Source organism: Empidonax traillii, unplaced genomic scaffold (genome assembly GCF_003031625.1).
Source record: "Empidonax traillii isolate 1590-97213 ecotype Southwest subspecies unplaced genomic scaffold, ASM303162v1 scaffold816:size509043, whole genome shotgun sequence".
Taxonomy (NCBI): Eukaryota; Metazoa; Chordata; class Aves; order Passeriformes; family Tyrannidae; genus Empidonax; species Empidonax traillii.
The window spans coordinates 280658-350718 of record NW_020956009.1 but is presented as its reverse complement, the minus strand read 5'-3'; the positions used below and the strand labels follow the sequence as shown (position 1 = coordinate 350718).

The 70061-nt window shown below is 50.0% G+C and overlaps 2 protein-coding genes and 1 non-coding gene across 22 annotated transcripts; all 3 read right to left on the bottom strand.

Annotated features, from left to right (window-relative positions):
• Positions 1-4951: 4951 nt before the first annotated feature.
• DNAJC5 (DnaJ heat shock protein family (Hsp40) member C5) lies at positions 4952-29747 on the bottom strand. Of its 7 annotated transcripts, none has more exons than XM_027901825.1 (7): positions 29681-29747; positions 22292-22389; positions 14833-14901; positions 10458-10594; positions 7945-8158; positions 6730-6901; positions 4952-6010 (listed from the first exon to the last, which is right to left on the bottom strand). In XM_027901825.1, exons 4-7 carry the CDS (start codon positions 10562-10564, stop codon positions 5907-5909), a joined length of 597 nt encoding a protein of 198 aa, XP_027757626.1. In that variant the 5' UTR covers positions 10565-10594; positions 14833-14901; positions 22292-22389; positions 29681-29747; the 3' UTR covers positions 4952-5906. The 7 variants fall into 7 exon arrangements, with proteins under 7 accessions (XP_027757626.1, XP_027757627.1, XP_027757629.1 ...); XM_027901826.1 differs by having other exon boundaries at positions 22315-22389; positions 29681-29736; XM_027901828.1 differs by having other exon boundaries at positions 22292-22386; positions 29681-29729.
• Positions 29748-30666: 919 nt separating this feature from the next.
• TRNAE-CUC lies at positions 30667-30738 on the bottom strand. The gene has a single exon. It is a non-coding gene; the product is annotated as a tRNA-Glu (tRNA).
• A 2533-nt stretch (positions 30739-33271) lies between these two features.
• TPD52L2 (TPD52 like 2) lies at positions 33272-49277 on the bottom strand. 14 transcript variants are annotated; one of them, XM_027901814.1, is made up of 11 exons: positions 49163-49277; positions 48444-48583; positions 47176-47324; positions 46265-46324; positions 44772-44831; positions 40841-40942; positions 36955-36981; positions 36531-36572; positions 35256-35304; positions 35126-35174; positions 34927-35042 (listed from the first exon to the last, which is right to left on the bottom strand). In XM_027901814.1, the coding sequence occupies exons 1-10, from the start codon at positions 49179-49181 to the stop codon at positions 35139-35141; spliced, it is 684 nt and encodes a 227-aa protein (XP_027757615.1). In that variant the 5' UTR covers positions 49182-49277; the 3' UTR covers positions 34927-35042; positions 35126-35138. The 14 variants fall into 14 exon arrangements, with proteins under 14 accessions (XP_027757611.1, XP_027757618.1, XP_027757613.1 ...); XM_027901810.1 differs by lacking the exon at positions 35126-35174 and having other exon boundaries at positions 33272-35042; positions 49163-49276; XM_027901817.1 differs by lacking the exon at positions 44772-44831 and having other exon boundaries at positions 33272-35042; positions 49163-49276.
• Between the last annotated feature and the right edge of the window lie 20784 nt (positions 49278-70061).

Below are 70061 nucleotides of genomic sequence, written 5' to 3'. Positions count from 1 at the left end.
ATGTCAGGAACAGCCCCTGGAAGGAGCGGCCTGAGGAGGAGGGCGGCAACAGCTCTACCCAGCATGTCTAGAGGGGACGTGGTGGGACTCACACGTACATTGGCCACAATTATTGTGCCTTCACATGGACCCCTGCCAGCTTCAGGTTTAGGAATTTCAGTGACTCCAAATCCTTATGGAACCAACGTGCTGGCGGAGGGACAGCGCCCGGCCGTGCAAACACACCCCACTGCTCACGTGGGAACTCCCCCAAGCACAGCGTGGGGAGCAGAAGGTGCTTCTCCCACTTCTATGACCCATTTATTTATACAACAGGCTCCGTGTCCTCACCAGTCCCCTGACCCTACAGGTCTGGTTTCGGTTTTCCTGCAGCTGAGAGGAAAGAAGCACAATTGTGGCCACATAAAACTCACACCTTCCACCTGTCTGGCTGAGTTCAGAGCAGTACTTTTGAGCCAAATTTCACTTTTTTATCACCAAAATAAAACCAGCAGCAAGTCCTAGGTGCACACCTGTTGTATAAATATATACATATGTGCATATATACATACATACACACACGTGATGCTGCAGCCCGCAGCCCTCAGCACGGGCTGGACCTTGCTCTGTGAGCTCACCCAGCCCCGCTCTGGGGAGTCCAACGTGGTGAAAACCAGGGAAAAACCCCAGATCGAGGTGTTCTATCACAGCTCCAGTGAGGAGCACATCGACCACATCTGAACACCCCACGGACCAGCTGCACGAGTCCGAGTCACTCCAGAGCTGCCCCTGTGCCCTCTGCCGGGTCTCCCTTCTCTCCTCCAAAGGAAAGTTGGAGCAGGCAGAGGGGGCCAGGACAAGGGGCAGCTCATGGAATTCAAGTAGATTGGTAAATTTTTGGAATGGTTTGACAAGCAACCGCTCACAGACTGCAAGAGCACCCCCACGGGGCCGGCTGTGGAGAGAGGGAGCAGAGAAGACAACGGCACTCGGGAATGAACAGCCAGTTTATATAAGAGCTTCCTCTATACATATACATATATATATATATATATATATATAACCACCAGAAATTTCCAGCATCTCTCCTTTTAACACCAAAATGAACTGTGCATGTAACATTGGCATAATGAAAGTTTGTCTTGGAGATTTCTGGCATTTGGCTTGTGCAAACATCAAAGACAGCCAGGTTCCCTCCCGCGGCTTCTCCTCGTAAAGAAAGCGTCTTCTTGGAAGGGCACGGGAATTGCAGTCTTGCTGAGTCCCAGACAGTCCCAGTGAGTCTCCCAAGGCAGCTCATGGAGCAGACCACGGATCTTGTGGGAGCTGAACACTGACAAATTTCCTGCCACCTGGTGAGCTACCAGTTTTGAGTCTTTCGAGAGATTTTAAGCAGCTGTTGGTGCAATGAGACACTACAAACTAGATGATTTCCACTAGAACACAGAGAAGCGGCACCAGATGATGAAGCATGTGAAGTTTATACCAACCTGACACTACAAACACGAGTACTGGGGGGTTACAGCTCAGCGCTCCGAGATTAACGCGCATTTAAACACCATCCGGGATTATTAAAATGAGGTGGGGGCTGCAAACGCCGCCCTGACCACCCTGCCGGGGTCACCTGTTAAACATGATGCCAAGATACAGGTACACTGGGTACAAAAAACCTGCAGCACAAATTTCCTAAAGTATCCAGAAATGGCAAGAAGATTGAAGGGCACAGGGACAGACGAAGGGCACAAAGCAGTTGAGAGAGGCAGGTGCCTCTCTCAGGGAGTGTGTGTGGTACAAACGCCCCGGTACAGCCCCCCAAAGTGCATCGGTGTCCCGCCACGCCACACAACCGCCTCGCAGATGGGACAGGAATAGCTTTTCCCTCAGGCTCCTGCCCTGGTTACACCTGTGTGAGGGTGTTCCCAGGCTGACAGGAAGGGGTTGGAGAGCTGCACTGCCCTGACCGCAGCCCTGCTGCAGGACTGGGTGTTTCTGTGCCCAAGCACTCCTCAGTTCTGCTCCTCCAAACCTTCAAGAGCATCCCACTGTAAGAACACTAGGAGTGCTAATATCTAAAGCAGTTTAAAAAGCTTACAAATCTAAAAAGAAGACTAAAAAGGGAACATTGCTCTAAAACGTCACTGCATGGGACCAGCAGAAACCGACACCCTACGGGACGCCACCGAGGCTTACATAAATTTATATACAGATAAATATTTAAGAATCTCCTACAAAAATCACTAACAAAATGAGACTGGCATTTAAGGGCTGCAATGCCCCTTCAGTACAGTGCATTGGGGATGCCCCCATCCCCAGGGAGGACGGGCAGGGCAGATCCAGCACCTCCTTTCTCCAGCAGTTCCACGCACCGGGAGGGACAGGCAGCACCCGAGCGCTCTCAGCAGCAGCTTTCCCTCCTCAGCCTAAGCTAGGAATGACTCCCCACGCAACAGAGCTCAGGGATAAAGTCAGTGGTCCTGAACACCAGCTCTCTCTGGATAGGATTCACCCTGATGGAGCTACAAGTGCTAAGGAAATCGGTGCTGGAGAGGTCGGAGGAGCCGGATGGAGGCGGCCGAACGACTGAAAATGGAGGGCTCAGGCAACTCGTACAAATGATACAACTTCAAAGAAACAAATAAATAAATAAAATCCAAGCTCAAGTTTTGATTCTGGCAAGATGTCAGACAGAGATGGACAGTGCTCAGGTTTGATTTTGGAGGGAAACATTCTGCACTAAGCCAGGTCGGGGGCGCAGTGCTGGCACCTGCCCAAGCCCAGACCTCCTGTCTGAGCTTCTCCACCACATTTCAAAACATGATTCCCAACATAACTTTGCATTTACTATGATTCCACTTGGCCATTTTTAAGTGCAACTCGTGTTAGAGCCCAGGGTACTTTTGTACCTTCCCTCCTAGAGGGGAAAAGTGGGCATTAACCTACTTATCTTCCAATGACATGATTTTGGCTTTAAAAGCGGAATGTTTAAATCACTTCCTTAACACGGTTCAAGAAGAACTTCATTAATTACACAACAATCCTAAAGTCAAGAGATCAGACAGCAACATGGGCAAACTTTAAATAGCTTCAAAAAAATATGAATATTCATGTAGAATTATGTTTTTCCATCACTCTCTGTAACTGGGATCCCGGAGTGGTTTCCCTCGGAACATCTCACATCACTCTGGCACGTAACAGACTAATTTCCTCCTCACACACCACCCACAGACAACTGACAGGAAAGCAGTCTCTCTCCAAACTCATCCCTTGCTAAGCAAAGAACTAAAACTGCAGATTTATCTTGGATGTCATCTTTCCCTGTGGATAACGGTGCTGCCTCTGGTCCTCACGTGCTGCCCACATTTTGGATCCCTTGTCAGGAGCCTGCAGAGCCATTCCAGGTGTGTCCCACACCTCCCTGGAGCTACAACTTCCCACCAGCCTCTCTGCTTCCATGGAAACAGCCCAGAGGGGTTAAGAAATAAGAGGATTTTCCAAATTAACAGCAACCATCGACATGAATGTGGGGACAAGGAGTGTAACAACTCCCAGGGAACAGTCCCTTCCCCATTCACCAGCTCTCTCCAATCAGCCACACTCATTTACAAAGCCAAAAATCCCCAACACCTTATATATTTTTTCCAAGAACACAATTTGTGCAGTGAAGGGTGATTTTAACCAGCAATTGTTTAGGGACAAAGCCTACAGATACTCAAGCATATTCCAGCCTGCAATTCTACATCAAGAACAGGCTTCAGGCAAAATCTGCAAAGACAGTGAAAAGTGATGTTGAATGTAAGCCTAAAAACTGCTTTTCCATCCAAGGGGTCAAACAAAGACAGTAATTAAATAAGGACCTCAAGCCAAATCATACTCATATGTCCTTAAGGCCACCTAAGACAGAAAAAGTGAAAAGTCTCTTGAAGTAAACAACCACATTTCAGGTCTAAAAGGACCATGGGCGAGGAAGAAATGACTTAAGGAACGTGCTACTGAAATCAAGCTATTAGTTAAAAGTCATGGGGTCTTTTTTTTTTTGAATTTTGGGGGCCTGATGTGGTACCAAAAGCGTGTTGATCTGCACCAAGCTCCCGTGCAGGCAAAGGTGCTTCTACCAACAGCTACAGCCAAGGCTGGGTGTGCAAACATCCCTCACTGAGCACTGAGACCGTGCTAAGAACATTTTCTCCTACCCAGCACGTTTAACAGGGTTTTCATGGTGGATTTTACGTGTTCCATCACTGCTGCTCGTGCAAAGACAGCGGGAAAATAGATTCCAAATGGTTCTCTGGCAGGACAGTCCCCGTCCTATCCTGGAGGTTTTCCTACAGACCAGCAGAGCTCTACGCTGCCCTAAAGTAACCCCTGGAGCAGCAGACACAGTGGGAAGGTGCCAAGAGCCCCTCCAAAGAAAGAGGGGGAGAAACAAAACAGGGAAAGGAAGGTACAAAGGACAGCAGAGTGATAAAAACCAAAGTGATCAAAACTAACGAGGCCGTAATTTCCCGCTCAAAGTGCCAAGTGTGGGTTCTCTGTAGCTGTTCTAGATCCTGATTCTGTATCCCCTAAAGCAGGATTACTGACAACAAAATACACCAGCAATTCAGCAGCTGCCTAAAATGCCTTTTTAACAGTTCATTTCAATAAACCACAGTTTACTAGAGCAGAATTCGGACTTGATTTGGTTTCAAAATAGAACAGGAAACCTTTCAGTGGCTTCCACATAGTTGTTCTGAAGAAAAGAAAAACACTGGTGTAAACAAATCTAAATGCAAGACAATGTGCAAATTATACAATATAAACACAAAGAAAGGTGGCTCGTTCTTAAAAATCCATTTCAGTACTCCACAAAGGTGTTCATGAGAAAATTAAAGGGTTAGTGTATTATAAAAGCTTTAAAAAAAGACAGGTAATACCCCGTTTGTCTACTGAAGTCTCAAATTATCAGAGCAAATTTTTACAAACCAATTTTTTAAAAACATTTCTGCTGTTGCCTGCTCAGTGAGAGCCAATTAACCAGTTTCACTTTAAGATTCTCATGCATTCAGAAACAAAGCTGCACTATTTGGTCTTTAGCATTTCAGGAAAACAACTGAACTCAAACCGAAACAGAATTGTGCTTGGAGTTAAAAATCCCACTGCCACCACCACAGGAGCCCATTCCCAGTTGGTTTTGGTTCCATTGTCACTGGAGATCGCCTCACACACAACGAGCTGTTCAATTTACTGTTCAAAGATTGGCAATTCTCCCTTTTTATGTTTCAAGGTAGATTTATTTAAGCTGAAAACCAGTATTAAGAGAGGACTCCAGCTCTGCAGGACTGGCATTTTTTTGGTTCTTGGCTTTGTAAACTTGCTTAGATAAAAACGCAGGAATAGGAGGAATGAAAGAATTTGTTTGTTGCACTGAAATGAAAATCCTCAGCTTTTAAAGGTCTTCGACAGCTCAGCTGTACAGAAGAACAGTGGCTTCTGTGACAGAACCTCATTTTTAGGCCAGTACTGCTGCTTAAAATGCAGAATGTCTCCATCGCACTGATATTGTGACAACTCAATACGTTACACCACAGACATTGAACATAACTCCATACATGCTATTAAAAAAAAAAACAAACAAAGAAAAAAAAACAGGGAAAATAAAAACGAAAAGAAAGGAAACAAATAAGACCGTAGCTAAACTGCTTTAAATACTGCATGCTACAGCACTTCACGTATCATCGAGATACGACACTGAAAGGTGACAAAAGGCTGAAGGGATTACAAAATATTTTCGGCAGGTTGGAAAGCTGCCTTCTTACTGTGGCAGAATTATTCCCCCTCCCCGTTCTCTACTTCTAATGTTCATGATTCTAGTGTTGAGTTGGCCATGTATTTATTATTTTTTTGTTGTTTTTTTTTTTTTTTTTTTCTAATGACAGTGTTTCCTTAACTTAATTAAATCCATCAGTGTGGTAGCTGGGGTGAGAGTCAACTGTGAGCTGGGTTGTCTCTGTGGCTGATGCTGGCTGTATCACAATAGGTGCGTCTGAGGCCTCTGAAAAGGGAAGACAAAAGGCTTAGGACACCAAGGAACAAACATAGCACTGTATTTTTTGGTCAGCACAAGTCACATCTCCCTGCAGAGCTCTGGTAACAGAGTTTCACGCTGCTCTAGGAGTGTGATGTTAGTGCTCTGACTTTCGGTGCGCGCACAGCGCTCGACTCAAGTCCACACGTGGAATATTTATCATATTTCCTTCTCCCTGTAAGAGCAGCTGATCCTCACCCACCATTCAGCAGTGCCCATTAAAAATGTCGTCACAGCTTACACGAGGCTCTCCAATTTTTTTAACTATTGGTTTAATTCTACAGAAAGAGCTTTATACCTTCATGGACAGTATCAGACAGAGCTGCTGGGGCAGCAGTGCCAGCTCCTTTGCACCTGATGCACTTCCAGCTGCCTCGACACCCCCAACCTTTGGGGTACAAGAGCCCCTTTCTGCAATCACACACTCCTGGCCCGTATGTTACCCCCAGAGATGTGGAAGGAAGATGATTGATGGTCACTGACTGCTCTGAAGCTGATCCCATCAAGTTCAGTGAAGACCCTCAGGGAGTTTTCGGCAACTCTATATCCGGTGTCAGCGTCACCCACACAGTGCCACAAACACTCCCTGCTCATCACCCACACCCCAAGGCCTGTGCTGATCCCTCACTGATGGGCCTGGCAGGGACTGATGCTCATCCCAGACATCCAGCAGCATTTTCACCTACCCCTTTCATCTGACTGCAACTGTGCCTCCAAGTCCTCTGGAGAGACATAGAATTCCTGCTCTTCGCCTTCGGGAGGTTTCGGTTTACACTTCCCACAGCAACAATTACAGCAGCAGCACAGACAGCAGCAGCAGTAGCAGGCTGTGATGAGCCCACAGAACACAAACAAGGCCTGCAAGGGACACAAAACACAGAAATAGTCACAACCTCTGCCTACTGCACCATGATCATGGAGTTTGTGAGACTCAGATATGGAACCAGAGAGCAAAAAACACAGCAGTGCGGAGTCAGAACTCACCAGCTACAGCTTTATGACCTCATCAACAAGAAAGATTGAAAGTTATCTGCAAAACTATAGCCCTCCCCATTTTACATTGAGGTAAATACTGACAACCTGGTTTGCTTGAAGAATTGCTACCATTTAGGTTTAAGTGGACTATTTATTCTGCCGCATCTGGAAGAACATACAGGTCTAAGACTGCATCTGTATTAAAATCCAGAGGTACAACAGTTCAGAACAGACTGTAGCTCGCAGTAATATCCCTGACACAGACTGACCTGTGCTGGCTGATGCACAGGTCGTGATGTACCTTCAGCAGGGACCTGGAGCAGCCCAAGGCTGTGGACATGGCTGGGAGCTCAGGGCACTGAGGTTTGATGCTCCCAGTGTGAGCAAGGTAGCTCCAAGAGAGCCAGGTCTGCCAGGTGCTTATCACAGTGACAGTGGGTTAAATTAAAGTCTTCCCGTAGGTCACTGTACAATTGTTTGAAATAAATGATTTTACAGATATCAAACCAGCACAGTGATACAATTATTCCCTTACTTAGGGGAATCAAGAGAGGGAGACAATGCTGGCAAAGGGTGGAAAAATGCACCCATGCAATGAAATGTAAGCAGACTTCTCCTGTGTGAGCTCAAGTTCACAGTCAGGACTCATTCTGCAAAATTATTTAGCAGGTATCACCAGAGGACACCCCAAGATCCTCATCACTTTTAATTCCACTGGAATGGAAGCTTCAATTAGTAACATAAGTCTTTGTATTAGGCCTGTTATCACCAAAAGATCACAGAAAAACACTTCTGAACACAATGCAGGAAGAGGGTTAATTACCAAGTATCAGAAATTCTGCAAATTTCCAAAAAAACAACGCCCAGTTATCAAACGGAGCTCTTACAGTGCCAACCCAGAACAACTTCCCTGCCCTTTTATTTACCTTTGCCCACCAGCTGGACAGTACGAAGTATGTGTTCACATTTTCTTCACCAAACTGCTCTGCTACATAGAGCCCCAGGGACCCATACTTATCGTAAATGTTCCTCTTTGTGGCGTCAGTCAATATTGCGTGGGCATTATTGATCTCTTTAAATTTTTCTGCTGCCTCTGGATTATCAGGGTTTTTATCAGGATGATATTTCAATGCCAGTTTCCTGCAGGAAGAAGGAAAAAAAAAAAGGGGAAAAAAAAAAAAAAAAAGAGATTGTTATAGATTAAAAACTGGGATTTGGGTTCCTGGTTTTTTTTATTTAGTTTAATTCCGTAGCCTGCCACGCAAGGGAGACTTTCATGTTTCCTTCATCTGTGATTCAACTTCCCTGATGATTCTTCCTTAGATGATAACAAAGAGCTACAGCAGTGTCTGGCTTAGCTCACAGGATTGACTTCAGACTGTTGGATTTGACCCTCAGAAATCCAAAGGAAAAAAAAAAAACAAAACAAAACACTGAAGAAAAGTACTTGTGGTTTTTTTTACCCTCAGCTCCAGCAATTTCCACCAGTAAGTTTTGCTGCTCCTGTTACAGCAAAAAAAAAAAAAAACAAAACACACACCACAAATCTAAGGTATAGCACCAAAGAGTAAATAGAAGCTGCTTGAACAGTGTCTGAGCTGCTGCTTCTGCAGTGTCTGAACGCAAAAATAGAACAGATGATCACTTGTGGTTAATTCACCAATTCCTGTGCAGGAACAAAGTACTTCTCAGTTCAAGGTTTGCTAGAATAAAAAACGCTTCTCAGTTTCGAGATATCAGGAAATCCCAACGTACACCTCCCCTAATCAGGCCAGATCTCTTACAACTCACAAAAAGATCAGATTAGGCATTGATAAATGTGCTAGTTCTCACGTGGCCCAGACTATTTACAGAAACCAGCAGAAATTACTGGGCAGGCACCTCCTCAGAAACAGAAAACACGTGTTCCCCAGTACAAAAATGACACGGAACTCTGGGCTGCCTCTTCTCCACCACAAAAGGTTCTTGTACAGAAAATGACCACAAAGTCCCATATTTGACAAACACAAGAGGAGCCTGCAGAGGATTCCACATCAGCTTTGCAGCAGGGCAATGTTCAGACAAAACATAAAATAAGAATGTGTGCAAGCCCTTGGATGTGCCTGCAAGTGTCTCACAGCATCTGAAAACCTGAATGACCCTTGGAAGGCTCCCACTGCACACGATGCTGCTCAGGTGAGTAACGTCGATGGTTGACGCTTGTGCCCCAGCCTCAGGGAGGGTTGAAAGAATCACAGCTTTTATAATTACAGAGAAGTTCTAGAAACCTGGAAAGGGCTTAATCAGGCTGCAGTAAATAAATAGTTTTCATTTCCCATCTCCTACACAAAGCCCAGAGCCCCCAGGCCAGCAAAGGATGTGCAGATTGAACACGGTACAGGAGCAGCAGAGGAAACGAGGTGAGATGAAGGTTCAGGTAAGTATGAAGCAGCTACAATTCACCCCAGGACCTCGTGGGGCTGTTCCTCCAAAGGAAAAACTTGCAGTCTTTTCCCCCAGGATGGTAAGATTATTTTCCAGTTGCTCAAAGATAACCGATTCAAGCTTCCACTTGAAATTTTGAGGAAGATACAGCTTATTTTTGAAAATCTGGGGCCCCAATTTATTCCTAGACTCCACCATGATGTTGCCACTGGTATTACAAATGTAACTTGGGAAGGGAAGAAGTTTTGGTAAAAGTTAAAGGGTAAAAGGAAACAATTTTGCCAAAGAGTATCCTCATGGAAAGGTGATGCTGACCCCTAGTGTAATTCCATACACATTGCTACTTGTCACAGAGCAGCAATTGCATTGAAGTAGATTTTTTGGGAATGTGGAAAGGAAAGAATGTTACAGACCCCATTTTCTGTTATCAGTTGATCAATATGAAGCCATTTCATGTGTCCAACTCTTTATGAAAAGAAATATAAAGAAAAAAATCCTCTTTTAAACTAGTAGCTCCACAAAGAATATGAAATATTGAGAGGAATTTTAGGAAAAAGTAAGTGTTGACATTCGGGTTACATCCTTATTTGCATCTTTAATCTCTACCTCACTCAAGTGGAAATGATGGCCAAAAAGGCAGTGCTGCCCATCTGTGCTCCCCCTGAACCAGACACAAGGCTGCTGAACAGGTAGAGTTTAACTCTGATCACGCTGCCTTAAAATTCTATTCAACTTTTAAACAAAGCCCTTTCAGAATGACACTGCATAATTGAGAATCTAGCTTGGAAATCTGGATGGAAATCGAGAATTTAGACGGAAAAACTGAAAAGCCTAGGCACGTTTTCCCACCAAGCTTTGCAAGAAGCAACCAAGTCTTCACCTGTTTTTCTTACGTATTTTTCTTGCAAAAGGTCTAAATATACTAACTCAGGCCCCTGTGTAAATAGGCCATCTGTTGAACATTGAATTAAAGCCATTTGTGCTACTGGGACAGGTGTGAAACTCGAACTTTTACCTGTAAGACTTTTTGATATCATCTGAAGTGGCGTTTTTGTCCAGCCCCAGCACGTGGTAAAGGGATTCCCCAGAGGTAGAGAGCGAGCGTTGCCTCTGGTCTGCCATCTCGAGCTAACCTGAGGAGAGAACCGGCCCCTGCCAAAACAAAAATTAGATTAAGAAATGCTTAAACAAAGAATAAAACAGATCTCATGAATCAAATCACCCTTAAAACCAGGGTTTGCACGCGAAAATTCAGCTTTTATGAGGTTTAAATGCGCTTTGAAACGGCTCTTCATATACATGGAAGGTAAAAAGATACAAAACTCACTGAATTACCAGTGAAAACAACTATTACATTTTCAGCACAACACCAGGTATCCTGAATCAACACTGTGTATACTCAACTTTTCTTTCCAAGAAGCCCGAATCAACAGCTGAGGTACAGCTATAGCTATCCCTAAAGATACTTCTTAATATTCAGACTAAGAAAGATTATTTGTGGTAATATCTATAAAAACAATCAATTACATTTTAACAAAAAAAACCACCAAACCTCCCCACACCTCCTAAACCCCACCAGGTCAAACAGAATCCTTAAGGCAAGTCCAGTGTGCCTAGGCCTGTGCACCCCAAGAGGAAAAAGGGAATGCCTGCCCACTTAGAGAAGTGCAGATCTCCCATCTCGTAATTCAAAGTTGAGGATCCAACACTTAACATGCATTCTAGTCAAACCCATGCTACTTGAACATGGATTAACCTCCTGCTCCACATCCAAACGTGGCAGACCCCAGAGGTGTCCCCTGTGCCATGGCAGGGACAGATCTGGTTGTGTCCCCTCCCATCCTGAGGAGATCAGCTTTGCTGTTCTTTAGCTGCAGAACTGCAGCCAGGATGAGCATCCAAGAAAAGTCTATTGGCTATTTTTGGATTATGTCATTACAATTAGCCTACACCAGATTATGCAGCCTTTGAAAAAGATATTTAAAGCACCAGACTTTTCTAATTTAACCCTATGTCTTATATAACAAAGTTAATAACTCCAGCTTTCCCAAGGCTGGCTGAAAGCAACGCTCTCAGACATCCCCCCCTCCCTGCGCTGCCTGGGTGGAGCTGTGACCTCACACCTCACAAAACCACAGCACATGGGAACTGTCACACCCTCACAAGGGTGACCAGGTGACAAGGATGTAGACACACACGTTACCACTGTCTTGTTCAGCTCAGACCCTGCTGCTGCTCATCCTCTCCCACATTTGGCCTCTCCAGCTCTACGTTCATCTAACACTGTGCTGCTCCATGTCCAGTTGTTGTAACTGGAACACACCACCTAAACCAAACTCTCATCCAATCTCCTTCAAGAAGTCTTTGGCAATTCTACCAAGTTCAATACAAGGAAGCCTAATAGGAAGATATAAATTATTACTGTTGATAATAAAAGGTCTAAATTCTAAAGCTCTGGCTAAGAATTCAAGCTGCACCCCAAATCTGGAAGGTGAATGTGTGCGTAGGGAGAGTCAATCTTTTCAAGGACACTGTTCAGTACCAAAAGCTCTCTGTATGGGAGGAAAATCACTGAGTGCTGCGAGACACAATACAAACAACTCACTTATTCAGGCATAATCTGATTCGGTGAAAGGAAAAACATATTTCAGGAACGAAACCCCACACCAGGGCACACAGCAGGCACAACCCTCCAAGCCAGCCTTTTCCCACTGGGAGCCTCCCAACCCCCTCCATCCTGGAGCTGAGGTCAAAGACCGATGATCCTGCCATCTCCCTGGTAATCTACCTAATCACACCAGCCTGCTCCCACTGCTGTCCTGGCTCCCTGCACAGCTCCTGCTGCTCCATGACCGTCACCTCACACCCTCCTGGGAGCCTCCAGCCACCAGCCCCCCATCAGCAGCTCCCAACCAAGGAGTGTCCATCACTTCTGTCACTGCTGCTCTTGGACACGGACCTGTGAAGTCTGAAGGGAGGGGGGAAAAGCATCCTGATTGGAATTTTACATGTTAGTTTGCTCTCTCAAAGAAGATACTGCTTCAAATGGGAGCTTCCATGGCATTCCAGCATTTGTGCTGTTTTAAAGTCTGCAGCTCTGTTTAAGCACAGCAAGCTTCCTGTAACATCAATCCAACATGCCCTTGGTGACAGATGCTGCAGATCACAGCCATACACCATGTTCTGATTAACAAAATCTCCACTGCTAAATTAGGGCAAATTTGTTTAATAAGAATGAATTCAGTTTGACCCAGGTGGTATCTATCAGTCTGCAGGCACAGGAATACAATTCCACACTGCTGCATCCTTAATTGCTTCCATCTGAGCAGTCCAGGGGATCCACAGCTCGGTGTAACGGGGTGTTAGCACTTATTTCTCCAGACTGGTAGGAAATGGACACCTCGGCCTTGGCAGAAGAGTGGAGGACAAGGTGGTGATGGGAGATCATCTGGGAAGCTTGTTATTTAAGGGAACAGAGGAGTATTATTACTAGGAATGCAACCTTTGGCTTTTTAAAATACGAAACAGACAATAAAGATGCAAGTTATTTAAGTTCTGAGTGCCTCATAAACCAGGGTATCATCTATCCTGCTGTTTTCACACGTGGCTCTAATTCACAATCCTGAAAGCTGCCCTGTATTTTTAAAAACGGTTGTGTTCAGCAGCAGGAAGCCATCTGCTCCCTGCTCTGTATTCTAACCAAGCTGGATGCCCTGAAGAGGCTTCTCTGGGAAGGCTCTGGAGAAAGGTAATCTCCTGGATTAACCAGCACAGTGTTTAACCATCTGTGTACCAAAATATCCTGCCTTAGTCAGCTTTACCACAACAGGCAGCTGCTTCCAGCAGGACCAGGTAAATAGAACTGGTACCACCTTGCTGAAAAGAATCAGGTTAAACCTGAGAGGTTTTTATGGGAGCCAGCCTTAACATTCCAAATGCATCCATGTAAGTTCAGTCTTACAAAGGCTAATTTTCTTTTCAGCTTCCCAAAAGAATCCCATCAAGGTTCATGAAACTGGTGGTACTTTAGTTTCTGCCAAGACTGCTGACTCTTTTGGAAGTCATATTTGACTCATTAAAGTGTTCTTACAGCCAAGAAAAAAAAAAAATGAACAGTTCTGTGCCAATTTGGGGAATTAAACAGTCACAGAGCATCCCAAAAAATGCCTGCACTGAAAAGGGTGACAACAGATCCGGTGGCCAGAAGCAGGGAGGGAAGGCCAAAACTCCACCTGACCTGCTACAGGATGCTGCAAAGAATTTCACTGGAAGGGGGCAGCAAGGGGGATACTGATTTTTCAAAAAAAACCTGTGGAGCTGTGCAACAGGACAGAGGGTGGAGGTACCAGCACTGGTCACTCAGGGAGACTCTGCCTGAAACAAAATTAAACAGCCACTGTTTTAATTTTCTTAATGTCTGTATATTCATCAGTTTAAATTCCTAAAAAAATATAATAAAATCACACCATGGGTGCTGTGCCAGTGCACAGACCTGTACCCATGTGCTGCTCACAACACTGCACTGAACTATCCTCAATGCAGGGAATGTGGCTGCCAACTGCTGTTCCAGAAAGTGAAATCCCACTGTAAAGGAGAAAATCCACCACCTCCTGACAAGGTGATACCCACTGGAGACAGGATAGGGGGAGGTCATTAACGCTGATGGATATTCTCCTTTGCAGAGGAGTTTGGTTGAAACCACAACAAAACACAAACTACCAGTAATGCTGCCAAACCCTCTGCAATTACAGCTTTAAGAGCATATCAGCAGATGATTAAAGAGTCCAGCTTGGAAACGATGTTTTGCCAGCTCTCACAAAAATTATGTCTAGTGGATGCTTTATTATAGAACTTTAGGAAGCACTGGAGTATTTTAGGAAAGATTTGTATTCCACAAAGCCTTGCTGCTAACTGACTGCGTGGTAAAATACAACGTCAGTTGAAGTTATGATTCCAGCTTTTCAAAGATTTGCAGTGCAGAAAATTAACTACAGGCATTAATCTTTAACTGAATTATCCTGTCTCAACCAGTATTCATCAGTAAAATTCTAAACAAAAACACTGAGCCAGAAAACACTTCAGTAAATATTGATTTGTCACAAAAAAGGAAAAAGCACCACTGGCCTCCACATCCTGTCCATCTGTCTCAGAGTCATTTAGAGTCGTTCTCACAATCTGGTATTTTTTGAGGGTGAAAAACACCTGTTTTTAAAGGGGAGAGGAGAGAAGCTCCTATACAAGATTGTGTTAGCACTAAAAATATGAGGTGTTTTAGGTTTGGCTTCCTCAGGTGCTAGGAGATTTCTATAGGAAACTTTGAACTTTATTTCCTTGGCAATATTTTGAATTTAAATGAGAAGCTACAAGAAATATAGAAATCCAGAACTTACCTGGTGTCTACTTCGAGTATTCTAAGGTTAAGTGGTAACAGCCTTCACACACTTCTAAAGCTGAATCTCCTAAAGACAAAACAGAGACAAAATAAATTGTTCACCAGCTCTTAGGCTGAGGGTTCATTGAAAAATTGTCATCACATTACTGGACAGTAAAAACACACAAGTGTTTTATCAATATTTATACACAGTAAGTCCCCACAATGTAAATACTTGTCTTTAGAACTGATTCACTGTCAAAGTAAGTGACAAATATTTTAAAGCATAGATTAGAGGGCTCTATGCTTTTCTCTGTAGCTTCAGTCTCTTTTCCCCATTTTTTCCCACGTGAAACACACTTACCCAGTTGCACCAAAAATCTAATAAACATTATTGGGTTAAGACTTTGGGCTTTTTCAACTTAGGCCTTTGTGAAATACCTGTGCTGAGAACAAAAGAGGCGTGTTTTTCAAGTCTTGCCAATGTGTCATGTTGTCAGAGAGGGACTGCTAAAGCAGCTCAGCTCACACAGCCGACCCCAAGCTCCGGCACAGAGCCCACTCTGGGGAGCGGCACCAGCTCCTTCTGCCAGGACACATTTCCATCAGGAAAACAGAGGTTTCACCCCATTCACATTCCCCCATCCTGAAGCAGATCACTCCAGGCAGAAACAAGGCTCATTTCAATGTGCAAGGAGGGAGAGAACCTGAGATGACTGTGATGGTTTTAGTCTAGGTCTTCCTTGGTGACCAATTTGTAACCAAGGAAGGAGCCAAGTACCCAGTATTCCACACAATTTTTACGTAAACCAGAGTATAAATAAGTCGGAGATTAGAGACCTCGCTCTCTTCTCTTCCGGCGAGGTCTAGGAACAGTGGGTCCCTGCGTTGGTCTCGCTTATCTAAAGCTGAGGCCTGCAAAGTCCGCTGTCCTACCACGTGAGGGTTTGGAGAGTGCTGGCTGTGACTGCCAATCCTGCTATTCTAAAAGACGTGGTGAAATCTGTTTTGTTAGTTATTAGTATAGTTCGATCTAGTATACCTGTTTAGTGTCCCTTTTGTTCCCTTTTGTCCCCTTTTTTCCCTTTCCCTATCCCTGCGGGGGGTGAACCCCCTTTTTCTGTGTATATAGCATCTTAACTGTATATAACTGTAATTTGCGTAAATATAAATATATTTTTATATAAGCAGCTTGATTGTGGGTTCTTTAATTTTTATAGTTTCTTTCTCCTTTAACCTAAGGGAAGAAAGAAGGGAAGAAAGAGACTGCTGTCCTAGCTTTCGGGCATTTGGCAAAGAACCAAGTCCAAACCGTCACAGATGACCCAACAGCACAGGCTCAGTCTTTCAGCGGTCAAGGCAAAGTCAGACAGATCACTCCAGATCAGTGATCACATGGAAATAAGAGAGTAAATAAGGCAAGAGGAGCCTGGGAAATGCTATCCCATGCTATGGAAAAAAAATTAAGGAAAAATCACAGCAACAGTTTAAAATATCTTTCCTATTAAGCAGGTACAGGACACGCCTAACCCTCATCACCAATCCCAAAGTCACTTGTGCATTGGATGGCTGAACAATGAACCTCCTGAGTGGAACTTCAGAGCAGCTTTTTCCCGGCAAGTCATCGCTTCATCATCATCCAAACCCTTTCAACAGCTTCCAAAGAACAAGCTCTGAATGCACTGGAGAAATAAACTCCCCATTGAATTAATAATTAGGCCTTTCACGCGCTGGAAGGTTTCAGTGTGGTGAACAGAGATGTTGGGAATACAACCAGTGAGCTGCTGGCATCGCTGCCCACAGCAATTGTTTGGTGCCATCTGCAAGAAGCTGCTTGATCCAGCAGCACATCATTGAGTGGGTATGAATGAACCAACCAACAACTCAATAATCAGCTTACTGTTACTGGATCTGTTTAGTTCCTTTGATAGGTACTGGCAAAGGACTTCTCCTGAAAAATGAAAGGCAGGGAGTTAAACTTCTCCACTGTGTGTGCAATACTAGAGGGGGGACTACCCCTCCAAGGAAAAACAACCTGGTTTGTGAAGCTATCAAAGCTCCCAGCTTTCCTGCCCGCTGCTTCCCTCACTACAAAGTAATCCACAAAAGGCATGTTTTTTTAAAGCATCTACAGAAAGCTGCAGATGGTTAATGGGGTTGGCAACCAGAATTATGGCTTCATACCTAGATGAAGAACATCTTTAATGGTACCACTGATTCTGTTTCGAACAGCAACCTTAGATGTTTGACAGCCAAACTGAGAACCAGCTAAATGATGTTCAATTTACGGATGGACACGGATAGAAATATGGGAGTGGAACAGGTGAAAAAAGCAAAGTTCAAATGTACTTAGGAGACAAATACACTTTGATAGAATGAGCTAGCCTGCTAAAGTCAGAATTGGGCATGTAATGGCATAAATAACATACAGTGGTCTGTGAACAGAAGGTTCAAACACAAGATTCTGGCCCAGGCCTCATCAAAACTCCATCAGCAGAAAAGATTATTTTTTACAGCACATATACATACATAATAACCATCCATGTGCAGAACTCAAGATATATATAGCAAAGTATTATCTTAATCTGGCTGCAAGCAGCAATACTTCCTTCAGTCTTTCAGCTATGCCGACACGTTTCGCTTAAGAGCAGGCAGCCTGATTTACAGCTGAAAATAACCAAACAAGGCAGAAATAAACTCCAAAGGAAACTACTTCTTATAAAATCAAAGTATACACGACAAACCCATGCCAACTACTCCGCATCCTCCCCTTCCCCAGTGCATCCTCCCTGCCAGCACTGAGCCAGCCCAGCACTCCATCCCCAGGGTTCACCCCCTCGCTTTCTGTTGCAACTGGCAATTCCAATTTAGTGACTCAGGAATGTTTTGATCTCCCCATCCAATCTCATTATTCAGCAGGCCAGATCCACTGACCCAGAGCTCTACATAATACCCGGCTTGTAATTACTTGTAAATATCCCCCCCCCCCTCCTTATTACACGATATTCACAATCCAAAATAAGAGCAGAGGAAATGAAAGGGAAAAGATGAGGGGAAGTGTTTGAAATGCAACATCAACCCGGTTCAACAACACACACACAAAGAGGAAAAAAGTCTGGGAAAAGGGAACGCACAGTTGTTTAAGAAGCAGAAAATGCAGATGTAAGTATGAAAATGAGAAGAAAAAGATTAAAGAATGACGAAGATGAGATAACAAACACAAGCAAAGCTATACAAGTGCAAATTGAATTCAGCAACACATTCAAACCGTGGTGAGTTTTGTAACACAAATGAAGAAATTCGCTTAGGAAGGCTGTGAGCTCCTGCACCCATTTTGCTCAGACCAAAACCAGCTCTTCCAGCCTCATTTCTTCTCCAAATTTGAATCCAATTTATCTAATACTGTATTTTCCCCACACACTGGAACCACAAATAGTGCTCAGCACCTTTCCCTCCTGTAACCAAGAGACAGACACTCCCTTTTTCCTCCCAGAAATCAGACACGTTCTCAGACCTATTTGACCAGAAGTGTGTGCGTCTCTTGTCTCCCCAAACCTCCTCTGACAGATGCTGGAGAATAATTTTTATTGAATAATTCCAGTGACAGAACTGTCCTCATCCTGCTCCATATGTTGTTAACAGAAAGAGGGAAGCACCTTCAGGATACTTTCCCTCATAATCCATCTCTGCCACGTACAGGAGCTGTACCACAGTTAGCAAATATTTAAAGAAATGCTGCTGCAATTAAGGCAAATACAATAAATCAATATACAAAACAGGAACTCCCAAGTCTTTATTTTCACATCCTTACTTGCTCACTTGCAAAATGAATCAGCATTGGAGAAACAACAGGAAAAAGCTGAGGGCAAAGCAAAGTGCCTGCAGAAAACCACTACTATTTTAAAGCACCTTTCCTCTGCCTGTAGCTGTCTTGAAATAGTGATTTTTAACTCATTAATTGAATCACTAACATCTACTATTTTGTTAAAGCATCCAAGAGTGTGTTTTGGTGTTGCTTATATTTTTGTATCACAGCACAAAAGCCTCTCAGCTACATTTTGCTATTCTGTTTGTGGCCTTTTCGCTGAAGGTCACGTGAGAAATTTCATAGCCATAAAAAAACGTTCTGTTTTAACGTAAAAGCCCTGATGGAAAGCTAACTGAGCATCCAGGGAATTAAATTAAGTGCGTAGATCTTTCTCCCAGAAATGAAAAAGAACTTTACTACGTCCAAATGCATCTGCCTTGGGAACAGAGGACAGGCTTCCAACAGGGAAAGACTGCAGTGCTAAAAACTTCTTTAAATTCCCGTAAGTATGAGGGGTTTTTAAAAAATAGAAACACAGGGCTTTTAAATAAATGAACAACACAATTTTTCTGCTAAATTCAAGCCTAAATTGACGTAACCTCCACCACTGATGGCTGCAAGAGAGGTTCCACTGAAATTTGTGACAAACTTAACTACAGTGACACAGTGTTGTTTCTCTAATGAGCTTAGCAGATTAAAATGTGGCCATTTAAGTCTGATTGACCAACCTGTTATAAAGACTTGTGACCTTGTACCCTATACAAGAGTAAGATTCAAGCTGGCTAAAGGAAGTTTTCCATATCAGGGGTGACAAATGTGAAGTATTAGATTTGCATTTTCTATCCTCTCTCGTCAACTAAAATAATTACTCTAAAAACCTGGGGGGTTTAGTGGATTCCCTGCTTAGGATTTCATTGCTCCTATTTAATCCTTCAGCAATATTAAATTATTGTTGGTGGCATTACACTAATTTATGTGCAGTGTGCAACTGTCACAAACTGCACATGGCTATAAAAAACTTGTGTCTGCTTACTCAGTTATTTAAAAAATTAGGAAAAAATCTGTTTCCTTGGCTCATTATTACTCTTAATTTTCCCCTCTATAAATTGTGTTTGAATCACTGTAACTACTCACAGCAAGTTCACTGGAATAAATCAGCAAACCCACAACATTCCCTGCTGTGGGTAAAGTGATGCTGATGCCAATTCTTCTGGAGAAGAAATATTTTAAACTTCTTCAAAAGCACCAGCCTAGACATAAAGCTCCATTCGTGTCAGGTGGGTTTTATAAATTTTAACAAAAAAAAAAAAGAATTCAGTCCTGTTTTTGTTTTCCTACCAGTTGTGAGGCAAATGAAAAGGTAAATGAGGGTTTTCCCCTCCTCAAAATTTAAATAATGTAACGCTATGGATTTACAAACTGCAAAACATGGACCAAAATTACTTTATATCTAATTTGGTGTTGGAGTTGCTGTGTTGTCAAATAAACACTCTTGGCAGTTTCAATCATGAACAGTTTTTGGTAAAGACTTTGAAAGGAAGAGTTTATTTTAATGGGTAAAAAAGCAAAAGGGAAGAGCAGGTTGTACCAACAGCAGAAGGCAATGCTCATACCTTCACCCTGAACTAAAATGATCCACCCTGGTGTTTCCCTTGTGAGAAACTTTGCCAGTTTTCAAGTTATCAAACTCTGTCATTCAGTTGTTTAATGGTTGTCTCTCCCCCCACTAAGCACACAAATATTTTGCTTAAAAAGGTATGAATAAAAAGGCAAAATAAGCATAAATTATAAAGAATTTGTATTTTCCAGAAAAAACCACCCACCCAGCTCAGGAACAGAGAAGTCAAAATGCTACCAGGAACCCCCTGTAACATCAGAGCCTTTCTATTTCACAGGGTAATTAGAGTTTAGTAATCTAAAATATACATTTTACTCTAAAAATTAATCTTATTTAATAATACAGGCAGAAAGTAGACTTTCCCCCTGATTCACTTTTACCTCATGTATCCAATCAGGTCCTCCCAGCCTAAGATGATGGATAATTATTCCAGCAACACTTGTATCTTCTCAGTTAAATTCCGAAGGCTTCAGTTCCAGAGGTTATTTCTTTTGCAAAGTTAAAAAATTAGGTGTATCTTAAGATCCTCTCTTCTCCTAATTGCTCAACTGTATTTCCCCGTTTTTTATGGAGGGTGGGGAGGAGACTTCACTATTTCATTATTTCACTTCCTCACAGAAACTGACAGAAAAAAAAAAGAACATTTTCGTTTCCTTCTGTCAAATAAAAAAAACCCAGAAAACATGGGCTTCTAACACACCTCCTTTATTACATCATAAAGAGCTGCAGTAGAGCTGCACTGGGGACCAACCACTGTGCCAGTGGTCATGCCCAGTGAGGGCATCCCTGCGCCAATAAACAGGACTTTTAATCACAACCTGCTCTATCCCAGAGGTTCCCACTGGCACAATCCCTCCTGCAGGTCCTCGGTGGCCAAGCACTGATTGTCACCACTCCCTGCCAGGCAAACACCACAAACACAGCAGGACACCGCTCCTGCAGCTGAGAAAAACCCACCAGGACATGCAGTCGGTGTTGTGAAAGAGACATTTTGGGCCTGAGAAAATAAAGGCCAAAGACCCCCCCAAAAAAACAAGCCCAACAAAACGCCACCAGGAGTAAGCGGTGCCCTGATTACCAAGGGGACACAGATAAAACCACTGTGAGGGGTGAGCACAAACCCAAACACAGCAAGTTCTCCCAGAGGCCATCTGCAGGCTCCAGGTGAACACCTGCCCAGAATTCAGCTGACACAGAAAGCAGGAATTGCTTTTCCCACAGCCCGGATCAAGGACAACACCCCCCCACCAGCAATCACCAGGCCTCACCATGTACCCCCCAGTCCTGCAAACCAGAACCACCCCTGCACATGGAGCGGCAGGACTGGCCTAAAAACTGCAAGTGAAATGGCAAGCCTTGAACAGATTTACTAAAACTAACTGATGCAAACAAATATATGTGTATTTTGGACATGGGAGACACTTTTCATACCACAGATTCCTCCTCGCTGGATGGCGCTGGGCGTTACAGAAAATGGTTTAGAAGCCCCGAGGAGATGAGTTTCAAACCTGCCTCATTCAAATTCCCAGCACATGGACATTCAGAAGCATGAAAGGAGTTCAGACTTCAGAATTCCACGACAAAATCTGAACTGACCAGCTCAGCTTTTACTTGTTTTGGCAGGAAAATACAACCAAGTTCCTTTGGAAGGCTGGGTAATGCTGGCAGTGATGCCTTCACTGCAAAGATTTCTGTTTCTTCTCAGGTGAATTAAACCAGAGCCAACATCCTTGGGATTGAGAACACATTTATTCCCTAGTGACCCCAAAGTTTTGAGGAAAGCCACTGTGAATGCACTGCTAATGTCACAATATTCTTATAAATCCCCCAGAATGCATTACCCAGTACACATCCCATATGTTGGAGTCAGCTCTCCTGGCTACAAATACCCAAACAAATCCCAGGGCTGGATTAAAAGGGGTTTTAATTTAAAGTGACATTTTCTTACAGGAGACAAACTCTTTGGTATTTTCTAAGTATACAGTGTGGTTTCACCAACAAAAAGATTTATTTTATACTACTCCTCCACAAACCATAACGATGTTTATTTCCCCTGCTCTCCTCACTCTGCATACATTTAATCTGCAGACTGCCTGATGAAGTATGTCCTCAGCTCCTCCACTCAGTCTGGCAACAGTATTTCATGGCTGCTTAAAAAAAAGAAAGAAAGAAAAAAAAAAAGGCAGTCTATAATTTAGAAATAATAAGGCAACTAAGAATGTATTTATCCTACTGATTTTCCCACTAACTCACCAGTGATTTAACAAGAAAAGACACAGCTCGGATTTCAGACCATACACTCAGTTTGCAAACCTGACACTTCAGGAAAAACCACGTCCTAGACTTTAATTGTAACTGAGTTTTCTAACATTATAATTGGGTAAGAAATAGAAGACATATAGTTTTTATACCCTGAGTTTTCAGACAGGAATCACATTTCAGACAACTTAGAGCAAAAAGGCCCCTATTACCAGTGGGGCATAATTTAATCACTGCCATTCCCAAGGCCTTTCAGTTCCAGCACAAAGTATAGAATTATCACATTTAGGGCCTTTTCCCCACCTAAATAACTGAGAATAATGTCACAAACCCCGTAGTTTTTGTGACTGTGACACTTTTTATTCCTCCCTGTTATCTTCACTAACACCAGTGTGTGACTGTCTCTTCACTCTGCCTGTACCCCTCAAGTGATGCCATCAGTCCAGTGTTAAATCCACGTCATTCCTAAACATACTCCCCAAAGCACGAGGATGTCCCCCTGGAAACCCTTAACAGGAACAAAATGAGTTGTAAAATAACACCTTTCCCCGTTCAGAGTTATTTTAAAATAGTATTTTATACATCCACACATTTAAACAGCCTCAAAATAGCAAGGAAGAGTGAAAGTCATAATAGATAATTTTTAACATGCAGGAGGGAGTCCCTGGGCTTTATAAGGAAGATATCAACAGAAGAAGTCAGGGGAAGAAATGTGGTTTTAAGGCAAGGTGCAGGAAACCAGGGTAAGGAGTTGTGCATTACCAAACAGCTAGAGAAAACGCTGGGTTTTCATCATCCAGGATGTTTCATCCAAAATATGTTCCATTCCAGGCCCAATAGTAAAGTCATGTTGGCTGCTGTCCCTGTTACCCAAACCACTCAGTGAAACAGAGAGGTAGGCTTGGGAAATTATACTGTGCACCTTCCACACACCTTCTGATTAACTCTGATTGCCTGGTTTTCCTGAGCTAATTGTGAATAGCAAATGCTGCGCCAAAGCAAAATTTAAAAGGGCAACAAGAATGAAATCAGCAAGTGTGGAAATCAGGAACTTTTTAGGAAAAGAAAGACACATCTATTAAGGAAGGTAAATATTGTCACTAATTACTGTCCAGACAAAAATATTTCCACTGAATAGGTATTTATTTCGCTCTCTGATGAAAATGGTCTACTCCAAGCCAGAATATTATTTTCCAGCATTACCTTTAGGGCCTTCAGAAGGACTGACTGACCAGTGATTTGTCAAACCAAACCACAAAGAATACAAAAATAGTTTTCTGAAGAAGGGACAAGCTTCAGACCCTATTTTAATTTCACCACACAGACCAGAACAGCTCCAAGACACACATAAGAATCATACAGGTGTGGAAAGCAAGGTCCCTGTGTGACTGAGCTCATTAGTTATCAGATGGAAAACACTCCTAAAGTTCTCAAAGAACAGCAACTCAGAATGAACCTGGAACTAAATCCATTCACTGCCCTAAACAGAAACTGAATCCAGCTTTTCAACTCAGTTTAGAACAGGAATGTCTCTGGCTACAGCTTCCAAGAAACAGGTCGCCTCAGATTTCAGTGGAGGGACAGTTTTGTGGTCCCTTCCTTCCTCCTCTAGGAGCAGCAGGTGAGGAGATTTTGGGGGGTGCTGGGAAGAATGTAGCACCCAGGACGTCCAGCCAGGATCCCAACAATCACTCCAGAGCTCAACCAAGGTCCCCTGTCCAAAACATCAAGTAGATTGAGTCATGTGAGGTGTACTGGTATGCCCTCTGTGAAAGCACATGAACACTCATTAATTTTATTCCCCTTCTACACAATGTCACATCTCCCAAAAACACACTGCCACGCTCCAGACTCTGACCTCAGAACTAGAGAGAAGTAAAGAAAAATTAAGACATTCCTTAACATATTTTTAACAGCAACCTCTCAGGAAATGCTGGAAGCAACTTGAAATTATAAATATCCCACCTGATGCGGCCTGGCCTCGGTAGAACAAATTACCTGCATTTGGCATATTCAAGATTACTGCTGATACTGTCACTTGTAACTGCCCACAACAACATCTGGGGTTTGGCTTCCAAGTCCCCTCCTCTCTACGAGCAGCTTGAAACCCAATTATGTTTTTCCAGTAAGTGTCCTTAAATCCTTACGCCACGAGAAGCGGATTCCCAAGGAAAATTCCCCAACAACCGACCCAGGCAAAGGCCAACTGCTACAAATTAAACTGCTACAATATTACCATCAGAGCAACAGAAAATCCTGCTAAGATGTAAAACTTGTAATGACAGATGGAAGAGAAAAAGAATGTTTTCATCTGAAGTAGAGAAAAAAATCGAAGACATAAAAGGGGAAATGTAAAGAGGGGAAAAAAAAAAAAAAAACAAACCTCTGTGAGTTTCTGCTTTTTGGAACTGTAATAGGTCACTGCAATGACATCAGTAAACTTTGGGCTTCTCTTACCCCCACTGTAAAACATCAGCAATCCAGAGGTTCTGTATATTCACTTTTTTCCTGCAGATTGTTCCTTAGAAGCTGCAAAGGTTCCAGAATCCCTGACACCAACCACAACTTCAGTCAGACTCAGGTGAAGCCAAGGAAGCTCCTTGGGACCGAAGCAGAAGCAGGATGGTGTAAGTGCTCCTGGAGCAAGCAGTTAAAAAACAGTTCCTGGCAGATACATAAATATATATTCCCAGAGGGAAGAGGAAGCCCAGAGGGCAGGAAGGGGAAGCACAGGTTGCTGTTGGATCTCTGGTTTGTGCTCTCCTATCAATGGTCTGAGATAGTACCTGTCGCTGCAAACAGATCCACAGAACCATTGACTTCCACCATTCACTGGTCAGAAGCCACAAAAGTACCAGTTAATGAACACAGACTTATGTCACAAAACTCAAGAAAGAAAAGGTTCACTAGTGGTGCTTTGGTAAGAGGTAACTCAGTGCCACTGGGTTTTTCGTTCGCACAGCCATCCACCCAACGAAGTCCAGATCAGGGCACTGAAGTACATTAAAAATAATAAATAAAAAAAGAGCCCTAATCTTTCACTGAGAAATTCCCATTACAAAACCCTTGAGCACATTATGAAAGAGGAGATGGTAGCTGCTAATATAAGCTAATTCTGGCCTAGAGGATCGTTCTGTTTGCACCTCTGTGCGCTACAAACCTTCAAATTCCTCCTTCCAGCACTTGCACAAGAAGATGAGAAACTTGCACCCAGGAGAAAAAGGTACTCCAATTTTACTGAATTTGTCCCTTCAACACACTGGCACTGAAAGCACCTCAGCATTACTGAAAGAGGCAGAAAAGGACTTTGAGAGGCACATTTCAGTGCAGTGCAGATATATGGAAAGTGCAATTAGGAAGAACTGCCAGGATATAAGAAATTTGAACATATGCTAAAATAATTTTATTCATGTTCTCCCGATAAAAAATGATTCATCACCAATGCATTAAAACCCTGCAATCAATGCCAATAATTATTATTAACTATTGTATGCACAAAAAAATGGTAACCTTTTTTGGTCACTTCATAAAAACATTCAGGAAACCTTCTGAGGCACTTTCATCTTGGAACACAGTCCTCCCTACCCGTTTACATAGACTGAACCAGGAAGCAAAGTGCTTCTGAAGGTAAAACATGCACTTTCTAATAACTGTGCTTTGTTTTTATTGATTAAGAAAATATTTTCACTGAGTTTCCAAGGAAATCCTAAGATGCAGCACCATTCAAAGTCCTTTCTTTCAAGACTAAAGGCAGCCACTGGTCAATCAACCAGCATCAACACGGGGTAGTTGATGCAGTAACAAAACTGTAAGAATAAACAACACATTAAAACAAGGGTAGGAATTCTCAGTTTTTAAAGGATTATAAGCATTGGCCACCTGCTGACAGCACACACTGGCCAGGTGCACTCAGGTCACTCCTCAATTTCCTTTTCATTCTCCAATCTTTAATTTTGCAAACATCCATCAGTCTTTAAATCATCCTTGATGTGTGGAAGAGCTTTGATAGCCAGGGCAGGTAGCTGGAGATGTTCCTCATCCCAGGGGGTTACTGATGTTCCTCATCCCCTCCTCCGAATTCTGCCATGACCCATCTGTGCCATGGCCCAGGTGGCCACACCTGAGGCAGGTGATGGGCTCACTGCAGGGCTCTGTGCCATCTGCTGCCAAGGTGGGGGTCACCTCACCGAGTCCCAGCGACTGCCAAACCACACTCCTGCTCCTGGGAAATGTCTTCCCAGGCAGAGGTAAAGCCAAACAAAGAGCACTTGCACAGCTCGAGAGCAAACAGTGAAGGAAACCAGTTACTTCATTAAAACTATCCTAAATTAATCCCCCTGTTTGTGGTTTGAGGGGAGAGCAGTGAAGATGCCACCAGATGCCAGTCTGCACACTCTGGGGAGGATACTGGAGTGCTCAGGCCAGGTATGAGCTCTGCAGAAAATTTCTGCCAACCCTGTCCCAAACATACCGAAAAAATATTTTGATCTGGTTATTAACATTAAAAAGACTTAAAAAAGATAAAAAACTGGCAAACTGATCAAAAGAGGCAAATACAGGAAATACCAGAGGCCAGTTACAGCAGTTATTGTAAGTCAAGAAATTTAATGGACAGACAGGATTTCCTGAAGCCCCTTCCAACCCTCAGTTGTGCCTACTTTTCCAGAAAGGATATTCTGGCAAATGAATTCATAAATTAGAAAAAAAAAAAGGGCCAGATCAGCAACTTTGTATTTAACCTAAAACATGATTTCTGCAGTAATCTGGTTAGGCTTCCATTAACATTCACTATCACACTGTTTAAACACAGACAAAAATCCTTCTTGAAGCTCAGCAAGAGAAGAAATGCAATAATGAACAGCAGCACTGCTGACAAGCACCAACTTACCACACAGCCTGAGCGAGGCCAAGGCTCTCAGCACCAACATTCCTGAACCTGACCAGTTCCATGAACCCGACAGTGCTGTCAGGTTTGGGTTGGAAGGGACCTTAAAGCTCATCTCATGTCCCTGGGCAGGGACACCTTCCACTAGACCAGGTTGCTCCAAGCCCCATCCAACCTGGCCTTGGACACTTCCAGAGATGGGGCAGCCACAGCTTCACTGTACAACCTGTGGCAGCGCCTCACCACCCTCACAGGGAAAGATTTCTTCCCAATATCCCATCTAACCCTGCCCTCTGTCAGTGTGAACTCATTTCCCCTTGTCCTGTCACTCCAGGCCCTTGTCCAGAGTCCCTCTCCAGCTCTCCTGGAGCCCCTTTAGGCACTGGAAGGGGCTCTCAGGTCTCCCCAGAGCCTTCTCTTCTCCAGGTGATCATCCCCAGCTCTCCCAGCCTGTGTCCAGAGCAGAGGGGCTCCAGCCCTCAGAGCATCTCCACGGCCTCCTCTGGACTCACTCCAGCATGAACGTGCTTAAGTCATGCTTTGGGACTGCTCCATGTTTTCCAACGTACAACAATCCAAACACCCCTGCTGATTCCATGGATACCTTCTCCTGGCATGGTGAGAATGATGGGAAAAGCTTGTCCGTACCACAGCCGTATTCCAGCCCCTGCTTTGATCATCCTCTGCAGAGCAAGCTCTGCAGGCTCCAACCGTCTTGGGAACCTTCCCAGGGCAGCCAGGTCAGCGACGGTGCCACCCCAAACCACACCAACCGCCTGCGATCCACTGAAAACCGGGACACGCTACAGCGTAGCGGGAGGTGGATCACTGGACACTCAGGAAAGACTGAAACAGTGTTTATACTTCCTGGAATAATCTACATGGATTATGGTCCACTCTGGGAGACAAAACATACTCCAAAACGTTACTTTTTTTCAGACACTCGCTGATAAAAGGTGGTTAAATATAGCACAGGGACACCCTGCGAAGTGGGGGAATCTTCCACCGGTGCTTTGAACCTCCAGCCTGCAATTTATCAACACAACACATCCAAGATTTAGGAGGAAAATGACCACGTTGCAGCATCTCCCCTTTCATTTAAACGCTGCAGACAGTGCCTAAGATGAAGTAAAGGAGGGAAAGAAGTATTTATTTATGCTTATAAAAAGCTGTTTGGCTGAAAATCCCATCTCCCAACCCAGGGTTCTCCACAAAGCAGATTCTGCACTGCCAGCATCATGACAAATTTCTCCAAAGCCCTTAGAGCATGGCAAGAAAACCACAGGAAGCTGCCCAATAAAAATAAACTTCTTTTCATCCTACACTCCATATATTAAAGTCAATTTCTCTTCCACTCCAGCTTCTGCTTCCCATCTCTCCTCCCTCCCAGAGCACAGCACACTTGATTTATTAGAGCTAATTCATTAAAGCCAATGAATCTGGCATCTATTTCCCAGGATCCCTTAGTCAGATTAGGATTCCATGATTTTCCTATCACAAGCAAACAAAAACGCAAACACTCATCCTGAGCAGCCTGAAACCAAACAGATGCCCGAGAACCTGAAAGCGCCTCCACCGACATCACAGCCGAAAGAATAAATCCCACTTCAAGGTGGCTGCTACAATTTGAGAATTCGAATAGGTCCAATCCTGACGCATTTCCAAAGGAAATCCTTGCGGCTCTGCATACTTTGGAGAGCTTAATTTACCCAGAGAAACGGGTGAACCACCACGGCTCAGCCACTGGGTGAATGCGGCCTGCAAGTTTTCTGCTTCGATAGCGGCAAACTAAGACAGCATCCAAACACACACACATCATTTCCCTTTCCTGACGATAAGCTGGCACGAGGCAGACACCAGCAGGGAGAATTAGATTATTTCACACCGCTCTAAGACGATGTACCATATTTACGGGGTTTTTTTTTTCTTTTCTTTTTTTTTTTTCTTTTTTTAAAGCTTTACCGCAGCACAGACAGCTCGACAGCAACACCTCACCGTGCACGAAAATTAATACCCCCACAAAAACGAAACCTAGAAAAGACAAAAAGATTTGGCTTTTCCTCCAGTGTCAGACGGGTTGGCCTTCACCTTCCTCCCCAGGGAGCACCGGCTCTATCGGTGCCTTCACTCCAGCAATAAACTCATCCAGCAATTGCCTTCATCCCAGCAAAAAACTCAAGGCTTTGATGTCACCGGTGTGTAACAGCCAGGTATTGATACAGCACAAAAGCAGGAGCGAGGCGCTATCAGGGAATTGTGCCGTTCTGTCCACTCGAATTCCCCATCTCCAGAATTACCTGACCGGAATTCTTAATAATGTGTGAGAGCCAGGAGGCACCGCACGAATAAACCGAATTATGCTGCCCTCGCAAGTTTCTCGTCATAAAGGCTGGATTTGCTTCCCCGCCGCCGGTACGTCATTCATTAAGCACCTCATCGCCCGAGCGGCCACAAATTATTTCGCCAAAAAATTAGGCAGAACAATGTAAGGAAGGGGAAGGGGGAAAATCACCGCGGCTGCCGGAGCGAGCCGGGGTGAATCACTGCTCCCACACACACAGATGACTTTCATTACAAATTCACCTTCCCGAGGCCTTTTGTTTGGGGTTTTTCCTCCGAGCCCGGGGGGGAAAGGGGAGGGTGCGGAGGGCAGGCCCCGCACCGCCACCGGGGAATGGGACGGGGGGTTCCCGCGGCGGGGATGCTCGGCGGGCGATGCCCCCCCAGGCAGGGAGATACCGGCGGGCAGGGAGACACCGGCGGCACTTCCCACCCTCCCCCCCGGTCCTTCCCCCCCCCCTCCTCCCTTCCACCACCACCACCACCACCACCAGCTCCATCTTGGCCTCCGCCCGCGGCCCGGCCCCGCCGCGCTCACCTGCGGCCCTACGGCGGGCGGGCGGGGGCCGCGCAGCCCCGGGGGTGGGAGGGCGGGGGCGGCCCCGCGGCGGGGGGAGGGGGGGCGGGGGCGGCTCCTCGGGGGCCTCGCGGGGGGCCCGGTCGCGGCGGCCGCGCGCGCTCCGCCCTCAGCGCCCGATGCCGCCGCCAGACACCGACCGGGACCCGGCCACGGCAGGGGGCGGGGCCGTCGCACTGCGCATGCGCCCTGCCCACCCTCCCCCCCTGCCCGGCACGCAGCGCCCCCGCCGGGCGCGGGCACGAGGCCGCGGCCCCGCGCACGATGAGGGGGGTGAAAGGGAGATCGGGAGCGCGCACGGGGTTATCCCGGTAGGGTGTGGGGGGGAGAATGTGTAAAAGCGGAATTAACGCGGAAAAAGGAAACTTCCCTGACCGGGAATCGAACCCGGGCCGCGGCGGTGAGAGCGCCGAATCCTAACCACTAGACCACCAGGGAGCTGTATGAGAACTGCTTCCTCGCTGCACTTCACACTCCGCTACCGCGCCCGGGCAGGGACGGCGATACCGGGAGTGCGGTAGAATCGGGAGCCACGGCGGCATAGGGACCAGGAGCCGTGGTACAGGGACCAGGAGCCGTGGTACAGGGACCGGGGGCAGGGCCTGCCCTACAAAGGCCTGGGAGCTGTTGGCACAGGGACCGGGGGCTGCGGTGGGACTGGGGATTACAGCGGCCCTGGAATCGTGCTCTGTAACACACGGACTGGGGGCTGTGACACAGGGACAGGGGGCTGTGACTCACCACATGGGCCGGTGATGGCGGTACAGGGTCGGGGGGCTGTGGCACGGGGATTTGTGGGGCTGGGGGCACAGGCACAGGGGCTCCGGTGGGGTCAGGGGCTGCAGTGGCACAGGGGACATCCCCAGCACATCTCCCGTGTGCCGCAGGCCTGGGGGTTCACTGCCTCTGTGATGCTGTACAGATGCTCAGCCTGCTGCCCGCTCACACATCCCTAGTTCTATATGCGGTTTGGGCAGCACCTTCAACCCCTGCCCTGCTCCAGAGGGTCCCATCCTGCCACCCCACCGGCCCTTGTGGGCACCAGGAGCTCAGCACAGAGACAGTTCCCTTTATTGAACAAATGAACACTTACAATTAGAGCAAAACAGGGTTTTTTAAGCTCCTGAGTCTGTTCTTCCCAGTTGCTCAAGTTTCCTGGTGCTCCTGGCTGTTCCCCAGGGAAGGTGGCTGTTTCCCAGTGTTGGGTAAAAGCCTGACTTCCACCCATCCAGTGCATGCCAGAGCAGGTGACCTCAGTGCCACTGCAGGGACACTCATTCCAGTTATCCCTCCCATAGCTCCAGCATGGCCCTGCTGGCATTTGTGGCCTCTCGGTGCAGCCCTAAAGGCCTTTCCCGTCTGCTGCTTCTGACTCACATTTTTAAGAAATGAGCGATGATGGATCCCATTTGCCAACGGAGTCATCGCCAACAATCACACACCCATGCCCTCTCCTGCTCCATCCAGCTCCATCCCCAGCCCAGCTCCAGGATCACGCTGGAGCACAGGATAGAGCACAGGATCCCTCTGGATCCCTCTCACAAGCCTAAATGTCACATTCCTTAAAAAATGTTGGTTGCAGTTTAGGCTGAGGGTCGGGACATAGTGCCGGCAGGGAAAAGTGTCTCCTTCCAGTTCTTTGCAATTGGTTACCTTTTGATTCTGCTATTTATCTGCTTGTTCTCACTTTGTGGGATGGAGCAATCCAGCTTCCCCCCACCTTTGACGCTCTGGATGATGCACCTGCACCTCACGCTCCTCCGCCCAAGTTGTCCCATCTTTGGGCACAGGTGCTTACCCTCCCATTTACAGTGATGGAGGTTTCCTTTTGATGGCTTAGGAATTCCAGTGCCCTGCAGTGAACTTTCCCAAGCTCTCCTTTCCTTCCCGGCCATGAAGGAACACAGGGGTTTGCACCCACAAGAGCTGCCAGGAACACACTTTGAAGCCAGGAAGTGACAGAAACCCTGCCAGGCTTGTAACCAGGAAGGAAAGGTTTGATTATAATTCCTGCAAAACACCCGAGATTCCTTGCTGGAAGGGACTGGGGAGGTGGAAAACAACCCTGAGCCCCTGTGGCTCTCACAGCCCCAGCTCTGCAGCCCGGGCACTCCCAGCAGCATCTCTTCTCCAGGATCAGGTCTCGTACCAACCCCTCTGCTCTTCACCCCAGTTGCAGAGATGTAGTTTTGCCTACCGAAGTCAGGCAGGAAAAAGATCCCCAACCTTCAAAACAAACAAACCAACGCCCCACAAAACCAAACCCAAGCCCTCACCACCAAGCAGGTGCCTCAAGCCTAGCCAGGCATCCTTTCTCTGAAAGCAGCACACTGAGGATCTCTGCTGGCCTCTCTCACAACCTAGTTGCCTGCTCTCCACTGGCCTTTTAAAGTTGAGAGAGAGCAGCTCCCAGCTCTCCCAGCCATCCATCCACTGCTCCCTCTGTGCCGTGCTGCTTGACTGCCAGAGCTTCCATGGAGGCGACGGATTCCCTGAGGTATCACGCCGGGAAGCTGCGCCAGCACCACAGCTGCAGCTTTTCCTTCCACATTCAAAGCTTCTCCAGGCTCAGCTCCCACTGCCAAGGTTACTGCTGGGACTGCAGTCCCACACTCCCAGCTCGAGGAAGCTCGAGGTTCACGTGTGGCACCGGTGGCAAAGGGAGAGAGGTGATGGAGCTTGGAGCTCCCCAGCCCAGGGCACAGGCATGGCTCAGGAAACAGCTTGGGAACCATGTCCTGCATCTTGAAAAGGAAACATCAGACTGCAAATATTATTTAGTGCATTCCTTTATGAGAAAGCATCTGGAGAGCTGACAGACAACGAGCCAGAGGGATAGGAAGGAATGTTTCAGTTGTTTGTTGCCTCGGGCTGCTGCAGGCAGTTGGTATTTACCTGACAAGTTCATAACAAGCGCCCAAGAGTGGAGTCCGGTGCTGTTAGACAGAAGAAGACAAAGACATTCACCCCCTTTTCTCCCAAAGGAATCCTTTATTGACAAGTTTCCTCAATCTTTATCTTAAAGAGGAACAGTTCCATACCCAAGCTCCCGCAGTCCCCGTTTTACTGGCTCCGTTCCTCGCAGGGAGGCCAGTTCCAGTCAAACAAGGAGCGCCAGTGAACGACACTCTACACTCCACCTATGGCCTAGTACATCTGCCCACTAACATTTCATCCCCAGGTCTGCAGAGGGAGGAGAGCAGGGGTGGGGGGAAACGGAGATTAATCAAATCAGTGTCAAAACTTGCTTCTCTAAAGGGTCAGAGACGGTTCAGTCCCTCCCGGGTGATAAACCACTAAAACTACCCAGATATGTACATAAGTCTAAAGACCTGAGTAAGTCCCACTTCGCCTCTAAGGCACAGATTTGCTCACTCTAGGTATTTCTATGTGGAGGCACTAGAATAAGATCAGGCCTCTAGAAAAAACTTGGAATTTATCAGCTCCTGAGCAATGAAGCTGGACATCAAAAGAGCAAAACGTCCAGCCCCTGGGGGGACTGGGTGAGCTCCGTGACTCTCTGCCAGTTATGTAAACCAAAATTAGAGCTGGGGCTTTCAACTGAGAAACCCATCCAATCACAGCCAGATGTACCAGCTGGAGGAGCCCTCGGAGAGCAGAGTCCCTCCAATGGTATCCATATTCCAGCCTCCAGAAATTCCTCCTCCGAGAACGAAGGCAATAAGCTGAGAAGGGAGAAGCAAGTTTCATACACTCGGCAAACAGAGTGCACCACTGAATTTAAACACAAGAACTGGCTTTATAAGCATGCTGCTATGACTGCATGATGCAAAACTCCAGTGCTCAACAACCAGCTTTAGAAACCTTGCAGTCTTCTCTACAGAAAACAAATCATAAACAAGTAAAGCGTAAGTGATGTAAGGCTTGCAATTCAGCTTCAGAGTCCAAGGGAGCATCGCCCTAATATGATGCCAAAGCTCTTTTTTTTTGTTTGTTTGTATTTTTTTTTGTCTGTTTTTAAGCTTTATTTCTTTAAAGTTCATTGCATTTAAAAATAAAGATTCTTAGTTTTGTTAAAGCTAGAGCGTTAGTGTAACAACGAGGCAGCTGCTAAGTGAAGTTTCCCTTTTGGGAGCCCAGAAAAAAAAAAAAAAAATCAACTGTTTACCCCGTTTACCAGACTGCTCCAATGAGAGCCAGAGAAAACAGTAACGGGAGAAGCCTGGGAGCATCCAGAGTAGCTGCATGGCCCACACAGAAAATGGAGCCAAAAGCTAAAGCTAAGGTGCTTTAGCATTCATTTGGCTTCTCCAGTAACTGCCCTCCTCGTGCTTCTCAGGGCCATGATCTGCTCCAAGCGATGTCAGACAAGGGAAAACTGTTTTTATCTATAGCAGTGGCATTTCTGAACTGCTTTAAGGAAACTCCAGCTTACACGCTCTCCCAAAAGGACAGCAGTGATACATTTAATCTACAAACTTTAGTGTAAAATATTATTTGTGTACAAAACTTTGCATTCTCTTTATTTGACTCGGATCCAGCAGCAGTGTCTATGAATGAAGGATGGATCTCTCCTGACTGGCTCTCAGCCCCTTCTTGGATCGGCATGTTGTTTGCTGTGGTGAAGGTTTGGGAGGGAGGGGGCTCTTCCAGTTGTGCACAGCCGTGCAAAGCCACATCCAGGCCTAGAAGGGAGCGTTGTCTTGTGGAGACTTGTCCCCAGCTCCCGAGGGGGAGTGCAGGCCGTCAGTGCTGTTTTCCCTGCTGCCCACCACTCTGTTCTGGAAGGAGAGGAGAGGGTGAGGATAACAAGAAAGCAGCACTGGGAATACCAAGTCAATTCCCCCTTGTCGAGGTCACCTACTGTAGCCAAGACTTCACATATCTGAGAGGCCATTTGCCCGAATACTAGTCTACAAGAAAAACATTGCAGAAATTAAAGTTTCTGCACAAGGCTTCACACTGTGTGTTTACAGGACAAAGCAGACTGTTACCTTTATGGTCCCAACTCTATCTTCAAAGGACTTGAAGGTTGCAGAATTCCTTGAAGAAAGAAAAAAAAAAAATCAAAACAACAAATCAAGGCAAGTTAGTTCTCAACCATATCAAATGGCACGGCGTGACCGGGCTCTGTGGCTGTTCCCCTGCAGTGACACCACTACCCAAAACACTTCCAGCTCCTCACAGCCTTTGGCACAAATCTCTCGGGCACACCAGGCAAGAACACCACATACAAACTCTGGAGGAAAACATTTATACCACGTGCAATCCGCTCAATTGCTCAAGCTAGAATCTTGAGGGAAACAAGTCCTAGTTCGCTGGGGAATCAAGGCACGGTAAGCAGAGAAGAAATCAGCTCCTAGTTTTACAAGGCCTCCAACTAAAAACATTCTGTTTTAAATAATGGAAAGGGAAAGCTGAGAAGCGTTTAAAACAAAGGCTTCAGCTTCCCACATCACATCCCGTGGGGGGGAAGAGGAGGAGCCATGTGCCTGCACCTATCAGCAGTTTTATTTCATACAGGAGCGATCATTCGCATCAGGAAATGCTCACGAAAACCACAGTGTAATAAATTAATCAGAGCATTTCATATTTCTAGCAAAGAAAACCAGGTCAGTTGTTTGACAAGCCAACAAGCTGCTTCTCTGGCGAAGGATTTCAGGGAGAGCTCTGTACTGAGCCTCCAGACCAGGCAATTACTCATAGCGCTGCTCCCCCGGGCCAGGCTGCAGGAGCGCTGGGAGATGACTCGTCTCATCTCAAGTTATTTTTGTTCCAAGGAATCGCTTTATATTTGCAGCCATAAAATAACCTCCCTTGATCTGGAATGAGAATGAACAGAGGAGAGTTTCTGTGGGCCTTGTCCAGCCCTGGCAGTCGTTTCCCCTGCAAGGAGATCACCACCTAAGGCACCACGAGGGCAGGCTGAGAAGGGCACTGAGCTCCCAGGCTGGAGGCAGAGGGTTCCAGTTAGGATTCATCTTGGCATTAGCAATGGCCATGTTGTACATTGTGAGAGAACTGTAATCCTGCCCTTCGGGGACCCCTGAAAGCCGCGAATTTCAATCAGACTTTGGTACAGGCGCAACGCTTGTGCTAATTAACCATAAGAGATACCAAGTAAACCCCCCCAAAACAGTCAAACTGCAGGCTGTGGTTCATCCATGCTTGGAGCAGGGTCTGCTCAAGAAGAGAATCAGTTGTACAAGTCAGAACAAAACCCCCAGCAGCAATGGAGGCAGCTGTACCACCCCCCAGCCCCACGTTACCTCATGGCTGGCATACTTATGGAGTGGCGAATGGAGTAACTGCTGCTCGGAAGCATTTGGAATAAGGAGGGAAAAGTTAATGACAATTTCACACTGTGACACCGTGCAAAAGCAGAGCAACCCCAGGGGCTGAAGCACTCACTGTCCACACACAGGCTGCTGTGGACAACCCAAGTGGTAAAAGCCAGCCTTCTCTCCCCTTATTTAACAGCTGCAGCCCAGAATTTAGTTTTCAGATACAGGACAGTAAGTATTTAACCGCAACTGCGATACAAAAGTCAGTCCCAGGGCGTTGGTTTGGGGCAGATTTCTCAATCTGTGTCAAAAGTGTAGGCGAGGCTTAAATAACCAGCTTCCCCTTTAAGGTCTGCAAGGGCCAGGCACAGAAACAAATGCTCTTTTAGAGCCTTGAAGAGTATCTTACCTAAGGGAATGCGAGATGGAGTGAGCCCTGGGAGAGGCCACGGGGCAGCAGAGAGAAAAGGGAAGCAACAGTCAGAAACTTGTGCAGAACTAAACACTAAAGGCAGGGACACGGTCACAGAATCATGGGACAGCAAAGCCAACTACTCAGGAGAAAACCTCTCAAATAAATCACAGAAGCAAGCAAAAAAACCAAAGCTTTTCATTGACTCAAGGCAAGCAAAGATGTTTTTCAAAGAGCAATAACAGCACCTCCAGTAACTTAGAGCCAGGGTGCTGGGGAGGGGAAGGAGTGGGTGTGCAACAGCAAAACAAAACATTTTTCCTATTCCTATCCATTGCTTTCCATTGTTTGTTTTAAGCATTTTTTTTTCTAAACTGAAGGTTTTACCAAGCACCAGCTAAATTGGCAGAGATACCTCCTTCCCCTAAATCCCCCCGTGGTCTCTCATACAAAGACAGCACTGCTTGGACTTCTGATGAGAACTTGTCTAAGGGCAGCCTGCAATGGATACCTGCACGTTATCTCGCCAAGCCTGCAAATCTCAAAGTTACAGCTCAGAGAACAAATGCACTGCAGCCTAATAAAGATGAGATTAGAGGTATATCATATTTACCCCATAACCTGGTTGCCCATTTTTAGGCTGGGGTTCTGCAGTGCAGTAGCATCTCAGAAGAACAGACCAGGGTTTTCTACCTCTATTAGTAGGATTACCAGGATGCTCTAAAGGAGCTTCTCCTGCCAGAGCAAGGTTTTATTCCACTTAAACATAACTTTTGTCTCTGCAGGAAGCAGTCATGGCAAGCTGGATGTGAAGTACTTGGCAAGGAGTACAAGGGTTTTTCCTGACAGCCAGAGCGAAGACATTTGGGCTTTGTGGTTTCATTTCCCTGTGCATCCAAGTCAGCTCTTTGGCAGGGCAGACTCCTTGAAATGCTGCCTTTGCATGTGAAATAAATTAACTTTCTACTTACTGTTGCTTAAAGGAGAACAACACAGATAACACATCCATGCACCAAGCTGCTCTGTAAGCAATACCACAAGCACTGGTTCGCTCGTTCAGTATCTTGGCCTGCACCTCCCAGTAACCCTTTTCCTCCTTCCACAAGGATTTCAAGTTTGCATTGATTCAGGAATTTGCAGGTACTTTTGGGATCAGGCTAAAATTTCATAATGAATTCGCTTGTAGCATTACATACAGCAGCAAAGTTCATCAGACAACGTGAAGTGCATTGGTGGACACAAACCCACAAAGCAACAAAAGCACTCCAATTTTTGCAGTTTACTAGAATCAGTAAAATGCAGGAACAGAATGTCTAAAAGCCAATTTACTTTTTAACTGTAGGTGGAGATAACAGAAAAGGCTGAATTGGCCAAGATTTGAAAAAAAATCCCACCCACTAAGGTAGATTTTCACCCCTCAACCCAATAGAGCATTAATGCAGCAAGCACACGGTTACAACGTGAACTTCACAGGGTCTCTTTACAATCCACAACCAGAACATTTAAAATTATTTTGACCAGAATACAGCAACCCTAAAGATTTAACCCAGGGGCACGTCACTTGTATATAAGAGCATTTTTAATGGAATTACGCCCACGCCCTCGGTGTATCCGAGGCTCTGCCCCATTCATCACGCCTTCCTTGCATTTATCAACCACTGAAGGCTGACTAAACAAGGAAATCCCTTCTGTTATCTCAACACTTCCAGTGCTGGAAAATAAACTTGCTTTACAAGTGAATTTGTAGTGGTAGAGGGGAAAAAAAAACCAGAGTACAGTAATGGAGGTTGCAGTGTAGACTACAGTGTAGGCTACATCTCTCTCTGTAACGGAGATTGTCTGGGAACAGAAATCATCCCTCTCGTTCAGAGCAGTGAGCACAGCAATACAACAGACTTCACTCCCAGTCAGCTCTGATCACATATCAGAACACCAGAGTTTCACCTGGCAAGGGTGAAAAGTGGGACAGTTCCTGCAAAAACTTATGCTCAGAGTTAAACCTCGTTCAGGATCAGAAACAGGAAGACTTGGATGCAGCACAGGAGACAGAAGTCTGTTTATATATGCAGAGAAGAAGTGAAAGTCTTAAAAAAAAATCATTACTGTGTTCCCCCACAGGGCCACAAACACAAATCCTGCTGAAATAACTTTGGCAGGGATTCCCAAGACAGAGGCTGCCTCTATTTCATAACACCTCACCCAAGGTAGTAGCTATAAAAAGGAATGCAGATGTTTAATTTGGTGACTGATGCTGTGCAAAACCATTGCTGCAAAGGCCTGGCTCATTCCTAGGCCAGCTGATTACAGGGCCACAGTTTTCACAGTGACTGTGCCAGGCCAGCTCTGTCACCAGGAGAGCACTCTGGAGTCCCCTCCCTCCCTCTGTCATCTGCTCCTGGGATGGCACAAACATCTCTGCAGCTGCATGACCTGCATTCTCCCAACTAAAAGGAAACAGGCAGGACCAAGCCTGTCAAAACAGCTCCTGCTGATGGCAAAACTGGTTCAGGAGTTCCCCCTTTGGTCCCAAAAAAAGCACCGTTCCCATCCCTTTGCTGCAACAGCCTGGCCAGGCTGCAGAAGCCAGGCACCAAATTTACTTATCAGTTTGGCACATCTTGTTGCCAGTATCTGCAATCTGCTGTGATTGCATAAAAATCTCTTCTTCCACCAGACTAGGGAGTTTCCAGGAAAGAAAAGTTACAACTTGAATGCTGGAAAGGGTAAGGAGCCAGCTAGTCCTCTGCCAAATTTAGATGTGAGCTACTGAAAACACCAAAAAATACCCTCCAGGAACACAGTAACCAACTCATTGAGGACAGAACCAGAATAAATCAGTACTATGTGATCAGAGGCCAACAAGTTCTTACCACTCGGGTACTCCCAGCCACAGTGGAATTGGAAATTCCCTACAAAGAATGACAGCTACCCATTCAATCCAAGGTCTGATACAGCACCTTAAATACAAGCTCTAAGAATCCTTCCTGATTAACCCTGACAGGCTGTATGTTCAGAATTAACTCTCAAATCCAAGAAAACACGGTCAAGGGATTTTTAATGGAAAACCTGGATGCTGCCATTAGTGGGGAAGCAATCTCTAGTTTAAAGTTCTGAAGAGCAGGTAAATCACCAAGCTGAGCTTTGAACTTGGCACCGCTGAGAATCTCACGGAGCAAGAACCTCAGCCAAGGGGAACCAGCCTCTCTTCCCAATTTGGAGAGGTTTAAGTCTGTGGTTGCTTCAGTGGTCATCCGCTTAAGATGAACCGAGATAACCACCACCCACAGCATAAAGTTTTTAATGTCGTCATAATCTTCTGAATCAAGTGGTATTTTCCAACCAACACGATGTAACTGTGCCTGGAAGACATGCTGCCCTTTTCCACAGAATGTCAACACACGGGGCTGGAAACCACATGGAATGCAGCATCCAGACTTTGCCCTGGTTTAAATCATGACAGAGTACAGGAGGGATGACCCCTCTCTAATCTGAAAAAATAATACTGAGAAAACACACCTCCATAATCCAGTAAGGAATGGAAAAGGGAAACTTTAAGACTAGTTTTGTACATATGACATAAAATATGCAGAGAAACTATCTGATAGTAGAAGGGGGAAGGCTTCTAAAAATGTTCAGTCAGTTCTCCTAAACCAAATCAAACTTAAATGCCTTAGAACAGGCTTTATACCACCAATAACTCTTCAATAAGTGTTTAATCTGTTCTCAACTACAATACACAGGGCCACACACCAGGGAGTAGTACATCAAAAGCAGTGTGCTGCCAACTAAGCAGAAAAATGAAAATAAGCCTGGTCATTGTCTAAAGTCTCATTCCTGTTTGAAACCAAGATCAAAGCACTGGAGTGCAGACCCGAAATCTTACCTCATGTCACCAAGCTTCCTGCTGATAACAGAACCTACATTGGAAAGGGCTGCTGAAGTCTTCTGTCCCGCCTGGGAAAGGGTTTCCTGGGTCTTCTTGTAACTAAGTAGAAAAAAACATCATAAATTGAAACTACCGGGTCGGATCTGAAAGTGTCCCCCCGGTTTTGAAAAAGGACCCCGTATTAAAGCAAAGAAGCAAGATTAGTGAGCTGCACTGACTTCACTGAAAGAGCCACTTCCAGACTTGCACATATTCAAACATTTGAAGTTTTTAAAAAAGCAGGAAGTGCAGGATTACCATTTCCATACGCTCGCTTTACCACTTCGACCATACGTTCTTAAATGTGACACAAAACATTTGCAAAAAAAAAAAGCAAAGCAAAACCAACTTTCCACGTGGAAGCTCTAACACCACAGCACTGTAGCCCAATATCTTTTGGACTCCTTGAGAAAATAAGTCTAGGGACCTATTCCACACTATCCTCGCAGCCTTGAGGAAGTTACAGCATTTGTTGTTGTGTTAGGTTTTGGGGGAAAGCAGCAAGAGGCAAGACCAGCATCACCACGTGGAAAAGAAACACAGGAATCAGCATTATCTCTACGACTGCAGCTTAGAAATAAATTGGTAGAGAAATTTCCTATCAGTTACCATTAACCACAGTAGGTAAGAAGTCTGACAGGTTGTATTTGTCAGCTGATTATTTGAGCTTATACCCGAGATGGAGAAGACAGACACTTGAGAACCTTTGTTTCCCTCAGATGAGACTAATCTCTGGAACAAAGATTCTTTGAGCCACTTTCATCAACTGATTTCTCTCTAAACTATTCCCCAGTTGGTGATTAACATCTAGATTTATGTCACTCTTGAAACTACAAAGAAAATACCCAGGCTGGAAAACAAGTTCAACGTTTTCTTATTCCAAATATTTCAGCTTGAGATTATTTTTTTTGCCTGATGAGGGCATTTAGGAGAAGGGCATCATAAACAGCCTAAAGTTCCCTCATGCCTGAGCTCCCCTGGCTACACACACCATGGTGACAGCTGACTTCCTCACAGCTCCTTCTCTCCAGACAGAAGTGCATGGACAGCACCACACCACCTGAACTGGATTCGAGCAATTCCAACTGCAACATGATGGTTTGTTGGGTTTTTTTTTAAGAACCACAGCCAAGTATTTATGAAAAATGAATGTAAACGAGACTTATGCAGAGCAGGGCAAAACTGCATCAGCTCTTCCTTCCCTCTTCCTGCTCCTGAAAGACAATTCCTATAATCTACTTATTTTTCAGACAAATTCCTCTTGAATTCAGTGAATCCAGAAGAACCTGAGTGTGGCCTCAACCCTGCCTCTCCACAGCGCAATGTTCTGTGCCTCAGGACAATTTAGGAGTGAATTGATCAGCATCAGTGCTGCTTGTTCTTACCCAACTGCAATCACTGTGCCTGAGAAGGATCTCAATCCCTGCCTTCAGCAGCCAGGCTCCTCCCTGGCTGAGCCCTGTCATGGGATTTGATTTACAGCTGCCTAACAAATGTGGAAGACCTCGTGCTCACCCAAGTATGCAGTGCTGACTCCAGGTCTGTTTGGCACTCAGAGCTCAGCACTGGGGAAGGCTTCACAGCCCCAAGGGGACACCATCACACCATGCACACGCTGCAAGCTTCCAGGTATTATGTCCAGCCTCAGCAGATAAAGACCAGAGGCCTTCCAGCTGTATTTTCCACACCTGACAGCAAAATTTCTAATAGAACCGACGGTGGAGCACTCCGGGGGCTGCTGCTCCTGCCCCAGTGTGCTCCTTCCTCCAGCCCAACTGTTTGTGCTGGCACGGAGCAATCCAGATCAAGGAAACTGCCTGCATTAAATATAAACTTGGAAGAACAAAAAAGCAGCAGCTGGATCAGATGGCCAGCCTAGTCCTGCATCCACAGCTCCCACACACACGTGCACACCTCTCCACTGCCAGGCAAGGAGGCAGAGCCAGGGAGGCACAGGGGGGATGAGCAGCTCTAACCCAGAACTGCCACCAGCCACACATGTGGAGCTGCATCTGTGACAGCCAGGGATCAGCTTATACAAGACTTTAATGCAACTCAACTACGCCCAGCCCTGACCCAGAAGTTGCAACTCTTCTCCTGCAAGCACCGTGGCCAGGTTTTCCACCGGGTTTAAATTCACAAGCACTCCCTTTCTTCCCTTAGCACCAGCACAAAGCACAATGGAATAATCCAAATCTGGGAGTAATAAATTTAAGCTCTGGTTAATACCCTGCTTTACTAACAGGCAATTGGCTGCAGCATAAGCTGCAGAAACGATCTCTGCCCTGTGCTATTCATCCCCCGGTATTTCAACATTTCACTGCATCCCTCTCCTATAAACCCCTGACAGGGAAGAGCAAGACCTGCCCCCACAAATCCTTCTTTATCCATTCCATGTCCTGGCTACAGTAAAAGGGGATCTAGGAACAGGCTGGGATGGTTTTTGCCCTGTCTGTGCCAGGAATTGCCACTGCCATGAAATTCCACAGCACACAAAAAGCACTGTAAGGTTGGGAGTTAGGCCCATTCCCAGTTCAGTCAGGAGCCCTGTTAGTCACGATGCAGAGCAGCCCTGAAAACAGGGAAGAGGATTCATTTGCATAAGACCCCCCCAAAACTTATGAATAAAACCTCATCCTTGGGCTTCTTGAACTTGCCTCTTTAAGCACTTGCTGAACTCTGGACTGAGATGCAGAAATTCTGATCGATATCTGAGGCACTGCTGGAATCTCACCTTTCAATCCCCCTCACCTCTCCATTTCAATCAGCCTCTGCCTTGCCAGCACCGACTGTCACCGCCCAGTGCCAAAGCAAGCAGGAAAACTAACCTGCCTCAGCTATTCAGGCCCTGAGTGCTCCACAAAAATACTGTTTCCGCCGCATTTCTGGTGCTTATGAAGTACAAGGAAACAGAGACAACCAGAAGGTTTCTATTCCAGCAGGCACACCCAGGGAGGAACTCTGATTAAACACCCCTGGAGTCAGCCACACTGTCAGCAAGCATAAAAACCAAGGTCATTCTACTTAGCAAGGGAAATAGTGACAGTTTACAGCTTCTTAATCTAGAAGACACCAAGGGAATGTTGAAAGTAGAGCTGCATACTTGAAAGTTTTTTCTGCTACTCCTACTTTTTATCTCTGCTCCTCTTTGAACCATCTCAGGGAGAAAACTGTCTATTCACACACTCTGCTGAAAACCAGCCATCTTCAAGGACTGCATCTCATACCCTCTCCAGAGAGCAGGAAAAGCTGGCTCACGCTTAAGACCTACCTTACCATGGTTTAAATCAGCTCAGAAAACAGCGACACGACCCACCTGCTCCCACTGCAGCACTGCAAGGGATTGCCCTACATACTGTGGGAAAGGCACAGCGAGAAGGACAAAGGCCAACTTCCACAATATCCTTCCAAAATTTAGTCCAGATGAGAATTTAATTTCAGGCTCTTGATAAAAACATGGCCAAAAGAGCTTTGCAGTCAACAACTGGAGTAGAACAGCTGTGAGGTTTAAGCTGGTTGAGTGCATTTGTGGCCCCAACGTGCCAGAAGAGCTGCCCTGGACACTACAGCTCTATCTGTCCTCAGCAGGTACCACAGCAGAGAAAAAAACAAAAGGTCTCAGCTACCCAGTGGTTTCAGCCAGTTCCTGGGGGCAGGCAGGAATTTGTAAAGTATCACTTGGACTGCAATGAAATCGTTTGAATGCTGGCTTGGAGGAAAGCTCCCGCTCCCAGAAGAGGCATTTATTGGGTTAAAAAAAGTGAAAGCTGGGAAAGATAAATGTCTAAATAGATCTAGTGAAAGCAGAGGACTGAGAGAAGGGGCACAGCATGTTAGTGGCAGCACTGTCAGGAAGGCATTTGTTAATGCTGAAGGTTAAGACACTCACGCTTCTGATTGAGTTAATTTTTCATTCCAGTCCTCCAGTGTGCTGCTGGCTGAAAGATATCTACAAACACAATGGAGGTTAGAGGCAGCACCAGGATTCACTGCAGATGCTTCTTTTGACACTTTCCCCATTATTAGTGACTCTTTCCACTTGCAGTATCAAGGGCTTTGCTTCTCTGACAACAGCCTCAGCCTCTCTGTTACAGCCAGGAGCAAAAGAGCTGTTTGAGAGGCAGGGAGACACCTAAGCCCCAGATTCTTTTATATAAGCATGTTCAAACACTGAGCACAAAGAAACAAAGCCTGCAGTTCAGAAGGTGTCAGGAATTGAAAGACTTTGCATCTTCTGCTCCCTTCCTACATGCTGTGGTAGCTCTGTATTAAAAGCACAGAGCAGTGAGCTGAGCTCAGGGCCAAAAAAAAAATCTGACTGCCACACGCAAAGCTCTATTTTACCAACACAGCATGACCTGGAAAAACACTTAAAACTTTTGTTTTCTAATATTTAGAAATCATGTTTCTCTACTCACAGCAGTACCTTAGAGAACTAACATTGGGGGCAGAAAACACACACAAGCACTACAGAATGTGGCTGCTCCCAGCTCAGACAGCTCAGAGGAGGTGAGATATCACAGGCAGTTCACATCACCCCAACTAGACCAGTGCCACTTTGCCTAATGATGGGATGCTCCCAATCCACATCTTCCTCTTAGCTAAATCACCATCTCCTTCAACAGAGAGAGAGAAACTTCAGTGCAGGAAACATTAAAAGGGCCCCCTTAGGTTCAGCTATGCAGCAGGAATCAGTGATTCATGTCTAACAGGAACAGGGGTCTAATATAATTAGAGAATATATTCCAGAGGCAGGAGTAGCCAGATGCTCTTTGTCTGCACTTGTCACCTGCTCGGATATACAGCAAAGACTACAATTCATGGCTTTCTAGTGCTGACATCAGGAAAAGGTTCCCACATCCATGCAGGAGATTCAGAAGCTCATGAACACACTTTACAGCTACAGGGAAACACCTCCAGCCCCTTCCCTCCCAGGTGGCCACACAGAAATAGCCAAACCGATTCCTACCACATCTGATGATGAGAAGAGAAACAGTTTCACAGTGAAGATAGAGGTTCACTAATAAGACATCTGATAACAACACAGTGACCTACCAATTACCAGCTGAAGGGAAACTGTGGTTAAATTTTCGTCCCCTCTCTTTTTTTTTTTTTTTTAAGATAAAATGTGGTCTGGTAACTGATTGGAATTTTTCTTCTGAAGCAGCAAGACCATGAGAGAGCCGATGGCAGTAACATTTACTCATCTCCTCTGCAACTGAGGGATGTTTCTAGCTGGAAGCCAGGCATGCTGGAAGTAACAATGCTGCTTCACCAGGCCTCCAGCTCCCAACCAAGCCCTCTGATGCCTGAGAGAACAAGGAGCAGCACAAATCAGGGAAGGCAGGGAGGAGGCGATGCTGAGGAGCCCGAGGCACTCACAAGTCAGACTGTGTCACTTTGTCATTCCACTCTCCAAGTTTCTCAGATGTTTTCACATAACTAGAAACAGAAAGTGTTAATGAATATAACTTTAATATTCATTTTTTTTTAGGAGACAATGACACAGATTTCAGTGACAAAGGAATAACAGAAATGGGGCAGGGATGGAGGAGGGAAGATGAGGAAAAGGGAAAGAATAAACAGCGAGATGAACAGCTCAATGATCTGCTCTGCAGTACCACTGTCAGTAACTCCAAATCCCAGTTAAATTAAGAGGAGACTTTTTGGCCTGAATGATGCCTCCATGGGCACTCAGAGTCCTTGACACCCACTGCAGGGTCAGACTTACCTCTTGGACTGTACTTTTGGGTCCGTCAAGCACAGCAGTGACCGTACCCTTAACACTGTTCAGGGACAGTCAGTCTCACTTCACACCTTCTTTAGGCAGAAATGACTCTGGCAATTGCACACTAATCTCACAGAATTGTCTTCTAGGAAGTGCAGGCTTTTAATTCAGCCTGTCTGACCCAGGAAATGCTCTGAATTAGCCCTGTGCAGCACAGCTGCGAAACTCCTTGCACTTCCCTTTGAGCCTGAGTTCAGAACAAGGCAGCAGCTGCCTCTGCCTCAGATGGGCAGAAATGGGCAAATTGGACTGTTTAAGTGATGATCCAGATCTCTAACACCACGGGAAAGAGCATCCAGCGACAATTTATGCAGATCACACATGCAAAAATTCCGTTTCCATAGACATAAAACAGCAATGTTTTGGTTTTTTTTTAAGTGCCTTTTACTCTTTATTCCCAACAGAGGAGAAGCTTCCACCCACTTGGGAGAGCTCTGAAATACACTGCTGGGAAGCGTCATACACAGTGCTATTTAAACACGTGTGCATCACAAGCAACACTTACGCGTTGGAGACTTGGACATCGTGCCAGCTTTTGGACAGGTTTTGTTTTAACCCATCCAAGGGAGTCAGACCCAGCTTCCTCTTCAGCTCTCCACAGTGCCTCTCTTTAGCTGCCAGAACTTGCCTGAGAGTACCAATTTCTTCTTCAACCTTAGAGAGAGGCAGAGGTTTGCCTTAAGTCACAGTTTAGTAAAATCCCGGAAATTAAACCAAGTCATTAACACGAATTTTGAAAATGGGGAAGAACGTCAGGTGCACGCAGAGCAATTCAAATCAACGTGGGAGGCTTACAGATCAAACTTCAACTGGGAAAACATCCATACAAGTCACTGGAGTGGTGACTTAGTGGCACAGAGATGAACAGAGCCCATGCCTTGTGCTGTAATTTCAACAGCAGACACAACTCAGCTGCCAAACCTTATGAATCAAGGTTTTATCTTATGATTCTTTTCCTCTGATGTCGTCAAAGCAAAGAGTTTTTCTGCAGAGATCTCTCTTACAACACTTCCAAAGCACTCTGGAGATGTTTAAAGGCAGAGAGGGTTAATTTCTACTTAAAACTGCAGCTCACCAAGCTCTGCGTGACCACCCAGAGCAGCAAAGTCCTCCCTTGCCAAAATATGCAAATCAAAGAACCACCATGAGAGTCTCAAATGAAGGAAAAGAACGAGAAAGAGCGAGCTGCAATTCTCTTCAGCCACGTTTCAGATAGAAATTATAAACCGACCTTTAGACCCAAAAAAGTGCTTAGACTTTGGAGTATTACAGGACGAAATCCCAGCTCCTTGAAAGCATTTTGGCAACTATTTTGGGTGACTGTAAAGTGCAGTAAATATCTGAGAGAAAGAGGTAGGAAAAAGGCATATTAAGTGTTCCACTGTGTCAGCTTCCTAAGGAAAAACGTGTTTCTTTTGCATAGCGTTTGCCTAAAGTGTTTTCCTCCTTCAAATGGAGCTAAAAGCCTCCACCAAGCGCACGGCATCAAAAGCCGTGAGCTTTTCAAGCCCTGTTTCCTTCAAGCCCTAAATTAGGCTGTTCTGGGAAAAAGCAAACATCACACCACAGCGTTTGAAGTACCTGCCAGCTTTGTGCCTTTTAACAATTGGCTGAGAGACCCAAAGGTAACACTGCAAAAATTAAAACCCAAAAAAAAAACCAACAACAAAACAAAGAAAAAAACAGAAAACCAACCAAACAAAACAACCAACGCCGCTCCTGTGGCTCCTGTTTGTTCCTTCCCAGCAGAACACAAGTGGGACAAACCCTCACCTTGGCAAGCTCGGATCTCAGCTCCTCCTCCTCGGCCAGGGTCAATCCCTCGGGCGCAGCGCTCCGGGCCGCGTTATCCACGGGGACATCTGTCATGGCATCGGCCAGCAGACCTTTGTTGGGAGAGTTAAGGTTGATATCTGTCGCAGACAAGGAGCAGAGGGCACTGAATGAGCGGTCGGCGCGAAATGCAAAGCAGGGGGGGGCGGCGGGACGGGAGGGCTGCGAGGAAAGGGCCGAGAGGAGGGGAGGAAAAAGGGGAAGAGAGACCCGAGAGACCTCCCGCGGAGTTTCCTGCACGGGCATCCCCCGGAATCCACGGCGGCACCGCGGGCATTCCGCGGGCCCGGCACCCGGGGGTGAGGACGAGTCCCGTGGAGGGGGGAAACGAGTCGGGGGGGGGGGGGGGGGGGGGGGGGGGGGGGGGGGGGGGGGGGGGGGGGGGGGGGGGGGGGGGGGGGGGGGGGGGGGGGGGGGGGGGGGGGGGGGGGGGGGGGTTGAGGAACGAGCCTGGCGCCGGAGGAGCGACCCCCCGGCCTCTGCCCATCCCCGGGGCCGCTCCGTCCGCCGGGGACGCGCCCGGCCCCATCACGGCAGCGGCACCTCCCGCCCCCGGGACAACCACCCCCCCAACCCCCCCACCGCCGGCACAAGGCCACCGTGTCCCGGAGCTCGGCAACCCCCCACACCCCCGCTCCTCTCGCCCCCACGGGCCGTACCCTGGTTCGCGCTCTCCATGGCAGCGCCCCGGGCCCGTCCCCGCCGCCGCCGCCGCCGCCGCCCCCGGTGACGCGCTCAGCGCGCGCCGCCCGCCCGTTCCGGGGAGGGCCGCGGGCACGGCCGCGTCACCCGCCGCGTCGCCACGGCGACGGTGACACACGCGTGTGTGTGTGTGTGTGTGTGTGTCTGTCTGTGTGTCTGTGTGTCTGTGTGTCTGTGTGTCTGTGTGTGTGTCTGTGTATCCCCCCCCACCACACCGGACACGGGCGGGCGGTGACGTCACGGCAGGGGGGCATCGCGGCCGGGCGGGGCCGGCCGTGCCGTGAGCGCGGCCGGAGGGCAGGGGGCAGCACCGGCATGGGATACCGGCATGGGATACCGGCATGGGATACCGGGACACTAGGCAGCACCGGCATGGGATACCGGGATGGGATACCGGGACACCGGGATGGGGTACCGGGACACTGGGCAGCACCGGCATGGGATACCGGGATGGGATACCAGGACACCAGGATGGGGTACCGGGACACTGGGCAGCACCGGCATGGGATACCGGGATGGGATACCAGGACACCGGGATGGGGTACCGGGACACTGGCATGGGACACCGAGGCACCGGGCAGCACCACCATGGAGTTCTGGTGACTGCCCTGCCTGCCCCAGCCCCGGTGCCACCTGCAGCAGAACAGAAGGAGAAGCAGTGGCAGGAGAGGGGGTGTCTGGCCTGTCCCTGCTGCAGGCAGAGCTCAGCACAGGTGACATTCCCCTTGGAGGGGATGGGAGTGGAGCAGGAGCCCAAACTCCCTGGCAGCACAGCTGTGATTCCACGTGTGTTTGAGACCTGCGCCTGGGCACGGGGAAGCCCTGGGTTGCTCCACTTCCATTTGTTTTGCAACCCCTCCCTCGCTGAAAACCCCACTGAGTTGGGGTGTTGTTTCATTTTCAGAGACTTTTCCCTTCGGTCTCTTTGGGTTGCCCAGGGTGAGGCGTGAAAAGGGAAGCGAATATAGATGGGGAAATGGAATTTGTCAGAGCCCTTTCCATCAGCACCTCGGCCACCCGAGCAGAGGGACTGCACCCGCAAGTGCTCCTGGAAATGCCCTTCCTGGAGCTCAGCACATGACCAACATCTGGCTGCTTGGCTAGTTGGCCTGGAAAGGACAGGGAGCCCTTTAGCAGCTCAACTTTTTATTGGGGGTTTATTTTGAGGGGTTATTGCGAAGTTTGGAGCTTCGGCACACATTTCATTTCGAAGCTGAGCTCAGTGGAAACCCAGGGAATGGCCAAGTGCTGAGCCCATGTGAAAAATCTGGATTTTTCCGAGCTCACCAGAGCCCAGATTCCTGAAAATCTGGCCCTGAGAGGTGGCTGCGGCAGGAGGAGCCGGGAGGGCTGCGGCTTGCAGGGACTGCTGTGGCCTCTGCCAGCTCTGCCAGGCACAAAGCCCACTGCCAGGTCCAACCTCCCTGAATAGCCAGGGATCAGGCTGTGCCTCACAGGATTGCCCTCCAAAGAGAGCTCCAGCCTCCACTGCTCCAGCGGCTGATTTCCCTCTACCTTCAGGCGCTGGCTTTTAATTAAATGCATCATGCTGCCAACTTGGTCATTCCTCCTCCCAAGCTCTTGAAGGGTGTTGGGAAGTGCAGAGTGATCATGCGCTTGGGGAGGGGGGGAAAATAAAATCCTTTATATGAGGATTCATTTCTTTCAGATATGCTGCAGCTCTTCGGAGGCAGAATGTCTGCAGAGGCGTTTTCTCTCCCTGACAATCACAGTTCTTCACCCTCCATGTCCCCCCAGTTCCCCTTTTGCTGCCGCCGGGATTTTCGCTCGGTTGGGACTTTTTTTTTTGGCCATTTGCTGGCGAAAGCTGAAATGTCAGGCCTGGGGCCAGTTCCCTTCGCTGATGCCCTTCCAGGAGTGTGGAGGCGGAGGGGAGGGAAGGGACCAACTTCCCTCCGGGAAGGCGGGGGGGTGTGTCATTTGTGATGTGAGTGGCATCTCCCTGTGCCCGGGTATCCTTGTCTCTGGAACGCGCATGTCCCCGGGCACCGCGTTGTTTTCCAGCTCTGGCAGAGCCAAAGCTACAAAAAACTGTTTCCCAGCAAAGCAAGGAATTGCGTGTAGGGCCACGCAGACGGGAAAGCGGCACCCGTGGGCGCCCCCGGCCGCGGGATGGGGATGCTCCGGTCAGTACCGACATTCCTCAGTTGCCGGTTCCCGGTGTCCGCGCTGGGCTCAGGCAGGCGCTGCTGCTCCGTGGCTTCGCTGGAAGCCGCCGCCATCTGGGCTCGGTGCCCCCTTTTAAAGCAAGCCCTGACCTAGATTTCCCTGCCCGTGCACAGCCACTGGGCTCTGCTCCCCCGCCGCTCCTCCCTGCGGCTGGAAGGGGCCCAGTGGAGCTTTCGGATCCGCTCCGGGCTCCTGCTCCATACGCCAGTGGCATCCGCCCCGGCGGGAGCGGGGAGCGAGCCTGCGCCGGCTGATAGAGCCCTATCGCCCTTTTCCCGGCCCTCCGCGATTCCCAGGCGCTAACGGAGCATCCCCCGTGCAGGAGGGGCGGTCGGTGGGGCTATCTCTGCTCTGCAGATGGGTGCCCAGATGCAGTGCCGATGGCCCACGGCCAGCCCTCAGCCCTGCCTGTTCCTCCCAGGACAGTGTCCCCCGTTCCCATTGGACCCCTGGCATGTCCCACCCCTCGGCCCTGGCCTGGGCTGACACGAGGGGTGCAGCATCACCTGGGGGATGCAATGGGGAGAGAACACAGCTGGATGGCCTTCATCAGAGTGTGGGTGCAGCAATACCCTGTCTGTCAATCTATCTGTCCATTCATGCATCTATCTGTCTGTTCATCCCTCCATCTGTCCATCCGTGCATCCATCCCTCCATCCCTCCATCCATCCCTCCATCCATCCATCCATCCATCCATCCACCCATTGTCCACCCCTCCTTCCTTCCATCTGTCCATCTGAATCTCCACATCAGAATCAACCCCCACTGGTGGTTATATCCCCAGCCTTTCCTTGGGGAACTGCCATTGCTCCCTGTGCCAGCAGCTGCACAGAGCAGAGCAGGGGATCCCCTGTTGCCCAAGTCACCCCAAAAAAGCCCTTTTATGCTTCAGGTGAGACAAATCCTCTTTCCCAGTCCCACAGGTGGGAGTGGGGGGGTTCCTCCTTCCCCATCCACCACTGTCTCCCATGTGCTGTGGGGCATCGCTCCCCCCCTGCCTTCCGCTTTTCTCCAGACCCAAAATAGCCCCCGGACGCCGGTGGGGGGACGTCGGTGGTGACGCTTCCTCTTTCTGAGACGCCACTGCGGCTGCTGGGGAAGGTACAGGGACTCCCGAGTGGGGAATGAGCCGAGGGGACGTGGGCACAGCTGCCGGGGCTGACACCAGGCGTGGGCCCAGAGCATTCTCTGCAGATGCCTGGCTCATTGCCAAGACCACCCCAACATCCCCCACCCACCTTGCCATCTCCCTGCCGGTGTGGGGGGGCTCGGTGCAGACACTCGGGCCTCGTGGCTGCATCCCATGGAGCAGCCTGGGCTGAGCTGGAGTCACGGCATCCCCTGGGGTTCCCCATACCCACCTTCCTACCCTGAACAGAAAGCTCCACGCACCCGTGGGCTGCCCAGGGGGTTCCCACCCAGATCCCTCTCTTTCCTGGAAAGTATTGGTGACTCCCCAGCCAGGGGCTGGGCTTCCCCACTGGCAGCTGGAGTACCCCTGCTCCCACCCCAAAATGCCTTCAGGAGCTGTGAGACCAATCCTAGCGGGAGCAAGTCAGCCTCTTCTCCTTTGAGGCCAGTTCTGGAGCCTCTCATCACACCCCTCTGCCTGGAAATGGGTCACTAAATTTCTGTTTTGTTATCCTGGCACATTCGGCTGCTCTCAGCTCCAAAACAGCTCCTGGGGACACCCAGGCACGCTGTGCCAGGTGCCTGCACTGACCCTCTGACTGTGGAGTTTCTCTCCAGTCCCCACCTCGTCACCTCTTGTTTCCACCCTCGTCACGGGGAATTCCCCCCACAGCAGTTGGGGTGACGTTGCTCATCTCCGCAGTTGCAGCAGAGCCCGGGGAGCCACCAGCGCTGTGGGGAAGGAGGGATTGTCCCACTCCAGCACCCTGCTGCCCATCAACCCCATCCCTGTGGCCAAGAACTCCCCAGGGGGATGTGGGGGACATGGGGGGATGTGGGGTGGAGCTGCTTGTCCAAGGGGTTTCCACGCACTCCCCAGAACGATGTGCACATCCAGGAGTGTGCACTCCCATGGGGACACGTGCACTCATGGGGTCAAGGGGCATGGGCAGCTGAAGGACCCAGTGGGTGACAGAGCCACGTCCCAAAACCAGGACCTTGAGCCCCACAGCCTGGCTAGGACACACTGGGATGCCTCCCGGGAACGTAGGGTGCAGCATCCACGCTGCTGCCACTGCGGCTGTGAGCGGCTCTGGGCGTCAGCTGGCATTCCTGGGAGCTGGGGGAAGGATCCGTCCCTCCAGCCCTCCCTCGCACTCCGGAAAAGGGTTGGGCAAAACCCCTCCTCCTCCTCCTTCTGCCTGATTCCCTCTGCCCTGCCCAAGGCTGCTCGGGGACCTGCTTCCCACCCCGCTAACCCTGCCCTGGGATCCATCCAGCACCATCTGCCGCTTGGAAGAGCCCTGTTCCCTAAGCTGCTCTAATCCCCGAATCCTATCTGCGCCCCGCAGTCGGTGTGAGCTGCCGGCAAGGAGCATCTCCCCGGCATCCGCAGCCCCCGCTCCCGCAGCCCACGGCCACGCTCCCTGCGGCTCTCCCGGCTTTTCCCTGCCCATGATCCTGAGGCTGGTTGGGCGTTGGGTAGGATCCGGCCCAGCCCAGTCCCTGAGGTGCAGGAAGATGGGAAATGCTGGGAGAGACGAGAAGAAAGGCAGTACGTGATGCCCGACGCTGCTGCCTCCTGCCCTCCCCTGCCCTGGGAGCTGTGAGCCAGGGCAGGAGGATGGAGCGCAGGATGCAGCCTGGGATCGGGAGGCAGCAGAGGGGAGAGATCCCCGGGGATCGGGAGCTGGGGGTCAGCTGGCAGGAGAAGAAAGGGAGCGAGGGGCCGGGGAGAGGTGGGAGGAGAGACGTGGGGGGTGAGCCCGGGAGTGAAAGAGCGGGAGCAGAGAGACCCGGCGGCTCAGGAAGCCGGGACCGGAGGAGCGGGGGGTCGGGGGTGGGAGGGGGTCTCCCCCCGCTCACCCCGCCGAGGAAGCGCAGGGGAGAGCTTCCCGAAGGATGCAGGGCATGGGGGGAGAGGAAGCGGCTGAGACAGCTGCACAACATCTGGCAGCGGCGCGGCCCCCCGGGACCCCGAGGCAGCCGAGCACGGGGGGGGGCCGAGCCAGCGCGACGCTTCCTGCCACCCCCCCGCTGCCAGATGTGCACCCCGCTCCCCCCGGCCCTGCACCCCCTCCCTTCCTCCCCGCCGGGACGTGCCCAACACCTGCTTCCAGTTCAGTCCCGGTTCGCCGGCGCTCCCAGGACCCCGCGGTCCCCGTAACGCCCAGGGGACACGCGGCCCCGTCACCTCTGGCATCCCCATCCTCTGATGGCCTTCCTGGCTCCCGCGGGGCTGCCTGGGGGGGAGGACTGTCAGTGTGTGTGTCCCTAAACGTCCCCCCTACGTGGCACTGTGGTGCCCTTGCCCAGAGGCAGAGCGGGTACCCAGCAGCCCCGGCAGAGCAGGTTCAGGGTGCAGGATCACCCCATCCTGGCTGGCAATTCGCACCCGATCCCTCCTGCCCCCAATCCCTCTGGATGCAGACTGCCCAGGGCAGGGAGCTGCCCATTGCCCGGCCCCGGCAAATAGCTGGGTAAGGTTGAACAGCAAGACAGGATTAGCCGCAGGCAGGGAAAATAGCCTCTCCCTTCAAAAATAGCTTCCTGGGATTAAAAATAGCCAGAGGTCCCGGAGCCGTGGCTGCAGGGGGACACAGGCACCAGCTGGGCCGAGCCACCCGCTCCCCCGCCGGGGGACAATTAGGGGCATTATGGGGAGCTTAGGGCTGCTCAGAGCCATCTGGCACCGTCCCTGTGGCAGGGTCAGGCCCCCCCAGGTGATCCCAGCAAGTTCCACGGCGGGGATGGTCCCCAAATCACAGTTATCCCCTTCCCAGGATGAGCTGTGTGACGCAGATGACACGCTGGAGGGAAGGGATGGCACATGGAGGGACCTCGACGGGCTGGACAGGGTGGCCTGTGTGAACCTCCTGGAGTTCAACAAGGACAAGTGCAAGGTGCTGCCCTGGGTCAGGACAATCCCAAGCACAAAAATAGGCTGGGCAAACAGTGGATTGAGGGCAGCCCTGGGGCTGAGGGCTGAGGGGTGTCGGTGGGTGAGAAGCTGGACATGCCCCAGCTGTGGGCACTGTCAGCCCAGAAACCAACCACGTCCTGGGCTGCATCCCCAGCACTGTGGGCAGCAGGTAAGGGGGGGATTCTGTCCCCCTGCTCCACTCTGGTCAGGCCACACCTGCAGTGCTGCCTCCAGCTCTGGGGTTCCCAGCATCAGAAGTATATGGAACTTCTGGAGTGAGTCCAGAGGAGGTCATGGAGATGCTCCAAGGAGTAGAGCACCTCTGCTATGGAGAGAGGCTGAAAGAGTAGAGGTTGTTCAACTTGGAGGAGAGAAGGCCCTAGGGAGACCTTGGAGCCCCTTCCAGTGCCTAAAGGGCTGCCAGGAGAGCTGGAGAGAGACTTTGGACAAGGGCCTGGAGTGACAGGACAAGGAGGAATGGCTTCACACTGACAGAGGGCAGGGTTAGATGGGATATTGGGAAGAAATTCTTCCCTATGAGGTTGGTGAAGCCCTGGCACAGGTTGCCCAGAGAACCTGTGGCTGTCCTGTCCCTGGAAGTGTTCAAGGCCAGGCTGGATGGTCTAGTGGAAGGTTTCTCTGCCCATGGCAGGGGGTTGGAACAAGATGAGCTTTAAGGTCCCTTCCAAGCCAAACCATTCTGTGATTCTGTGAAGTCCCCAGGCACGTTTTGGGCAGTCCCAGGGCACAGAGCAGGGGTTTCCCCATGGGCTGGATGGGGGCTGGTACAGGTGAAGTCCAGCTTAGAGTTCTGTGGGCGTCCCATGGCATAGGGACTGCCCCACTGCCCCAGATCCCTGGCACTGGAAACCCCCAGCCTGGGGTGATGCTGGGACATGGCCAGGCCCCCCAAATCCCAGCCAGCCCTGGGGGTTTCTACCCTGTATCCCAGGAAAGTGGCAGCAAAGGTGTTCAGCAGCGCCTGGGCTGGGAATGTGGTGCTCAGGCTTTCCCTGAAAGCTATGGCTCAGGGTGCTGGCAGCAATGGCAGTGCCACAGTGCTGGCAGGGAGGCAGCCACCGGCATCACCCCCACTCTGGGGACAGGAGGCAAAGGTGGTCTCAGTGACGAGGGACAAGGACCAAAAGCCACCGGTGAGAACCGTGCCCCTTCACAGCCAGTCCTGGGGGGAGGAGTGGAGGCTGGTTTGACATTTCACCTCCGCCTCCTGTTTTCTGCTCTCCTCCCACCCAGTGCTTGGAAACGGCTCCTCTTTCTCTCCCTGCTTTTCTTCCCGCATTTCCGCTGGCTGTGGTCTTTGCACATCTCCCGGTGGGAGAAGGAGAGCGGAGAATTCCTCCCACTCCAGTGGGAGTGCTGGGGGTGTGGGGGCTGGTGAGAGTCCTGCAGGTGGAGAGATTTTAGCAGAAGCCATGCAAGGAATAAATCCTCAGCTCCTGGAGTCCCAGGAAAGGGCGAGTCACCTGGATCGTGTCTCTGCAGCCAGAAAGATGCGTGTGGAGTGACAGTGGGGACAGCTGGCGGGGAACGGCAGTGTCCCCAGTCTGGAGTGGGGACAGCTGCCCTCGGGGCACAGCAGGGTGGGGGGAACCTCTCCGTGCCCCCCGTTATCATCAGTTCCATCCGTTCCGCAGCCCCCCTCTGCCCCCGCCGGCATTATCCAGCTGATCCCGCTCGCAGCCTCCCTAAGGCACTTAGAGGGGTTAAAAACAGCAACTGTCCCAGCCCTGACCCCAGGGGACCCTCTGAGTCCCCAGCTCCCGCGGGGCGCTGGCACTGACCTGAAGCAGGGTGGGCACCGTGGCCATCCCCCTGCGTGGGTGAGTGCCCCTCCACATTCCAGGATACCTCCTGGTCACCCCATCCCTCCCAGCTGGGATGGTGGGGGTAGAGGAGGGGTAACTCCCCCCTTCACGGGTGATGGGTGATATTTATGGGTGTTGGGCTGGGGGGGGACATGGTGGGGGCTGCTCTCTGCTTCAAAGTGGGGGAGGGGGTCCCACAGCACCCCGCCAGTGCCCCCTTCCTAGCGCCCTCCTCTCTGCCTTCCCCAAAATTCCCGCCCGAAGGCATGGAGATGAAAGCGGGGTCATGCTGCCCTGCCTGCCCACATCCTTCCCGCACATTCCTCTCCCTCCTTCATCTCTCCGGGGGTGCCCGTCCGCGCTCAGCGCCGCGGCAGCCCAGGCTGGAGGAGACCTTGGCGTTTTCCCCTCTGTTAAAAATAGCCTGAGATTTATTTTCTGGCAGCATGGAAAGCCCCCGGGGCGGCCGAGAGGAAGCAGCCGGGCTGGGGCAGGCTGGGGCGGCGGGGGGAGAGCGCGGAGGGCAGGAAATAACCCCCGGCAGCGGCTGCCCTGGACGGGGAGAAGGCTCAGATGCGAACAGTATGTGGTTCATGTGGAAACTCCCAGGACAGCAGCCACAGCTCCGGCCAACTCCCTCTGCCTGCTCCCCACGGCCAAGGTCGGACAGGGCTTGGAGCAACCTGGTCTAGTGGAAGGTGTCTCTGCCCATGGCAGGGGTTTGGAATGAGATGGCTTTACTATCCCTTCCAACCCAAAGCATTCCATGATTATACAGCAGGGCTACAGCCTCCCCAGAGTGCCCACAGCACCCTGACCCCTCTGCCCAGGCCCCTGGGCTTGCCCTGACCCCAGCCCCATGTCCCCACACCCTCCATAGCATCGTCCTCCCCACCTGCATTACATGCTGTGAGAGCCCTGGGATGCTGTGAGAGTGCCTGGGATGCTGCAGGACCCCTGGGGTTTCACTCCTGGGGGACTCACCCAAGGGCTCCCACCCACTCTCCAAGGATGCTCAGAGTGCCTCTGCCTGCACTGGCCTCCCATTGTCCTGCTGCCTAAAGCAGGATGGGGGACAGGGCTGACCCCCCTCCCAGCTGGCACTCCCCATGCTGCTGAAGGATCCTGCCCATCCCCTGCCCACACACACCACCCTGGAGCACAGACCCACCAATTCCCCCAGTTTCTCTCAATTCCTCCTCCCCCAGGATGCCTCCTCTGTGCCATGACCTCCCTCTGCTACCCAGGGACCGGGTCCCGTTTCCTGGGGACCTTTTGGTTCTTGTCCCCCTTCCCCAGCCCATTCGTTATCAGCCTCACTATCATTTCCTCCCTGTCCACCCACCTGCTTATTTTAGCTGCTTCTTCCTTCCTCTCAGCTGCTTTTGGAGCAGAGTCCAGCCCTGTTACCCCCTGGAAGCCCCCACCCCAGCCCAGCCACGCCACCCCCTGCCCACCCACATCCCCAGTGTCCCCCTGACACCCTGATGGGGGCCTGGCGGGCCATGCCGGGTTCTGGGTGCTGGGTGTGGGCAGCGTGGGGTGCCAGGACGTGCTGCCCACAGGCACAGTTCCCTGCCCGCTGGTGGGGCACGGAGGCTCTAATTAAGGCAGGATCTGCCGTTGCTCTTGGCTAATTGCAGCCTGCGCTGCCCTGCCAGGCTCCCTGGCTCGTTGGCCGGTCCCTCCCCGCGCTGCCTGTGCTGCCTGGCCTCTGCCTGAACCCTGCCTGTGGGCTCTGCCTGTGCCTGGCCTGCCTCCCCCAGCTGGCAGTGCCTTCTGGAATGCTCCACCCTGCAAACCAGTTTGCGAGGAAGCATCTTCCACCAAGGGAAAATGGATGGGTTACATCCCCTCGCCCTGCCTGTGCCCTGCCCGCATTCCTACATCCTGCCTGCATCCCCACATCCATCCCAGCACCCCAGGAAGCACCAAGTGCTTCTCCCTCAGCCAGCCCTCAGTGGTTAAATCCCATTCCCACTGCAAGACTGCGATGCTCCATCACAGGAGGCTTTGAGGAGAGGGCTGGGAGAGCCATCAGCCAGTGCTGACCCTGCTGGGGACACCCCCCCAGGACACCCCCAGCCCCTTTCCCTAGATCCCTTCCACCAACCCCACCCCAGGCCGAGCTCCCAGCAGCACTGTCCTCATTCCTGTTGTGTTCCGGAGCGCGGAGGCTGCCAGGGAGCGCTCCCAGCGTGGTGCTGCCAGCAGAGCCGGGAGATGTCGGCAGCTCGTTATTTATTTAAAGCTCCATCTTTGCAGGGAGAGCCTGTCCTGCAGGAGGGATCCGGCTGCCAGGGATAGATCCGGCTGCCAGCGTGGGATCCGGCTGCCAGGGAGGGATCCAGCTGCCAGGAGGTCACTGGCCACCAGCCACCCTCGTGGGGGCTTTTCTACCTTCATTGTCCCCTGCCCCGGGGGAGGGCACAGCCCCCTTTGCAGCCACCTCTCCCCCCGCCTGGCACCGGCCGTCGTATGGGATGGGGGGCACAATTCCTGAAATCCCTGCTGTCATCCCGAGCTGGTGAGTGGGGTTTGGCCTCACTGCCGTGGTGGCTCAGTCCCTCAGTGGTGACAGGGATGTGTGGCTCGGGCGCCGTTTCCAAGGTAACCCTGGATGAGCTCGGCCTCCGCATCCCTCCATGCCCCCGCATCCCTCTGTGCCCCTGCATCCCTCCATGCCCCCACACGGAGGAGCCTCCCAGTGCTGCAGGGCCTTGGTTCCTTCAGCCAGGCACGGGCACAGGGGTGGGGACAGGGAAGGTACTGACTGCAGGGAGGAGGGATGGGGAAGCGGAGAGGTGCAGGACATCCCTCCCTTCCCCCTTCCCAGCATGGCTGTCCCCTGGGCACGGGTGTGTTCAACCTATTCCAGACACAAGACCTCGAGGACCTCGGGGACCAGGTCAGGGTGTTCCCGTCCTCCCTTCTGGAGAAAGCCAGAAATAGGTTCTGTGGTTCCCCACCCAACCCTGGGCATGAGGCCATGGCCGTGGGTGGGAGTGCGCCCCGAGTCCCGGGGGACACTCTGGATGAAATCCCACCCGAGCACCCCCTGCCTGGGCAGGATGGGCCAAGCAGGCAGTGTGGTGGGTGCCAGGAGTCACTGGGGATCCCATCCTGGGGAGAAGATGGATGGGGTGAGGGACCCAAGGGTGCTGTCCCAGCTGAAACATGCTGAGAGGAGCCTGGCCAGGCTGGGAGCCATCTGGGATAAATCCTGGGGGGTCACCCCATCCCTCTGGTGCCCACTGTGCCCTTGGCCAGTACGGCAGCACTGAGCCATTCAGCACAGATGGGGACTGCAGCCCCCCACTCACCTCCCCAACCCCCCCGCTCGTTGCTCTCTGCCCACTCCATCCCTGGCCCACAGTCTATTCAGGATGAACACCCCCAATTTTCCATTCTCCTTGGCTTGTATCAAACAAATCTTTCAGGGTGGGCAGTCGGGGCTGGAGCAGCCTAGGATGCTCCAGTGGGAATGGCTTGAACGAGCTCAGCAGGGGTGGGATGCTCCCAAAGGGAAGAGGAGCTGCAGAGATGGAGCCAGACTCGTTTCCTCTGCACTGGGAGCCCCAGGGGGGCCATGGGGAGCACGGGAGACCGGCTCCCTGATCCTGGACCACCGGCTGCCACAAGGAGGGTAAGCATCTCCGCTGCCAGGATGCTGCCAGCCCGCCCTGGGCACCATTTCCACCACAGCCCTCCCTTCTCCATCTGCTCCTGCCGGCTCCTCCGGGCCCTCCTGCACGGGGCCACCGATAGCAGCGATTTCTTATTACAAATATGTTCCGGTCCATCGCCCCCAGATCTGCATCCCTGGGACCTGTGTGATGAGGAATTCGATTCCTCGCCGTTAATGAGTTTATGCCAGTGAAGGGCTTTGAAGACATAATGCTCTGTACAGGAGCTGAGCATCATTTTTATTATTGATTTCACTGCCAGCCCCTGAGATGCTGCCGGAGGACACGGACCTCTGGGTAAAACCTCTCTGGGGAGGCAGCAGGGAAGGATGAGCAGAGGAGAAATGTGTGGACACACATCTCTGCAGTGCTTCCAGGTCTGTGCCCTTCCAAGAGCAAACCCTTTTGCGTGCAGTAGGGCAGCAAACCTCTCCTTGGGATGGAGAAGGCTTTGTACGGCCAACCCCCACATCGGAGCCAGGGGATGCCACCTGAGTTGGCCACTAACAAAACGTCATCACTGATGGCATCCTGCCACCCTGCTCCGGCCTCAGCTACCCCAGCAAGCCAAGCCCCACGGTCCTGGCACCACACAGGACCCTGAGCCATGAAGGGCCTGGAGCAGCCGAGGTCGGGGTCAGGGTGGGGCCGTGGGTTTGGAAGCGGCAGGAAGGGCGGCCGGAGCCTTTTGTCGGCCTCGGCTGGCGACAGCCGCGCAAAGGTCCTTGACAGGCCCCGCATAGCCCCGTCCCCACACACCCCTGGGGACTGGCAGCTCCTTTCAGAGCAAACAGGGGGGGTGTGTGCAGCCTCCTCCAGCTGCTGATCCCCACCGGAGCAGGATGAACTGTGGGATCCCCCACCTGCACCCACCATCACTGCCCTGGGCTGAGCCCGGAGCTGCTGAGATGCTTCACGGACCCCCTGGGCTTTGGAACACCGGGGAGGATTTCCTGCCTGCAAAGGGCACTGCTGTCCCTTGGCCTGGACCGCTCCTGGCCACGGGATTTTCGGGAAACGCCTCCCCCATTCCCCACTCCTGGGGCCGCCCGTGGTCATTTCCCGTGGTGGGAGCTGGCGTGGGTGTGGGGCTCACGCCTCCCTCCCAGCACCCAGCTGGGGAAATGCCACGCTGGGAGAAATCACTGGGAACCGCAAAGCCGACGGCTGCAGGAGAAAAAACCCAGCTAATTATCAGCAGGGGAAGGAAGTGGGGAGGGAGATGCTGTGCTGGGGCTGGAGGGTGGGGAGAGGAACCGGACTGCTCCCAGCTCCGCCACTGACTCAGTGGCAGCCCTGGGAAAGCCACCTTGCTCCATGGTTACCAAACACAGACATCCATAACGCCCTGTGGCGATCACACCAGAGTGATCTGACCCTGGCATCAGCATCCCTCCCCCCTGGGTACCACTCCAGGGATGCTCTGGTGGCCCTGGGGGTGGCAGTGAGGCCACACCTATGATCCGGCATCAGGAGACGGCTGAGAAATGGAGGTTAAGAAAAAAATACAGAAACCAAGCGGAGGCCCACTTCTGCTTCCTGTTTTGGGGTCTCCATCTCCACCATCAGCCACTGCCCTGGGGCTTTGGTTTGGTGAGAGAGGCCAATGTCACCTCAGTGCCGGGGACACGGCTCCTGATGTGCGCTGTTCTCGGAAAGGGGGAGTGGGGGATGCCCGGAGCTCCGTCGGTGTTTGGGGGATTTTTGGTGGAGTTCCCGTGGGTCCTTTCTCACAGCTCGCTCCTGCTGTGGGCAGCACTCCAGGCAGCACAGGCAGGCTGCCCGTGGCAGGAGCACCATTGGACAGGTCAAGGCTGAGTTTTGGGGTCCGGGGAGGGAGCCCAGCCAGCCAACCGTGGGGCAAAACATCCTCCTGGGCGCGCAGGGGGGGCCGGGCAGTGACCCATTTATCAAGGTCACGGCCGTGGGCAGCGCAAAGCAGAGGCGATGTGACTATTTCGGTGAGCTGAGGGAACTTCACTGGCCTGATTCCCATAAATAAAACATGCAGGGAACAGCCCCTGCTCTGTCCTATTAATTCTGGACCCCAGGGGCCTGGCTCTGTGTGCATTCAGCAGCTCAGTGTCGCCTGCTCCACTCCCCTCTCCAGAGCCTGGCTGGGCTCAGGAAGGCTTGAAACCCCCCGGTTTCCACAAAACGCCGACTGTGAGTGCTCTGAGGGCACTTTATGGAAAATCCATTTGTTTTCTCAGGCACAGAGGCAGCTGGGAAGGATGCTGGTGGGTGGGTGGGTCAGGCAGCAGAGGACAGCTCCAGTCTGCTGCAGCCCCCAGCCCAGCTCCCCCAGTTTCAAGGAGCCAGAGCTGTTTCCACCAGCTGCCCCTCCCTCTGGATAGTGCCCCCCATCACCCCTCTGCCTCCCAGCTCTCCAGCAGCAGCCATGGCTGGTTTCTCCAGCCCCCCTACAGACGGCATTAGCAGAACGAGGGAGTTTAATTATCTGGGTTTTCTTCTAGGAGGGCATGAACCTGTCTCTCTCTTGAATTTATCAATTGCTGCCAGATTTTATCTCTAGCTTTCAATTTGCTTGTGGCAGTGTTTTCTGTACCGGGGGCACCATGTCAGCAGCTCCCTCCTCGTACAGCACAGACACAGTAAATGATCTCTCTCTTCCCTCCATGGCATCGGGTCCTGGGTGCTTCCTCCGACACCACAACGCATCGTCTCCCCACCCGTGGGTGCTCATGTTGGATTCACATCCATTGCTGACCATGGTATTGCCCACCCAGCACAGCGGAAAGAAGCTGGAACGACATCAGCGCCGGGAGCGCGCGTCTCGCCCCGGGGCTCTGCTGATATCCACAGCCCCACCAGTCATACCCAGAGATGAAGGGCCCCCATTTTCAAGTGACTCAGACTCACCCTTCCTTCCTCAGGAAAACCTGTGATCAGATAAAGCCATCAAACTATCTGGTGAGAATAAACACGCTGCATCTGCACGGATGCAGGCGCTGTACCCCCGCTAACCCCGCAGCCCCTGCTGCCCCATCCCTGTCCTTAGGAGACACCTCCACCCCCAGGCAGCACAGCAGGGATTGCACACACGTGTGCAAGGCTGGGAGCTGCTCTCCCAGTGTGTAACTGCCCTCGCTGGAGGCTGGGAGGATCAATTCCCAACCGGCACCGGGCACAGCATCTCTCCATCCTCCCTCATCCCGCTGAGCTGTATCCGTGCTGCTCCAGCAATAAACGCAGGGACAAAGCAAAGGGTGAGCAGAGGAGGAGCAGAGGATGGAGTAGGAAGAGAGAGGGAGGGAAAACATTTAAAAACCTCCACAATTGCCAGCAGATGGGCACTGCCCCCGCCAAGGTGCTACACTGGAAGGCGGAGGGGCTGGCGAGAAAAAGAGCAAAGGAAGGTGTGAAGATCTCCCTGCAGATTAAACCAAACCCACACTGCTCTGCTGCGTGTTGAGCCAAGCCTGGGCAGTGAAAACAGCAGGGTTGGGGTTTGGGTTTCTGGTCTGGCATGGGGAAGACCCCCCAGCTCCCCTCATCTCTCCTCAGCTCCCAGCCCTGCCTGTGGGATGTCAGGGGTGCTCAGGGCCACAGTGTTTCCACCCTACCTGGGGGGTTGTATGATACTCTTGGGGGCAGCTCTGCTCCCCTTACCCAAAAAGACCCTTGGAGGTTGGAGATGCAGCAGTGTGGTGCAAGGATGTGGCTGCAGGTGCTGGGGGAGGTTAACCCAGCAGCTCCAGAGCCAGTTCCTCTGGGAATAGCAAGGGTGGAGTGGGATCTGAGCAAGGCAGAGGGAAAGCACAAAAGGGCTGCTTGAACCAGTGCTGGGTCCAGCAGGATTTGGAGCCCAGGGTTTGGTGTGACAATGCAGGAGCAGATAATGTATTACAGGGAACAAACTCCCAGAGGGATAGTAAAAATGAGTTGGTTGGGTTTAGGAAAGAGCTGAGAAGAGAGCACAGACACTTCTGGAGGGGGTTGGAACTACTAAATTCGGGGCGGGGGGGGTGGTAATAAAGAATCTGTCTTCTTTGCCCACATCCCTGTGCCACCTCCCAGAGAGCAGGGGCTCTCCTGGGCTTTGGGGCCAGTGATGGTTCTGCCTCTGCTTGGGAGCATCCCTGAGCCTGGGTGTGGGTGCTGGCCCTACCAGCACAGCTCTGGCTGGGACAAGCTCTAGGGCTCACCCAGACAGGGACTAGGGGACATGGAGCCCTGTCTGCCTTGGAGCCTCACACCCCTCCAGGCCGACACCCACAGCCACGGCCCCCGGGGCGATGATGGGTTTCGTCCTGCCTGGTGGAGAAGAGGAAACATCTTCCCAGCAGAGCCTGGCTCCGGGAGGGATTTTCCGCTGCCTGTTGGCCACGTGCTGCCGGAGCCAGCTCAGGTGCTGGATCTCCCTGGCTGTAATTTCATCCCTGGGCTCCTGTGACGGCTCTGGCTGGGAGGTACGAGGGAAGTGACCGGGGCGCAGGTCCGAGCCCCGGCCCGGAGCTGCATCCGCCCGACGTTTCCAGCCCAGCCTTATCTTGCAGCTCCCCCTGTGACTCCCCATTTTCCTCCTCTCCCCTCCTTTCCCCACCCCACCCCGTGCACCCGGCAGAGCTTCCTGCAGCAGGGCGAGGGCTGGGGGCTGCGGGGTGCCTGGACGGACCCCTCCCTGCTGACCCTGGCTCTGCCCAGATAGGAAATCCTGCGGGAGCAGAAGCCTGGGAACAGCGGCCGAGTCCTCCCTGGGGCTTGGCAGCCCCGGCATTTCAGCTCTGGGTCGTGCCAGCCGGCAAGGCTTCCCTGGGAAAGGCTGGGGTGGGCAGGGAGAAACCCAGGAAAGGCACGGAGACCACCATGGTGGACACCCATCACGTAAATGTACCATTTATGCCAACAAGAGGGGGTTTGCACTTAAATGAAACGCTTTCCCATTGGGAATGGTGGGAGGAGAGGACATCAGAGCAGGAAGATGCTGCCCAGTGTGATGCACGGCCATCAGCGTGACCCTGGCAGCTCCCAGGTGTGCAGGAACCGGGTGGGTGCTCACCAAAGGCAGTGGTGATGCAAAATGTCATCAACAGCCTTTGATTAGCTTCAAATGTAAACTAATTATTTACAGCCTTATCCCTCTTCCAGACGAGCAATTTAATATGAATTCAAATACTGTGCAAAACCCTTCTTATTTACTTAAGAGCATTTTGTGAATGTTTTTCCAGGGCCCTCCTAATTTTTCTTGTTATTATTTTAGAATGGGAAGCAACTAGAGATCTGCCACTCCCCCCAGCCCACAGCTCAGCTCCAGCACGGCCCTGCAGGGGACCCCGAAACTGGGGCTGTCTGAGCAGATTCGGGACACTGGAGGTAAAAACACAAGGAAGCATCAGGGCAGGAGCAAAATGAAGACGAGCTCTCCATCCCCTCTGAGCTGAGGGGGATGGGAGCAGAGGTGGGTTAATGCTCCCACAGTGGAATGTCAGCCCAAGCTCCGCATCAACCAGAGCAAAACTCGATTCAGCGCTGAGCCCATCTAAACCTCAGCTGTGGCCTGAGTCGTTAGGCAAACCAGCAATTGCCTGCCGAAACCCCAAGCCACACTTGCCAGGCTCCAGGAGTTATATCTATATATATTTTAACTGCTGCCTCTGCCTGCTGCCAGCGCGGCTCCGCGGCACGCTCGGCTGACACGGATTGCACGACGCCAAGGCCTCGCGTGCAGCCCTGCAATTTCCTCGGGTTCTGGAGAAAACCAAAGCTCTGCAAACAGAGGGACTTGCTACAGTGGAATCTCTCTTGAGCACTGAGGAGTTTGAGGTGCTGTAGCAAAAAGGGTTGAGCTTAACTGAGAGCCAAATCAGACTCTGAAGGATGCGGGACCACAGGCATGTCCCTGGTGCATCTATTGTTCCTAAAGGAATGGTGTGAGGCCCTGGAAACGGCCAGGAAAGGTTGCAGGAGGGAAGGATGGTGACAGTGGAGGAGGAAGGATGAAAATTTATGTGTGGTGTCAGAAGAAAGTCTGGCTCAGTCACTGGCTCTTCCTTTTCTATGGGGGTGACGGTCAGCGAGGAGCTGCAGAGGGAGATCCGGGTAAAGAGCATTGTCCAAAGTGCACAGTGGTGAGCTGCTCCCAATCCATACCTGGGAAAGGAGGAAACCTGGGAAGGGACAGAATACCAAAGCACTGTGATGTAAAATACAGCAGGAAGCAACTCCAGGAACAACCCAAGCTCGGAGAAAGGGAAGGAGAAATCCTTTACTTTACAGGTGACTTTGTCAGGGCACAGGGATCTGCTTGAGGTTGGACCAACACCCAAATGATCTGAGGCTTCTGAGTGGGAGTTGGAGGGGCCCCAGGTTGGCTCTGGGCTCCCAGTGGTGTCTTCAAGAATCAGCATTTGGCTGCTGCTGGGTCATTCCCAGGAGAAGAACAGGGGAGAGACGAGACAGAGCCAGGGCAGCAGGTCAAGGACAGCGAGGATGGAGCAGCCAGGAGAAGGTGGGAACAGAGCTTGCTGCACCCTCCTGCAGCCTCTGTGCCATGGTCCCAGCACCCTTCATCCTTACCATCACCTACAGCCCCAGGGGAACCCAAACAGATACCCCAGAGCTGAGATCACCCAGGCCATGAGAGGTTGGAAGTGGGGGCCTGGATTTGGCAGCCTGGATGCTTCTCCACTTGAGAGGCTTTGAAAGGGAATGTATTTTTGGAGCATTCAAGATCAACTGTTTCTGACTCCGGCCAATCCCTTTCAAGAGCAGCACCAAAGGAGGTCAGTGGGATGCGGCTGGTCAAATATTTTGTACATGACCATCATCTCTCACCCCCTCAAGTATTTACAGACCTGAGAGCATTTCCTGCTGTTCCCCCCCGTTGAGTATCTGGTGTCTCTGCTTGCTCCAGCAGGACAGTGCAGTGCGTCCCGGAGCGCGGTGAAGCCACGAAGGACCACCCCGGCGCTGCCCTTGGGTGCAGCAAAGAAAACTAAATCAGCACAATGTGTTTAGTCACACAAACGGCAGAGGGTTTACCCAGCCAGCAGTGGAACACAGCCATGATAATGAGAACAAATCTGTGGTGGGGGTGGTGGTGGCGGTGGGGAGATGGGGTGGAAAGGGGGAGGTTTATTCTCCAGGGGGTTTTTTTGTAATCTTCGCTCACCATATTTAGCAGGCTTGTGACTTGCCCTTGCTAGCTCATGGAGAATTCCCCCAAGTGTTTACTCCCACAACCTAGCAAATGCCTCAATACACATCATGGAAAAAATACAATCGACATCTTCACTCCCACTGGAGAAGGAATTCCGACTTGCCCGGCACAGACCGGGAGTATGAGCCTGTGAGAGAGACAAATACTGCTTCATTAGCTCCCCTCAGATGTGGTTTACTCCTCAAATGACCTGGTCAGGGCTGCACCACCTCCCTCCCTTCCTTCACCTAAGTAACCCCTGACCTTTGGTCAGAGCAGTGGGGACAGGAATGTGGGTCCTTTAACCCTTTCCTCCGACATCCGCCAGCTGCTCTCCATGCGGTTCACAAAGCTGATGGTCACGGGATTTCCAGGGATCCAGAGATGCTGCGAAGGGCGAGATCAGAGCTCTGCAAAACAGCTTTCTTCCTGCTGTACCTAGGGAAGGGCAGGATTTGCTGATGGAGAGCCATGTCTACCACGTACAGAACATGGAAACGAAATGGAAATTTCTGTGAGCAGAGCTCACAGGTCGCTCAGGATTACTTTGGCACCCTTATTTCAGAGCACAAAACTTCAGTGAAAAAAACCCAATAATTAGGCCATTTGGATTTTGTCAAAGTGTTCCCAAACTGCCCACATGACAAGTGCACATGGGGAATCCTTTTAATTTATCAAAAGTAGAATCTCCTACAACTGCAATGATTATCGGTAGAGCACAGCTAGAGAGAGGAGGTGGAATGAGAATGCTTCAGTGTTACTGATGATTTGGCATTTCCAGACAGGAATTTCTTTGCCCATATTGGCCAGGGAAGTGGTGGGATCACCATCCCTGGAAATGTTAAAAAAAACGTGTGGATGTGGTGCTCAGGGACGTGGTTTAGTGGTGGGTTTGGTAGAGCTGGGGTTAATGGTTTGACTTGATGATCTTGGAGGTCTTTTCCAACCTAAACAATCCTGTGATTTTACAAATGGGACACGCAGCACACAGCCAGCTCTCCTCTGCTGCTGTTCCCTGGTCTGTTCCCACCTTACCCTGGCACAGGGGACAGCGGGAGGATGGTGCTGAATCATTCACACCAGTGAGGTCTTGGAGATTGTGCAGGGAGCGATCACAGAGGCACGAGGACACCAAGAAGGCAGTGGAATTCAACCACACGTGTGCAAGTCCACGTGTGCCAATTTGCACAGGCAGTGACGATGATTAGGCACAGAGCACTGGCAGTGCAGTGGTGTCAGTGCAGCTGTGACGGTGATCTGAGAGCTCTCGTGATCTCTGCAGAGCAAAACAAATCTCAGAGCGATCCTAAGCACTCTCGTGCTACAGGAATATGACTTTTACTTTTTTTTCCAGTGGCTAAAACCCATCAGTGGTGTGATATCACCAGTCTCTGCCTGCCTGAAACCTGTGGTATGGTGGCGTGCGAGGGACGTGGACTCAGGCTGGAAACACACGGTCTGTAACCCCTGACATTTCTCCAAGGAAGTGCATCATTACACCCTTAATCCCTCCTTTGTACATCATCTTGTTTATGGTGCTTTGCACACCAAAAATCATATTGAATATTCTGATTTTACCTCCAGCTCCTTTTTTTTCCTATTCTCCTCTTTCTTGCACGCACGTCCTTTCCTTCTTCACGAGGAGAAAGCACCTCTCTTCCCTGGGCAGGCTGAGCCATTGCAGCATTTGCCTAAAATACAATACAAACTTCTAATTAGAGGAGGGAGGGGATTGGCAAAAGAATATTAAAGCTTTTCAAGTCTCCTGAAATCCTTTGTGTGGAACAGCTCTGGGAAACAGGGCCTGCTGCCACCCTCCCCCTCTTGGGAGCATTCCCCAGGGCAGTGCCCGGGCAGCAGCTGCTGCTGCTCCGGGGGAGTCAGCCCAGCCTGACACACAAATAAATACCACAGGAAGAAATGCTTTCTTCCAGCAAA

Excerpts from the sequence above, each read along its gene's own strand:
- DNAJC5 (XM_027901825.1), bottom strand. The coding sequence starts at position 10,564 with ATGGCAGACCAGAGGCAACGCTCGCTCTCTACCTCTGGGGAATCCCTT. Across the intron at positions 6,902-7,944 it reads TGTCCAGCTGGTGGGCAAAG|GCCTTGTTTGTGTTCTGTGG; the intron begins GTAAATAAAAGG and ends TGTCCCTTGCAG. Across the intron at positions 6,011-6,729 it reads GTTGCAGTCAGATGAAAGGG|AGGCCTCAGACGCACCTATT; the intron begins GTAGGTGAAAAT and ends TTCCCTTTTCAG.
- TPD52L2 (XM_027901810.1), bottom strand. Across the intron at positions 47,325-48,443 it reads TGAGATCCGAGCTTGCCAAG|GTTGAAGAAGAAATTGGTAC; the intron begins GTGAGGGTTTGT and ends CCTCTCTCTAAG. Across the intron at positions 35,305-36,530 it reads ATAAGTATGCCAGCCATGAG|GAATTCTGCAACCTTCAAGT; the intron begins GTAACGTGGGGC and ends TCTTTCTTCAAG.